Source organism: Pristiophorus japonicus, chromosome 13 (assembly GCF_044704955.1).
Source record: "Pristiophorus japonicus isolate sPriJap1 chromosome 13, sPriJap1.hap1, whole genome shotgun sequence".
NCBI classification, from domain to species: Eukaryota; Metazoa; Chordata; class Chondrichthyes; family Pristiophoridae; genus Pristiophorus; species Pristiophorus japonicus.
Window position 1 is genome coordinate 181,062,514 of NC_091989.1, and position 72,089 is coordinate 181,134,602.

Sequence of the window (72,089 nt, forward strand, 5' to 3'; positions counted from 1 at the left end):
AAAGCTGCGCGTCCAGTCGCTAAGCTTTAATGCACACGTTAACGCCCCCTCTGGGCACTAACTGAGGCGTTAGACATCCGAAAATCCTGCCCTCCATTTATACTGTTTAACTACTTTGGGCTGCACGTACTCAGAAGCTGTATTGTTCTTATTGTCCCACCAGGCTGACAATATGCAAACAACTCCTAATCTCCTCGACCTCCATCTCTGTCCTCTTATGGTTCTCTCCTCTTATTTGTAAGGGTCTGGTTAATCAGATGTCCTCAGAGTAACAGCTTACTCACGGCCTGCCATGGTGCCTTCAGATGCTACTCCTTCGAGGAGTTCCCCATGTTCGGTATGTGGGTCTCTTAGCAACTAGTCCCTTATCTAGGTGTGGAACCTCTCTTGACCTGGCTGTTTACCTTCATTCTGCAATTTCAGCATTCTCGGCCTTTGAGTTTCCAAGTTCTTTTTGCTCACACAGAGAGACAAAGCTCAATGCCTCTCCCTGCTCCTTTTCTCCAGATTCACTCTCCGGCTAAAATGCTGGAGCAAAGCACACTGGGATAACATTGACGATTTTCTTAGAATATTTTTACATTGGTTTAATCCTCGGGGTCTCCGTTGACCAGAAACTTAACTGAAACATAAATACTGTGGCAACAAGAGCAGGTCAGAGGCTGGGTATTCTGCGGCGAGTGTCTAACCTCCTGACTCCCCAAAGCCTTTCCCCCATCCACAAGGCACAAGTCAGGAGTGTGATGGAATACTCTCCGCTTGCCTGGGTGAGTGCAGCTCCAACAACACTCAAGAAGCTCGGCACCATCCAGGATAAAGCAGCCCACTTGATTGGCATCCCATCCAACACCTTCAACATTCACTCCCTCCACCACTGGCGCACCGTGGCTGCAGTGTGTCCCATCTACAAGATGCACTTGTAGAGGCTCGTGTGGAGCATAAACACCGGCATAGACCTGTTGGGCCGAATGGCGTGTTTCTGTGCTATAAAATCTTTATATCTATATCAATAAAATCAGATTCTATATAACTTTGTTGGAAACCCTGGAGAAATGAGGCAAATGGCCAGTACTTCCATCTCTCTGGGGTTTCTGCCGATCCTCTGCCAAGGTTTGGGAGAATCCCTGAGGAAATTATTTCCCCCCCAGCGAATATTTTTTTCCATCCACCACAGCAGGCCTGATTGTACTGAAGTCTACGTTTCACCAAGGGAACGTAACTCCCTTGGTGTGAACGTTATGCCCCTGAGGCTGTCCTATGGGAAATTATTAATGGATCCATCGCTGCCATTAAAGTGAATTCTCGTCAAGGGCCTTGTGTTGGTTTGGGCTCAGTGATGGCACTCTCCCTCCGAGTCAGGCTAGGTCATGGATTCTGAACCCCTCCAGCGGACTGCACACTGCATATAATCCAGGCTGACACTCCCAGTGAAGTCCTGAGGGAGTGCTGTGCTGCCGGAGGTGCCGTCTTTCGGAGGCTATGTTAAATCGAGGCCCCTGCTGCCTAAATCGGGTAGCCGTGAAAGATCCCACGGCACTCTTCGAAGAAGAGCAAGGGAGTGCTCCCAGGTGGACTGACCAACGTTGAACCCGATCTAACACTACCAAAACCGCTGATATGGTCATTTATCTCATTGCTGTTTGTGGGATCTTGCTGTGTGGAAATTGGCTGCCGTGTTTCCTACATAAGCAATAGGAGCAGGAGTAAGCCATATGGCCCCTCGAGCATGCTCCACCATTCAATACAATCATGGCTGATCTGACCTTAGCCTCAACTCCACTTCCCTTCCCACTCCCCATAATCCTTGACTCCCTTATCGCTCAAAGATCTGCCTATCTCCACCTTAAATATATTCAATGACCCAGCCTCCACAGCTCTCTGAGGTAGAGAATTCCAAAAAATCACCAACCTCTGAGAGAAGAAATCCCTCCTGATTTCTGCTTTAAATGGGCGACCCCTTATTCTGAAACGATGTCCCCCTAGTTCTAGATTCCCCCACGAGGGGAAACATCCTCTCTGCATGTTATGTATTAATGCTTGGGGGTCACCAAACACCAGAGGGCGCCGCGGTCGGAGATCATGTGGCAGGTGTGCTTGGTCACCTGTATATAAGCCGGGTGTCTTTGTCACGCTGGCACTCTTGGGCTGGAATAAAGATGGATCAGGTTGCACCTGAGTGAGTTTACAGTAACCAGACTCTTGAGTCATTACAATTGGTGACGAGATAATTTATGAATCTTTGCATGCACAATGGGCACTGTTGGAATCCTGGAGAGATTCGTGGAGGGCCGCCTGGATCAGAATTTTGTGGCCAATGGCATGGAGGCAGAGGCCTACACAGTTAAGCGCAGGGCAGTTCTCCTCATCGTTTGTGGTCCGAAAATTTACGGCCTCATGAAGAATCTTCTCTCGCCTGTACGTCCAGCGGAAAAAGGGTACAAGGAATTGTGTACGTTGGTGGGAACCATCTGAAGCCAAACGAGGAGATCATCATATCACGCTACCGTTTCTACACGCATGTTTGTGCTGAGGGCCAGGACGTGTCGGGATTTGTCACCGACCTGCGACGTCTGGCTGAGCCGTGTAAGTTTGGGAACATGCTGGAAGACATGCTGCATGATGTCTTCATGATAGGCATCAGCCATGATGCGATTCTCAGGAAGCTGTTGGCTGCAGAGACGCTGGATTTGAAAAAGGCCATCGTGACTGCTCAGGCATCCATGACGATTGATTGATGATAATTTGAGGCAGATATCATCGACGAGTCGGAGTTCCACGGCAAATACTGTAAACAAGATGGTGTTGTTTTCGGGCAGAGCTGCTTACGCGAAACCTACCGCTGCTCAGAGCCCGCCAACTGGTTCGATCCAGATTTTGCCATGTTGGCGTTGTGGAGGTAATCATCGGCCTCATCAGTGTTGGTTTAGACAATACTCATGCAATAGATGTTCGAAAGTGAGGCAACTTCACAGGATGTGTCCGCAATGGAGCAAGCGTGGTGCAGCTCACCATGTGGTTGATGAGGACCAGTTCAGCGATGGCCTGGATACGCAACCCGAAGAGGAAGTGAATGGACTGTATTTGTTCCTGAGCAAGAGCCAGCCGGTAGTCGTTAATGTGAAGCTGAATGTCATGCCTGTATCAATGGAGCTGGACACAGGTGCGAGCCAGTCGATAATGAGCCAAAGGATATTCAACAAGTTGTGGGACACTACTGTGAAACCGAAGTTGAGTCCAGTCAATGCCAGGTTACGCACTTACACTAAGGAACTCATACCGGTGCTCGGCAGTGCAGCAATCGAGGTGTCATATGACGGTGTGGTTCACGAGCTACCATTATGGACCATCCCAGGTAATGGTCCAACGCTGTTCGGCAGGAATTGGCTCGAGAAAATCAAGCTGAACTGGAATGATGTCAAGATGTTGTCCTCGGTGGATCATACTTGGTGTGCTCAAGTATTGAAAAAGTTTCCTTCTTTGTTTGACCCGGGTATTGGTAATTTTACGGGAGCCAAGGTACAGATTCACCTGGACTCCAATGCAAGGCCTGTCTATCACGAAGCTCATTCTGTTCCGTACATGATGAGGGATAATGTTGAAATTGAGCTTAACAGACCCCAGCGTGAAGGGATCATATCACCGGTCGAGTTTAACAAGTGGGCTAATCCCATTGTTCCTATGTTGAAGAGTGATGGCACTGTCAGGATTTGTGGAGACTAAAAGGTTACGAGTAACCGATTTTCGAAACAGGATCAGTATCCGTTACCGAGGGCTGATGACCTGTTCGCCATGCTAGGTGGTGGAAAGTCATTCACGAAACTAGATCTGACATCGGCCTATATGAACCAAGAGCTTGTCGACACTTCGAAGAAACTCACCTTCATCAACACCCATAAAGGACTGTTCATCTACAACAGGTGTCCTTTTGGGATTCATTCGACTGCAGCCATATTTCAGAGGAATATGAAAAGTTTACTGAAGTCCATTCCTAGAACTGTCGTGTTTCAAGATGACATTCTGGTCACAGGTCAGACACTGCTGAACATCTGAACAATCTTAAAGAAGTCTTACAGCGTCTGGACAAAGTGGGATTCAGGCTGAAACGCTCAAACTGTGTATTCATGGCACCTGAAATCGAATTCCTCGTGAAGAAGATTTCTGCTGATAGCATCAGATCCACTAATTTGAAAACTGATGCCATCAAAAATATACCCAGGCCTCAGAATGTGACAGAGCTGCATTCGTTCCTTGGGCTACTCAACTACCTTGGTAATTTCTTATCCAGATTGAGCACTTTACTAGAGCCACTGCATGTGTTACTAAGAAGAGGCGACAACTGGGTCTGGGGTGTGTCTCAAGACAGAGCCTTTGAGAAAGCCAAGAATCTTCTATGTTCAAACAAGTTGCTTGTTCATTATGATCCACGTAAGCGTCTTGTATTGGCCTGTGATGCTTCATCATATGGGCTTGGCTGCATACTGCAACAAGCAAATGAATCGGGAAAGCTTCAACCTGTTATGTATGCTTCTAGAAGTCTGTCTAAAGCGGAAAGAGCTTACAGTATGATAAAGAAGCTTTGTCCTGTGTGTATGGGGTAAAATAAAAATGCACCAGTACCCGTTTGTTTTTCGTTTTGAACTAGAAATGGATCACAAGCCACTCATTTCATTGTTTGCATTCAAATGTGGGCGCTGAAATTCCCTATTATTACGTCATCTGTCATAGACCTGGTGCTGAGAATTGTGCCGATGCACTGAATCATCTGCCTTCACCCACAACTGAGATGGAGATGCCTCAACCTGCAGATCTACTGTTAGTAATGGATGCTTTTGAGAGTGAAGGGACCCCTGTCACTGCTCAACAAGTTTGGATCTGGACCAGCCATGACCCTATTTTATCGGTTGTGAAACAGTGTGTACTCAATGGTGATTGGTCTGCCACACTTATGGAGATGCGTGAGGAGACCGTTGCAAGGATGAGCTGACCATTCAGTCAGACTGTTTACTGTGGGGCAATCGTGTAATCATGCCTAAGAAAGGTAGAAAAAAATGTATATGTGAACTGCATAGCACTCATCCTGGTATTGCCATGATGAAGTCCATTGCTAGGTCTCATGTATGGTGACCTGGAATTGACTCTGATCTGGAATCATGCGTGCATCAGTGCAATAATTGCATGCAGCTAAGTAAAGTACCAGCGGAATCTCTGCTGAGTCTTTGGTCGTGGCCATCCAAACCATGGTCAAGGATCCACATTGATTTTGGGGACCCGTTCCTAGGAAAGATGTTTTTTGTCGTAGTAGCTGCATATTCTAAGTAGATAGGGTGTGTTATTATATCATCCAGCACGTCTACAGCTACCATTAACAGCCTTCATATCATGTTTGCTACTCATGGTTTGCCTGACATTGTTGTGAGCAACAACGGATCTTGCTTCACAAGTCTTGAGTTCCAGGAGTTCATGAAATTCAATGGCATCAGACATGTAAGATCAGCTCCATTCAAGCCTGCTTCTAATGGTCAAGCAGAGTGTGCTGTTCAAACAATCAAGCCAAGTATGAAACGTGTAACTCAGGGCTCACTGCAGAGACAGTTGTCATATATATTGCTCAGTTATAGATCAAGACCTCATACGCTTACTCGGGTTTTTCCTGCTGAACTACTGATGAAGAGAAATCTCAAGAACAAGCTCTCTCTTGTTCATCCTGATTTGAATGATCATGTTGAAAACAGACGTCAAAGTCAGCAATGGTATCATGATCATGTTGCCGTGTCACGTGACATCTCGGTCAACGATCCGGTTTATGTACTGAACTATGGTCAAGGTCCAATGTGGATCGCCGGCACTGTTACAGCCAAGGAGGGTAACAGAGTGTTTATTGTTGTGCTCAAGAATGGGAAACATGCAGGGAACACCTTTGATCAGGTTAAACTGCGGCATACGGACGAACTGGAACCGAGTGAGGAAGATACAGTCAGTGACCAACCAACCATTGTTCACTCATCAGAGCACTCTGCTGACATTACTGACTCTGAACCTTCAGTCTCTGATGTGGTCATGACCACTCCCGTCAGATCGGTTACTCAGCCCTCAGTCTCAACGGACTCAGCACACTCTCCCAGAGCCACAGTTGAACTGAGACGATCAACTCGCGAGAGGAAAGCCCCAGACTATCTTAATTTGTAAAAAGACTATTGTTAAGATTTTAAAAAGGGGATGTTGTTATATGTTAATGCTTGGGGGGTCACCAGACACCAGAGGGTGCCGCGGTCGGGCTGTATGCATGTGGCAGGTGTGCTTGGTCACCTGTATATAAGCTGGGTGTCTTTGTCACGCTGGCACTCTTGGGCTGGAATAAAGATGGATCAGGTTGCAGCTGAGTGAGTTTACAGTAACCAGACTCTTGAGTCATTACACTGCATCGACCCTGTCAAGCCCCCTACATGACAGAAGTGACCACGCTTGCAAATTAATTCACCGACTGATGTCCCTGAAGATGTGAAAGATTCTATATGAATGCATGTTCTTTCTCCTCAATGCCTACTACACCAGCAACAGGAGCTGGTGGGGGAATAAAGAGAATGGCGGTCATAGGGCGCATGATTCAACTTGCCCTTTGATTTCCCTGTGCCCCCACAGTGAGAACAAATACCATGCGTTTGTCATTGTGAGGTGAGCCGGACTAACATGGACAGGTCGAACTGAAGCTTTCCGGCTACACTCCTCTGGGATTGACATCGACTGCAACACCTTAAATCTTTGTAACAAATGGCACCAGGAAGACACTGCATTATCAATAGATTTATCAAAATGTCCAATATGATTTGATTGCAACTCACAGGACAGCACCACGCCAGACATGTTGAATTGTACTTGCTTCCAAGGACAGCTGCTAAAAAATGAATAACGACTCTCTCGTGTTCCCTCTCTCTCTCTCTCTCTCTCTCTCGCTCCCTCTCTCTTTCGTGATCCCCTCTCTCTCTCCCTCTCTTTCTTGTTCCCCTCTCTTTCTCTCTCTCTCTCTCATGTTCCCTCTCTCGTGTTCCCCTTTCTCTCTCTCCCACTCTCTCTCGCTCCCGTTCTCTCTTGTTCCCTCTTGTGTTCCTTCTCTTTCATATTCCCTCACTCTCTCTCTTTCTATCATGTTCCCTCTCTCTCTGTCTCTCTCTGACTCTCTCTCTCATGTTCCCTCTCTCTCTGTTGTTCTCGTGTTCCCTCTCTCTCGTGTTCCCCCTCTCTCTCTCTCTCTCATGTTCCCTCTCTCTCTGTCGCTCTCGTGTTCCCCCTCTCTCTCTCTCTCTCATGTTCCCTCTCTCTCTGTCGCTCTCGTGTTCCCTCTCTCTCGTGTTCCCTCTCTCTCTCTCTCTCTCTCTCATGTTCCCTCTCTCTCTGTCTCTCTCTGTCTCTCTCTCTCTCTCATGTTTCCTCTCTCTCTGTCTCTCTCTCGCTCTCTCTCATGTTCCCTCCCTCTCTGTCTCTCTGTTTCTCTCTCTCTCGTATTCTTTCTCTCTTTCTCTCTGTCTCTCTCTCTCTTGTGTTCCCTCTCTCTCATGCTCTCTCTCTCTCTCTCTCTCTCTCTCATGTTCCCTCTCTCTCTGTTTCTCTCTGTTTCTCACTCTATTGTGTTCCCTCTCTCTCTGTTTCTCTCTCTCTCTCTCTCTCTCTCTCATGTTCCCTCTCTCTCTGTTTCTCTCTGTTTCTCACTCTCTTGTGTTCCCTCTCTCGTGTTCTCTCTCTCTCTCTCTTTCTCTCTCATGTTCCCTCTCTCTCTGTTTCTCTCTGTTTCTCACTCTCTTGTGTTCTCTCTCTCTCGTGTTCTCTCTCTCTCGCTCTGGTCCCTTGCTCTGTGTCTCTTTCGGTCTGTTTACACATCTGTCCTGGATTTGTTTTTTCTATGTTAAACGCACTATGTAAATCCAGCTTGTGATTGTTGAATAATCAATTAATCTTTGTTAAGTTTTAGTGATATTGGTTAAGGGAAAATGTTTGGACAGGGCTCTGTCCTCAGATTGAGCCACAAGATCTTTCCCGCACTTTAGGAAGGATGTGAAGGCCTTACAGAGGGTGCAGAAAAGATTTACAAGAATGGTTCCAGGGATGAGGGACTTCGGTTACGTGGATAGACTGGAGAAGCTGGCGTTATTTTCCTTAGACCAGAGAAGATTGAGAGGAGATTTGAGAGAGATGTTCAAAATCATGAGGGATCTAGACAGAGTAGATAGAGAGAAACTGTTCCCATTGCTGGAAGGGTGGAGAACCAGAGACCACAGATTTAAGGTGATTGGCAGAAGAACCAAAGGTGACATAAGGAAAAACATTTTTACGCAGCAATTGGTTAGGATCTGGAATGCACTGCTTGAGAGGGTGCTGGAGGCAGATTCAATCATGGCTTTCAAAAGGGTGTTGCATAAGCACCTGAAGGAAAAAAAAAATGCAGGGCTACAGGTGAGGGAGTGGGACTAGCTGAAGTGCTCTTGCAGAGAGCTGGCACGGACTTGATGAGCTGAATGGCCTCCTTCTGTGCTGTAACCATTCCATTCTATGATTCTATTATTCTACGAATAACGGAGGTAGCAGATGGGATCTCAGGTTTAGCATGTCATCGCTCAGTTTTTACAGTGAGATGTCACATTATGAGCTCAAACCCTGAAATAGGGCTCGAGCCCAGCATTTTCAGATCGCCAACTGAATCAAGCTAACACAAGCCTTTCGATTGGAAGCTTTGAGTAGCAGGTGTGCTGGGAGCTGAGACTGGTACATTAAGTGTGTTTGTAAAATAGTCTTGCCACATTTTCTGATTAATTTCTACCCCAAAAGAAAAGTAACATTTTAATGACCCCCCATTCCCCCACCACCACTCTCGACTACATGAAAAAATCCACTGGATTTCATACTGCAGGGAGGAGAAATTTGGGACTCTCTTCTCCCAAAAGGGTGTGGACGCTGGAATCATTGGAGCTTTCAAGACTGAGATCGACCAGATATTTGGTAGCTAAGGGATATGCAGCAAAGGGTGGAACGTGGAGGGCTGAATGGTCTACTCCTGCTCCTACCTTCCTAGACTGAGACTATAGGAAGATGAAGATTGGTTTGAAAGTAGACTGGAAGTGCTGACACCAGTGATAGGATGCAGATGCTTGCTGAAGTGATTCCTTCAGCTGGAGTCTGAGGAAGAAGCCAGCAACACTGCTCGGCCAACAAAGAGAGCAAAGAACGTTCTACGGCAGAGTTCTTTGTACGGGATTAATTTTGATTGACTGTTTAAAAAAAAAAGTAAAGACAATCGTGGTACATGTCAAGAAATGAGTACTCACTACTGACAACACATGACCCTAAATTAACCTCTTTTATAATTTGGACAGGGTATGGTAATGACATGATTGCTATACAATGCGTCCTCCATGTGTTGGCACAGTGAGACACAGTGGGAGGTGGAAGGTACATTCTGGAAGTTATAACTCAGTACATAAAATAGGAACATAAGAACAGGGAGGAGGCCATTCAGCCCCTCTAACCTGTTCCGCCATGTAATTAGATCACAGCTGATCTGTACCTCAATTCCATTTACCAGCCTTTGATCCAAATCACTGGATACCCTTGCCGAACAAAAATCTATCAATCACAGTCTGGAAAGTTTCAATTACATAGAAACATAGAAACATAGAAAATAGGTGCAGGAGTAGGCCATTCGGCCCTTCGAGCCTGCACTGCCATTCAATGAGTTCATGGCTGAAAATGCAACTTCAGTAACCCATTCCTGCTTTCTCGCCATACCCCTTGATCCTCCTAGTAGTAAGGACTACATCTAACTCCTTTTGGAATATATTTAGTGAATTGGCCTCAACAACTTTCTGTGGCAGAGAATTCCACAGGTTCACCACTCTCTGGGTGAAGAAGTTTCTCCTCATCTCAGTCCTAAATGGCTTACCCCTTATCCTTAGTCTGTGACCCCTGGTTCTGGACTTCCCCAACATTGGGAACATTCTTCCTGCATCTAACCTGTCTAAACCCGTCAGAATTTTAAACGTTTCTATGAGATCCCCTCTCATTCTTCTGAACTCCAGTGAATACAAGCCCAGTTGATCCAGTCTTTCTTGGTATGTCAGTCCCGCCATCCCGGGAATCAGTCTGGTGAACCTTCACTGCACTCCCTCAATAGCAAGAATGTCCTTCCTCAAATTAGGAGACCAAAACTGTACACAATACTCCAGGTGTGGCCTCACCAATGCCCTGTACAACTGTCGCAACACCTCCCTGCCCCTGTACTCAAATCCCCTCGCTATGAAGGCCAACATGCCATTTGCTTTCTTAACCGTCTGCTGTACCTGCTTGCCAACCTTCAATGACTGATGTACCATGACACCCAGGTCTCATTGCACCTCCCTTTTTCCTAATCTGTCACCATTCAGATAATAATCTGTCTCCCTGTTTTTACCACCAAAGTGGATAACCTCACATTTATCCACATTATACTTCATCTGCCATGCATTTGCCCACTCACCTAACCTATCCAAGTCACTCTGCAGCCTCATAACATCCTCCTCGCAGCTCACACTGCCAGCCAACTTAGTGTCATCCGCAAATTTGGAGATACTACATTTAATCCCCTCGTCTAAATCATTAATGTACAATGTAAACAGCTGGGGCCCCAGCACAGAACCTTATGGTACCCCACTAGTCACTGCCTGCCATTCTGAAAAGTCCCCATTTACTCCTACTCTTTGCTTCCTGTCTGACAACCAGTTCTCAATCCACGTCAGCACACTACCCCCAATCCCATGTGCTTTAACTTTGCACATTAATCTCTTGTGTGGGACCTTGTTGAAAGCCTTCTGAAAGTCCAAATATACCACATCAACTGGTTCTCCCTTGTCCACTCTACTGGAAACATCCTCAAAAAATTCCAGAAGATTTGTCAAGCATGATTTCCCTTTCACAAATCCATGCTGACTTGGACCTATCATGTCACCTCTTTCCAAATGCGCTGCTATGACATCCTTAATAATTGATTCCATCATTTTACCCACTACTGATGTCAGGCTGACCGGTCTATAATTCCCTGTTTTCTCTCTCCCTCCTTGATTAAAAAGTGGAGTTACATTGACCAACAACCACAGCCTATTGGGGGAGTGTGTTCCACATTTGCACCACCCTTTGGGTGAAGATGTGTTTCCTGATTTCACTTCAGAAGCAACAACAACTTGTATTTATATCGCGCCTTTGACATAGTAAAACCACCCAAGGCACTTCACAGGAGTGTTATGAAACAAAATCTGACACCTAGCCGCATAAGGAGATATTAGAAAAGCGAAATACTGCGGATGCTGGAATCTGAAATAAAAACAGAAAATGCTGTAAATCTCAGCGGGTCAGGCAGCATCTGTGGAGAGAAAAAAACAGCGATATCGTTTCAGGTCGATAAGGGTCATCGCCCTGAAACGTTAACTCTATTTTTCTCTCCACATAAGGAGATATTAGGACAGGCGACCAAAAGCTTGGTCAAAGAGGTAGGTTTCAAGGAGCGTCTTACAGGAAAAGAGAGACATGGAAAGGTTTATGTTATGTCTCAAATAAAGCAACGTGACTGAGTACTGTAGACTTGAGTAAGTGTGACCTTAGTCTCTTTATTCTGACTCCAGAGTGCTGGCACAGCATGGGTGGCCTCCTTATGTGCAGTGCTCCCAAGGGATGCTGGGATCCCTTGGGACTCCAACAGATGTGCCCTCTGGTGGCGGTAGAATGCTGGTTTCAAGGTGTTGCATACATAACAGTTTAGGGATGAAATTCCAGAGCCTAAGATTTGGGAGCTGAAGGCACTGCTGCTGCCAATGGTTGAGCGAATAAAATCGGGGATGCTCAAGAAGGCCGAATTAGAGGAGCACAGAGAACTTGGGAGGTTGTTGGGCTGGAGGAGGTTATAGAGATAGGGCGGAAATGACAGAATGATCAAAAAAAAGCTCCCCTGCTTCCGACGTCCTGGAAATGGAAAAGGCGGCTCTTTCTGGGTGGTGCTTGTTTTAAGCAGGCAAATGACCCACATGCAAAGTGAGTACCTCTGACAAGAGGTACTTGTACTTCTTGTAATTTAATATACTGTATTCGCTTCTCACGATACTGTGTTCTCTACACTGGGGAGACCAAACGCAGATTAGCTGACCACTTTGCGGAACACCTCCGTGCGACCTGGAGCTTCCGGTCGCCTGTCACTTTAATTCTCCGCTCCACTCCCACTCCGACCTCTCCGTCCTCGGCCTCCTACACTGTTCCAATGAAGCTCAACGCAAGCTCGAGGAACAGCACCTCATCTTTCGATTAGGCATTTCTCCCCTCCCTCTTTCAGTGCCCCTTGCACTTCTTTAATAATCTGTTAATTTCGAGCACTCGCCAGTTCTGATGAAGGGTCCTCGACCTGAAACGTTAACTCTGCTTCTCTCCACAGATGCTGCCTGACCCGCTGAGATTTCCAGCATTTTTTGTTTTGATTGCAGATTCCATCATCCGCAGTATTTTGCTTTTGTACCTCTGACGAGAAGTGATTTTCGATTGTTGAGAAGCCCCGGTGAAGTGCCAGGGCTCCGTGCAGGACATCACCCAGCCTAAAAAAGCAGAGATCAGGTAGATGGAGAACTAGTGGTTTGGTGACGTCAAATTTGTGTCTTAAATCCAAACAAATGAGGCCACAGAAGAGCCCCGAAGCTTGAAACAATGAGATTTGATTCATTCCCCCCACTCACGCAAACTTCAAAATGATGAAACTTCCCTCCCTCGTGACCTTTCACCCTCTCTGATAACAGCAGTCTGGATGGAAAGATGCCTCAAAAAAGGAGATCTATTTTGAGAAGCTTTGAAAGCTGTTTCACCACCACCTTTCAAAGTCCCATTCTTCCTTAATCTGAACAGGGCAAGTTTTATTCAAGTCCATCTCAGGGCTCCCTTCCGTTCTCACCCCGAGCTTCATTATCCCCGGCTCTATCAGTGCGGCATTTCCCATACTGTGTGTCCTTATGGCCTCTCCGAGAATGTGACGGCCAAAATACTGACCTGGGGACCGAAATTGCCCCGACCATGTTTGGGGCTATAACCTTCTGGGCCTGGGACTTTTACCGCCTGGCTGGATGTCCCGCCCCCGGCCTCAAATGCGACGAAGCGCTGTCTCGGGCACTCCGTCTCATTAGACGGTCGCTCCCGGGGCGTCAGCGTGGTGCTGAAGAGGTCAGCCCTACGCGGGAGCTCCTTCCATTAAATGGGAGGGCCTACTGCACACTCTGGGCCACCAGGGATTCATTCGACCAGCCCTGCGGCCCTGCACCCATAAGGGAGTGCCGTGCGGCATGATGGTGACCCAGTCGAGGCGAGGGCCGCCATTGTCGGGCCGACCGAAGAGTCGTCCGACAAAAGAAAATGGTGGCCCAGGGCGCGCACGGCCTCCCTTTTAAGGGCCGCCTCAGGTGGATGTCAGCGCCCTGCGAAGCTGGTGCCTCGCGGCTCGAGGGGCAATTGCCACCGTGGGCCGCAAAGGGTTTGGCGCACACAGTAATGACATAAAAGCCTGTTGCGCGCCGACCCGATGCACTAACTGCAGGGCGCGGCGCTACCAACAAATCACCCCCAAAATCTCAGGGGCAATTTCGCCCAAGGCGCTACCGCTGCCCATGCCCTGGGCGAAAAGGATATTATGCCCCATTAGCGGTAACGGGGGCGCAAGAAAGGGGGAATTTAACCCTCCTGGTGTGCTGCGTTCCTGGATCGCTTACCAACCTTGTGGAGATTGTCCACCGACTCTATCTCTCAAGACCTTAAGCTGTTTTACAAGAGAGGATGTACTCTCCTGTGATGAGAGATTGAGGAGACTCGACTTATACTCTGTCGAGTTTAGAAAAATGAGAGGTGATCTCATTGAAACATACAAAATTCTTACACGGTTTGACAGGGTAGATGCAGGGAGGATGTTTCCCCTGGCTGGGGAGACTAGAACCAGGTGCCATAGTCTCAGAATAAGGGGTTGGACATTTAAGACTGAGATGAGGAGAAACTTCTTCACTCAGAGGGTGGTGAATCTCTGAAATTCTCTACCCCAGAGGGCTGTGGAGGCTCAGTCGTTGAGTCTATTCAAGACTTTTTTATAGGTTTGTTCATTGTTCATAGGTTTATGTCTAACCTTCAGGGCTGCTGACCGAGGGCTGTGCGGCCCTTTGTCGACCGGCGCGGACACGATGGACCGAAATGGCCTCCTTCTGTGCTGTAAATTTCTATGTTTCTATGTTTCTGTAGGGTTCGATAGATTTTTAGATATTAAGGGAATCGAGGGATCTGGGGTTAGTGCAGGTAGGTGGAGTTGATGTAGAAGATCATCCATGATCTCAGTGAATGGCGGAGCAGGCTCGAGGGGCCGAATGGTCTACCCCTGCTCCTAATTGTTGCGTTCTTATGTTCTTATGTACATACCCATCTGCATCACTTGGATCTGTGCCAGTATCCTGTTGGTGAAAACGAGGTTTAATGGCCATGTCTTTGGACAAGGGTGGCTGCACAATTACGGTGACAACATAAACCAGCTTAACGTATTGGCATAAGGATTCAGATACATTCCAGGACTGTCACAGCTGTTGAAGCTTGCTGCAGTCTTTGCATTAACACTGCTTTCAGAGCATTTAAAAGCCTAATCTTCCCATAATGATGATGTGGCCCCAATGGGGTTTTTTTTCCATTTGTTTTCTGCAAGCGCAAATGCCCTGTGAGAACAATGGGACCTGTATCAATGTCAGGTGCTGGATTCTATTTATACTTGGGGTATTCGTGGAGCTTAGGATTGTTTCGAAACATTGCACACCGAATGATATTTCACTTGTGCGGGATATTGGATTTTTCTTGTTATTATATCGCATTGTTGAAGCGAGATGACTGCCTCCGGAGAGTCGAACACTCAAATGGCTGAAACCCAGTCACAAAAGAAATGTTTTTTTGCATTACTGTGCCAGAGTTTCAAGTTTGGAATCAAACTCTTTTGTTGCATCGTTGCTGCTGTTCCTTGAAGCACGCGATGCCCAACGGCTAAATCCTGCAGACAGGTCTTGTTCTCATTCAACAACTTTATTTCTCCATGATGTTCCTTGATATGGCAGAGGCACCAGGTGCTACAAATTTAGCTTCAATGTGCTTCTTTGATTATCGTATATAGCGAGTCCTTGACAGCAACACAAGGTGAGTTATTGGCACTTCTACAAGTCAACAACTAGCGTGATAGCTTTCTGAGTAGGTGCGCAACATTTGACCCCCATGGAATTGATTCCTTCACCGTACAGAATGCGTTGAAATCTCTCACTTCTTAAAGGAACAGGGAAAGAAAGGTTGAAAGAAAGAGAAATTGCAATTATATGGCACCTTTTATGGCCTCCAGACATCCCCAAGTGCTTTTTGAAGTGTAGTCACTGTTGTAATGCAGGAAACGGGGCAGCCAATTTGTGCTCAACAAGTTCCCATAAACAGCGATGTGGTAATGACAAGATAATCTGTTTTAGTGGCATTGGATTGAATTTCAAATTCAGTTGGAGGGTGAGAAAGTTGGTTCTCAAACCAAGTGTCCTAAGCTTAAATAAAGGAGACTACAAAGGTATGGGGACAGAGTTGGTTAAAGTGGACTGGGAAAATAGATTAAAGTATGGGACGGTTGATGAGCAGTGGCAGACATTTACAGAGATATTTCATAACTCGCAACAAAAACATATCCCAATGAGAAGGAAAGACTGTAAGAGAAGGGATAACCATCCGTGGCTAACTAAGGTAATAAGGGATGGTTTCAAAATAAAAACAAGGGCATACAATGTGGCCAAGATTAGTGGGAGGCCAGAGGATTGGGAAACTTTTAAAAGCCAGCAAAGAACGACTAAAAAAATGATAAAGAGAGGGAAGATAGATTATGAAAGTAAATTAGTACGAAATACAAAAACAGATAGTACAAGTTTCTACAGGTACATAAAAAGGAAAAGAGTGGCTAAAGTAAATGTTGATCCCCTAAAGGATGAGACTGGAGAATTAATAATGAACAGGGAAATGGCAGAGACGTTGAACAAATATTTTGTATTGGTCTTCACGGTAGAAGACACTAAAAACATCCCAATAGTGGAAAATCAAGGGGCTATAGGGAGGGAGGAACTTAATACAATCACTGTCACTAATGAAGTAGTACTCGGTAAAATAATGGAACTAAAGGCAGACAAGTTCCCTGGACCTGATGGCTTACATCCTAGGGTCTTAAAAGAAGTGGCTGCAGAGATATTGGATGGATTGGTTGTAATCTACCAAAATTCCCTGGATTCTTGGGCGGTCCCAGCGGATTGGAAAACCGCAAATGTAACGTCCCTATTTTTAAAAAGTAGGCATACAAAAAGCAGGAAACTATAGACCAGTTAGCCTAACATCTATCATTGGGAAAATGCTGGAGTCAATTATTAAGGAAATAGTAGCGGGACATTTGGAAAAGCATAATTCAATCAAGCAGTGTCAGCATGGTTTTATGAAAGGGAAATCATGTTTGACAAATTTGCTGGAGTTCTTTGAGGCTGTAACGAGCAGTGTGGATAAGGGGAAACCAGTGGATGTGGTGTATTTGGATTTCCAGAAGGTATTCGAAAAGGTGCCACATAAAAGGTTACTGCACAAGATAAAATTTCACGGGGTTGGGGGTAATGTATTAGCATGGATAGAGGATTGCCCAACAGCAAGTAATCAGAAAAGCAAATGGAATGTTGGCCTTTATTGCAAGGGGGATAGAGTATAAAAGCAGAGAAGTCCTGCCACAACTATACAGTGTATTGGTGAGGCCACACCTAGAGTACTGTGTGCAGTTTTGTTCTCCGTATTTAAGGAAGGATATACTTGCATTGGAGTCTGTTCAGAGAAGGTTCACTAGGTTGATTCCGGAGATGAGGGGATTGACTTATGAAGACAAGTTGAGTAGGTTGGGTCTATACACATTGGAGCTCAGAAGAATGAGAGGTGATCTTATCAAAACATATAAGATAATGAGGGGGCTCGACAAGGTAAATGCAGAGAGGATAATCCACTCATTGGGGAAACTAAAATTAGGGGACATCGTTTCAGAATAAGGGGCCGCCCATTTAGAACTGAAATGAGGTGGAATTTCTTATCTCAGAGGATTGTAAATCTATGGAATGCTCTGTCCCAGAGAGCTGTGGAGGCTGGGTCACTGAATATATTTAAGGCGGAGATAGACAGATTTTTGGGCGATAAGGGAATTAAGAGTTATGGGGAGCGGGCAGGGAAGTGGAGCTGAGTCCATGATCAGATCAGCCATGATCTTATTACATGGCGGAACAGGCTCAAGTGGGCCAAATGGACTACTTCTGCTCCTATTTCTTATGTTGTTATGTTCTTATGGTGGAGGGATACATATTGGCCAGGACACCGGGAGAACTCCCTTGGCTCTTCGAATAGTATCGTGGGATTGTTTACATCTGCCTGCGAGAGCAGATGGGGGCTCGGTACGAAAGACAATGCAGACTCGCATTGCATAGAAACATAGAAATTTACCACACAGAAGGAGGCCGTTTCAGTGCATTGTGTCCGCGCCGGCCGACAAAGAGCCGCACGGCCCTCGGTCAGCAGCCCTGAAGGTTACATATAAACCTATGAACAATGAACAATGGCGGAAAGGTAAAGAGCATCTGGCCCAACCAGTCCACCCCACACAACTGCTATACCCCATGTATCGCAACATTTTACATTCCACCCCTCCTGGAGCTGTGCGATCACCTGGGAGAGGCAAAAAAAACAGATAAAAACCCAGGCCAATTTGGGACAAAAGTATGGGAAAATTCCTCTCCGACCCATCCACGCAATCGAAACTAGTCCAGGAGATCACTCTGGCCGTATTTGATTCCTTGAAGTGCTTACCATTATATCTGCGCCAGCCAATAAGACGTTATCCAGTCTAATCCCACTTACCAGCTCTAGATCCGTAATCCTGCAGGTTACGGCACTTCAAGTGCCCATCCAAGCACCTTATAAATGTGGTGAGGGTTTCTGCCTCTACCACCCTTCCAGGCAGTGAGTTCCAGACCCCTCACAACCCTCTGCGTGAAGAAGCTTCACCTCAAATCCCCTCTAAACCTTCCACTAACCCCCTTAAACCTATGCGCACTCATAATTGACCCCTCCACCAAGGGAGTGTTTGCTAGTGCTGTTGGGGAGGAGTTAAACTAATATGGCAGGGGGATGGGAACCAATGCAGGGAGACAGAGGGAAACAAAAAGGAGGCAAAAGCAAAAGACAGAAAGGAGATGAGGAAAAGTGGAGGGCAGAGAAACCCAAGGCAAAGAACAAAATGGGCCACTGTACAGCAAAATTCTAAAAGGACAAAGGGTGTTAAAAAAACAAGCCTGAAGGCTTTGTGTCTTAATGCAAGGAGTATCTGCAATAAGGTGGATGAATTAACTGTGCAAATAGATGTTAACAAATATGATGTGATTGGGATTACGGAGACGTGGCTCCAGGATGATCAGGGCTGGGAACTCAACATCCAGGGGTATTCAACATTCAGGAAGGATAGAATAAAAGGAAAAGGAGGTGGGGTAGCATTGCTGGTTAAAGAGGAGATTAATGCAATAGTTAGGAAGGACATTAGCTTGGATGATGTGGAATCTACATGGGTAGAGCTGCAGAACAAAGGGCAAAAAACGTTAGTGGGAGTTGTGTACAGACCTCCAAACAGTAGTAGTGATGTTGGGGAGGGCATCAAACAGAAAATTAGGGGTGCATGCAATAAAGGTGCAGCAGTTATAATGGGTGACTTTAATATGCACATAGATTGGGCTAGCCAAACTGGAAGCAATACAGTGGAGGAGGATTTCCTGGAGTGCATAAGGGATGGATTTCTAGACCAATATGTCGAGGAACCAACTAGGGGGGAGGCCATCTTAGACTGGGTGTTGTGGAATGAGAGAGGATTAATTAGCAATCTCATTGTGCGAGGCCCCTTGGGGAAGAGTGACCATAATATGGTGGAATTCTGCATTAAGATGGAGAATGAAACAGTTAATTCAGAGACCATGCTCCAGAACTTAAAGAAGGGTAAATTTGAAGGTATGAGGGGTGAATTGGCGAGGATAGATTGACGAATGATACTTAAGGGGTTGAATGTGGATGGGCAATGGCAGACATTTAGAGACCGCATAGATGAACTACAACAATTGTACATTCCTGTCTGGTGTAAAAATAAAAAAGGGAAGGTGGCTCAACCGTGGCTATCAAGGGAAATCAGGGATAGTATTAAAGCCAAGGAAGTGGCATACAAATTGGCCAGAAATAGCAGTGAACCTGGGGACTGGGAGAAATTTAGAACTCAGCAGAGGAGGACAAAGGGTTTGATTAGGGCAGGGAAAATGGAGTACGAGAAGAAGCTCGCAGGGAACATTAAGGCGGATTGCAAAAGTTTCTATAGATATGTAAAGAGAAAAAGGTTAGTAAAGACAAACGTAGGTCCCCTGCAGTCAGAATCAGGGGAAGTCATAACGGGAAACAAAGAAATGGCAGACCAATTGAACAAGTACTTTGGTTCGGTATTCACTAAGGAGGACACAAACAACCTTCCGGATATAAAAGGGGTCAGAGGGTCTAGTAAGGAGGAGGAACTGAGGGAAATCTTTATTAGTCGGGAAATTGTGTTGGGGAAATTGATGGGATTAAAGGCCGATAAATCCCCAGGGCCTGATGGACTGCATCCCAGAGTAATTAAGGAGGTGGCCTTGGAAATAGCGAATGCATTGACAGTCATTTTCCAACATTCCATTGACTCTGGATCAGTTCCTATGGAGTGGAGGGTAGCCAATGTAACCCCACTTTTTAAAAAATGAGGGAGAGAGAAAACAGGGAATTATAGACCGGTCAGCCTGACATCAGTAGTGGGTAAAATGATGGAATCAATTATTAAGGATGTCATAGCAGCGCATTTGGAAAGAGGTGACATGATAGGTCCAAGTCAGCATGGATTTGTGAAAGGGAAATCATGCTTGACAAATCTTCTAGAATTTTTTGAGGATGTTTCCAGTAAAGTGGACAAGGGACAACCAGTTGATGTGGTACATTTGGAATTTCAGAAGGCTTTCGACAAGGTCCCACACAAGAGATTAATGTGCAAAGTTAAATACATGGGATTGGGGGTAGTGTGCTGACGTGGATTGAGAACTGGTTGGCAGACAGGAAGCAAAGAGTAGGAGTAAATGGGTACTTTTCAGAATGGCAGGCAGTGACTAGTGGGGTACCGCATGGTTCTGTGCTGGGGCCCCAGCTGTTTACATTGTACATTAATGATTTCGACGAGGGGATTAAATGTAGTATCTCCAAATTTGCGGATGACACTAAGTTGGGTGGCAGTATGAGCTGCGAGGAGGATGCTATGAGGCTGCAGAGTGACTTGGATAGGTTAGGTGAGTGGGCAAATGCATGGCAGATGAAGTATAATGTGGATAAATGTGAGGTTATCCACTTTGGTGGTAAAAACAGAGAGACAGACTATTATCTGAATGGTGACAGATTAGGAAAAGAGGAGGTGCAACGAGACCTGGGTGTCATGGTACATCAGTCATTGAAGGTTGGCATGCAGGTACAGCAGGCGGTTAAGAAAGCAAATGGCATGTTGGCCTTCATAGCGAGGGGATTTGAGTACAGGGGCACGGAGGTGTTGCTACAGTTGTACAGGGCCTTGGTGAGGCCACACCTGGAGCATTGTGTACAGTTTTGGTCTCCTAACTTGAGGAAGGACATTCTTGCTATTGAGGGAGTGCAGCGAAGATTCACCAGACTGATTCCCGGGATGGTGTGACTGACCTATCAAGAAAGATTCGATCAACTGGGCTTGTATTCACTGGAGTTCAGAAGAATGAGAGGGGACCTCATAGAAACGTTTAAAATCCTGACGGGTTTAGACAGGTTAGATGCAGGAAGAATGTTCCTAATGTTGGGGAAGTCCAGAACCAGGGGTCACAGTCTAAGGATAAGGGGTAAGCCATTTAGGACCGAGATGAGGAGAAACTTCTTCACCCAGAGAGTGGTGAACCTGTGGAATTCTCTACCACAGAAAGTAGTTGTGGCCAATTCACTAAATATATTCAAAAGGGAGTTCGATGAAATCCTTACTACTAGGGTGATCAAGGGGTATGGCGAGAAAACAGGAAGGGGGTACTGAAGTTGCATGTTCAGCCATGAACTCATTGAATGGCGGTGCAGGCTAGAAGGGCTGAATGGCCTACTCCTGCACCTATTTTCTATGTTTCTATGTTTCTATGAAATAGGCCCTTGCTATCCATTATATCCAGGCCCCTCAAAATTTGATACACCTCTATGAGGTCTCCCCTCAGCCTCCTCTGTTCCAAGGAGAACAAACTCAGCCTATCTAATCTGTCCTCATAGCTAAGATTCTCCATTGCAGGCAGCAGTCTCGTAAATCTCCTCTGCACCCTCTCCAGTGCAGTCATGTCCTTCCTATAATACGGCAATCAGAACTGCATGCAGTACTCCAGCTGAAAGTATTATACAATTTAAGCATAACCTCACTGCTCCTGTATTCTATACCTCAGCCAATAAACGCAAGCATTACGTATGCCTTCTTAACCACCTTATCCACCTGGCCTACTACTTTCAGGGATCTGTGGACAAGCAAGATCCCTTTGTTCATCTACACTTCTAAGTAGCGTACCATTGAATGTGTATACCCTTTCCTTATTAGCCCTCCCCAAGTGCATTACCCCACACTGCTCCGAATTAAATTACATTTGCCACTAATCTGTCCACCTGATCAGAAGATTGATATCCTCCTGCAGTCCATGACTTTCCTCTTCATTATCAACCACACAGCCAATTTTAGTGCCATCTGAAAACTTCTTAATCATACTCCCTATCTTCAAATCTAGATCATTGATGTATACCACAAAAAGCAAGGGACCTTGTACTGAGCCCTGCCGTCCACCTTTCCCTCCCTCCCACCCAATCTCACTGCTGGGCGACTGCCATCCAGGTCAGACCTGCTTTTCCAGAGCGGTCCTTCTGGCGGGTGGCAGGTCGACCAGAGGCCAGCATCGCTGATGAAAATGGCACTTTTCCAACATCTGGCATGGGGGGGGCGGCACGATCTGACGTCGGCGGAACCCTTCCTCGATGGTCGATGGGCGGTTCGGGAGGAATCGCCCTGAAAACCAACATTTGCAGCGGGACCTCGACGGAGGTGGGTGGAATATCGACCAATTTCAGCCCCCTTGAATCTGACTGAATTATGGTCACTGGCACCCAAGTGCCCTCCCGCTGATACCCCTTCCACCTGCCCAGCTTCATTCCCCAAAACTAAATCCAGAACTGCTCCCTCCCGTGTTGGGCTTGTTACATACTTACTAAAAAGGTTCTCTTGAATGCATTTTAGGAATTCTGCACCCTCTATACCCTTCACACTATGGTCCCGAAATTTCTCGGCGATCCCCGGGTGGCACCTACCTTTTTGGCACCTGCTGCCCATCAGCAGCCATTTTCGGCGAGGTTGTGTGGAAGGCAACGTCAGCAGCAGGCAGTGGGCATCAGCGGCAGGCAGTGGGCGTCAGCGGCAGGCAGTGGGCGTCAGCGGCAGGCAGTGGGAGTCAGCGGCAGACAGTGGGCGTCAGCGGGCGGCTGCATCAGTGGGCGGTAGGTGCAGACCTCAGGAATCGGAGAACTTCGGAGGCCCTGCAACGCGCATGAGCAAGATTTGGGTTCTGTTTTTGTAGTCTTTTCACCCACCTGACGTCATTTCAGCCGCGTTTGAGGCTGATGGAACACCTGCGTATGCGCTTAAAGGCACACCACTCTCTTGCAGCTATGAGTGGGAGAATTGGAGATTGGAGAGGGAAGAATCTGAGTTGGAGAGGGGACAGTGTTGTAAATTGAGACCCACAAAGTTTTGAGCAGCCATTCCATTAATCATTGAGCATGAGTGGGCAAAAATCAGCAATGAAGACTATCAAAACCAGGTCCAGAGCTCCCCTGGTTCAATGAAGAGGAATTGGAGGAGCTAGTAATGGAGGTGGAGCGCAGGTATAAAGACCTCACCCGGGATGGTCATGGCAAGCCTCCACCACCCCAATACCGATGCATTTGGAGGGAGATCGCTGAGATCGTGTCCGCAATGGGCAACGTTGAGCGAGATGGGGACCAATGCAGGAAATGTTGGAAATATTTGATGTCGGCAGCAAGAGTGAGTAAAGATTTATTGCCCCCCCACTCCTGTCCAACGCCAAAAAGGTTGTGCACCAGATGTGTGTGTGTGTGGGGGAGTGTGTGGGGGGGTATCAGCAAAGGGGCTAAAGGCTGCAACGTTTCTTTGTGCAGAAGAAAAACGCATCCAAGGCAGCAAGCCTGCGTGGGACGGGAGGAGGACCATCAGAGGTGGTCGGATTGAGCATGCTGGAGGAGCGTGCGTTGGCATTGGTGTGTGACTGCCGCCGTGCAACCACAATGGTTGATGCAGATCCGGTGCTACAGCATGGTAAGGTTATACTAATCTGCGGTCTGAGCCACGCTCATGGCATGAAAGGTCATGCAATGATAAGGCACTCGTGGTTTACCGCACACTTTGTTGCCCAGTATTGGTGCCTATGTCGAGATGGAACTCCTTGCTGGCATAATGCGAGATGGCACAGCTCACATCTCAGCTTGACCACCACTGTACCCCCCTCCCCCCGCCCATCCTACAGACGGAAATATTGTCCTCTACTTGCAGCTGATGACTCAGACAGCACGGCTCAAGGCACACCATCGACCTCTGGCCTTCAGAGAAGCCGTCAAACCCCAACGTTTCTCATCTTGACGTTGTCCCCAGCCCAAGACAGCGGATCCTTCCTCCACCTTCCCCCCCCCTCCCCAGATCACCATTTCCACACCTCCCACCTCCGCCACCCAGAGTCACAAAGAGGAGAGAGAGAGGGAGAAGGGCCTGACTTTGAGCCCCTTGAGCTCAAGGAACAGGAATAGGATGACAGCAGCCTCCTGCCATCTGAGCCATCTGCCTGCAGAACCTCGGCGTCGGGCTCCGAGTTCCTGGGGTTAGGAACGGACTCCACACTGGGAAGCTCTACCAAGCGCAGAGGCCGTGGCACGAAGGCAAGCAAGACGTCAGAACCCACCAGGAGTGAGCAACCAGCTGAGAATGCAGGGCGGCTCTCTGCAATTCAGGAGATGGTCCAGCTATCACGGATGAGCTGCAGATAGGTCGCGATATGCTCCAGACCATGACTGGGATCGCTGGCAGCATCACCATCTTCACCCAGCAGCATGATGACAGGATGGACCGGCTCATTACTGTGTTGGAGCCCATGAGCAAGACCGCTGAGGTGATGAGGCAAGAGATGGCTTCTGGCCGCGTAGTACAAGCCCCCGAGCCCACACCCTCAAGGCAGACCGATACGGAGGAGCAGGAGATCCCGGCGCCTTCGGTCACGCCCCCTGCCTTCTCGCCAAGACGCACACATCTGCAGACATCCCGCTGCCCCCCTGCACAACCTCGTCAACCAGAGGTAGTGAGGGGCAGGGGAGCGGGAGGCCATGGTGTAGGCGGGGCGAGGAAGAGGAGCTTGTGCATCACTTCAAGGGAGGGAGGAGAGGTGGAGGTGCCGGGTAGAGGGGTGGGTGTTGGTGATGTAAATGTTTGTAAATGTTATAATGTTATGTAACCTTTGTCATTGTGCACTTGTAAATACACTCACATTGTTGACCCTCTCTTGGTGAGTGTCTGATTTTAACGTCATGTGTGGTGCCTTGTTAGAAACACACATCTGTCCCTCAGGTCATCTGCTTTATCAGGAACATCTTCCCATCCACATCTGGCTGCATTGCATAATGGGCACAGTCATCAGGCCATCGCAACACGACAAGGAAGGGTCACCAGTGCAGGAAGGCTGCCATTCAATGACTCTCACTTTACCCACTTGCAGGGCAGACCTTAAGGCTTGCACTTCAACCCTCTTTTCCGAGGCCAAACATGGCGGAGTGCCACCCCTGAGATGTCACGGTCATCAGTTACATTGCAGTACATTAAATGTATTTTCCCGTGTTCCATACCTCATGTAATGCTCTTCTGACTATCAGTTGCAGCGATGCGCCATTTCTTTACATCTTCTAACTCTCGCTTATTCAGCCTGACATAATCCCATACCCTCTGCGCAGTCACAATATGCACCTAAATATCTTCCGCGTTAAATGCTCTCGTAACTCTTGGAGGGCATCTCCACTGAGCCTTTACTATCTTTCACTACTCATTGCCGCTTCCTCTACCACACCTTCCCTTCAACAGAGTCATATGGAGAAATAGATCTGAACTCTTTCTGTGCGGGTTAAGGGCCATCACATTACTCTTTATTTGCTGTGACGGTTATTAGATCTGTTGAGATTTATTACATCTCTCAGAATAGAGTTATGTCCGTGACCACAACTAAGCACACTGGGTACAGGTATTTTGTGAATAAGCAGAACAGATTTCATTTAGTTTCCTTGCAGTACAAAGAAATAAAACTTAACAAGGTGATAGTGACAGTCTCGACATTGAAACCTCAATGGAAGACCACTGAGTCACAATGGTGCTTGTCTCTTGCTGTGTTCCATTGACCGGAGTCCTTCCTCAGTTTCCTCTGTAATAGCGCTGCCTCTAAATCGAATAGCTATAACTTTAAACACTTTTCCGCCCATACAAATGTTGTGAGAGTCTGCAGCTGTCTCAGGCTTACAATAGATCATTCTAAGACTGTGTCTCTGACCTTTTATGTTATATCTTGTGCTTCCCTGAGAACTTTTAGAAGGATTGTGTTGTAGAATTAATTCATGAGCTTGGCTGTACAAAATGTGACATACTCCATACTTTTGAATTGTTGATAATTATTTGACCTTGGCCATTGTGGTTCGAAATGAAGGTTTTTCAGCAAGATAAATTCAAAAATTCTATCAGCTTAGACACATTTTAGTCATATTTATCACCTACCAATTAAACATGAACATGATCAATAAACTAAAGCAACATCCACCTAACTTTTTTCCAGCAGTCCCACTCAGAGGGCCCAAGTTTCGGGCCGTGCCTAAAACAGCACAGCCCAGACCTGGACGCCCGTTTTTCGCGCCACAAAGTGCGCCAAAAAAAAACCTCAATTATTCTCCGGCTCCTTGCAGCCCTTTGGAGCTGGGCACAGCGCAGCATGAGCTGTGGGGGGTAGAGCCAGGTCCCTGCGGTGAAAACAGTGCCGGGACCTTTTACACATGCGCGCTACAGTGGTCGCGCATGTGCAGTAGCTCCTGCCGCCAAAAACTGTGGGAGGGGCCCGAAGCACGCAGCCCCTAGCCATGGCCGAATGGCCTCACTGGGGCTGCGTGGATAAGGCTGCACCTTCCACCCGACCGGACCCGACCCGACTTGACTCCCACTCCCCAGACCCGACCCGACCCGAACCCCGCTCTCCCCACCCCGCCCCGGCGACCCAACCTCCGCTCCCCCAACTCTGCACCCGCCCCCCCGCCGGCGACCCGACTTCCGCTCCCCCAACTCTGCCCACCCCCGGCGACCCGACCTCCGCTTCCCCTCCCCCGCCCGGCAACCCGACCTCCGCTCCCCCAACTTCCCCCCCGGCGACCCGACCTCCGCTTCCCCCCCACGACCCAACCCAACCTCCGCGCTCCCCCCGCGCCTCCGACCTCTGCTCTCCCCCCCCCCCGGCGACCCGACCTCCGCTCCCCCTGCCCCCCACCCGGCGAGCCGACCTCCGTGACTCTCCCCCCCCCGACCTCTGCGACTCTCTCCCCCCCCGATCTCCGCGACTTTCTCCCCCGCCCTGACCTCCGCGACTTTCTCCCCCGCCCTGACCTCCGCGACTCTCCCCCTCCACCGACCTCCGCGACTCTCCCCCTGATCTTCGCGACCCCCACCCCCGATCTCTGCGACTCTCTCCCCCCCAACCTCCGCGACTCTCCCCCCCCCACCGACCTCCGCGATTCTCTCCCCCCCGATCTCCGCGACTTTCTCCCCCCCCCCGACCTCCGCGATTCTCCCCCCCTGATCTCCGCGACCCCCACCCCCGATCTCTGCGACTCTCTCCCCCCCAACCTCCGCGACTCTCTCCCCCAACCTCCGCGACTCTCTCCCCCCCCCACCGACCTCCGCGATTCTCTCCCCCTGATCTTCGCGACCCCCACCCCCGATCTCTGCGACTCTCTCCCCCCCCGACCTCCGCGACTCTCTCCCCCCGACCTCTGCGACTCTCCCCCCGCCCTGACCTCCGCGACTCTCCCCCCACACCGACCTCCGCGACTCTCCCCCGCTGATCTCCGCGACCCCCACCCCCGATCTCTGCGACTCTCTCCCCCCCCGATCTCCGCGACCCCCACCCCCGATCTCTGCGACTCTCTCCCCCCCCGACCTCCGCGACTTTCTCCCCCCGCCCTGACCTCCGCGATTCTCCCCCGCTGATCTCCGCGACCCCCACCCCCGATCTCTGCGACTCTCTCCCCCCCCGACCTCCGCGACTCTCTCCCCCCGACCTCTGCGACTCTCCCCCCGCCCTGACCTCCGCGACTCTCCCCCCACACCGACCTCCGCGACTCTCCCCCCTTGATCTCCGCGACCCCGACCACCGATCTCTGCGACCCCCCCACCCCGATCTCCGTGACCCCACCCACACCCCGATCTCTGCGATGCCTCCCCCCACCCCCCGGACCCGGGACCCAAGACCCGACGCCACCTACCTGTAAATCCAGCCCGAAGTCTTGGGCCCGGCCGTTCAGCCTCCTTCTCTCCCTCCCTCCGCTCTCCTCTCCTTCCCTCCCTCCCCTCTCCTCTCCTTCCCTCCCTCCCCTCTTCTTCCCTCCCTCCCCGCTCCTTCCCTCCCTCCCCTCTCCTTCCCTCCCTCCCTCCCTCCTCCCCCCATTCCTCTCCCCCCTTCTCTTCCCACTCCTCTCCCCCCTTCTCTTCCCCCTCTCTCACCCCTCCCCTCTCCCCCTCCTCCCACCACCCCTCCTCTCCCCAGCCCACTCTACCTCCCTCCTCCTTCCTTCCCCTCTCCCCCCCACCCCCCTTCTCCCCCTCCCCCTTCCCCCCCTCTCTCCCTCTACCCCCCTCCTCCCCCTCCCCTCGCTGTCAGAAACACAGACACTGACAGACAGAGAGTGAGAGACACACAGACAGACAGACAGAGAGATAGAGACACTGACAGAGACACAGTGGGGGGGCCGCCCATTCCAGCACGCTGTTGGAGGACTCCCGGTGCTGCAGTCAGTAAGTAGAAAATGTTTTATTTATTGATTTTTTAATTTTTTTTATTTTTTTATTAATTTTTTTTGATTGATTTATTGTTTGATTTATTGATGTATTTATCACTTATTATTGATGATGGCTCTTTATTTGTAAAACTGAAGTGTTTAATGTTTTTAAACTTCCCTTTAAACCCCGCCCAATTCCCTACGCTTAATTTGTAACCTACGCCTGATTTTCTAAGTGTAGGCAAGGTTTTTCTGAGCGTACAAAAATCGACACTTACTCCATTCTAAGTTAGTTTGGAGTATGTTTTCACTGCCTAAACTTTCAAAATGGGAGTAAGTGGCCGGGCACGCCCCCTTTTGAAAAGAAAAATCTGTTCCAAACTGAAACTGTTCTAACTGACTAGAACTGGAGCAAGCTAAATGCCGAGAATTGTAATTTCTAAGATACTCCATTCTAAACCAGTTGCTCCGAAAAAACAGGAGCAACTCAGGCCGAAACTTGGCCCCATAATGCTGCAGCATCTGCACCATAGCCGCGATGTGCAGCGCTGCAGCACTCGGAGCCCCTCTCCCTGCCGCCCGACTCACAGCCAGCTCAGGCCGGCTTTTTTCCGGCGGTCCTTCTGGCAGGTGGCAGGTCGATCGGAGGTCAGCATCCCTCACCAAAATGGCCGATTTCCAGCATCTGGCATGAGCAGGCAGCACGACATCACACCGGCGGAACTCTCCGCGATCAATCTCCCGCCGGGCGAATCATGGATGGCAGATGGGCGGTTCCGGATGAATCGCCCCAAAAAACTACATTTCCCGTGGTACCTCGATGGCTGCAGGCGCGACTTCCAACAATTTCAGCCCCTATATTTGTCCCAATCAATATTAGGATAGTTGAAATCTCTACTATTACTGCCCTGTTGCTTTTGGACTTCACAGAATTTGCTCTTCTATCTCCCTCCCACTGTTTGGGGGTCTATAATACACGCCCAGCAGTGTGATCACCCCTTTTTTATTTTTCAATTCGACCCATATGGCCTCATTTGATGATCCTTCTAACATATCATCCCTCCTCACAGCTGTAATAGTTTCTTTAATCACCCTCCCCGCACCTTTTTACCCCCCTCTTTGTCCTGTCTAAAAAACCTGTAACCAGGAATATTGAGCTGCAAAACCTGCCCCTCTTTCAGCCATGGCTCTGTAATGGCTATAATGCCATACTCCCAAGTGCTCTCAGCTCATCTGCCTTGTTTGCTACACTCCTTGCATTGAAGTATATACCATTTAGTACAGGAAGACCTCTTTGATTACTATTTACTAACCCTTACTTCCTCTGTTTTACAGATTCACTTTCGACATTCTTGCTTTCCCATTTCAGCTTTACTTCCTTCCCTATTGAATTTGTTCTCAGGTTCCCAAACCCCTGCCAAGCTAGTTTATACTCTCCCCAACAGCACTAGCAAAGCTCCCCATGAGGATATTAGTCCCGGCGCTGTTGAGGTCCCGGCTTCTGCACTAGGTCCTGTCCTGTGTTGTCAGTGGCTAATTCCAAAGGAAGCAAAACGCAGAAAAAAACAAGGCGATAGTGTCAGAGCAGTGCTGTGATAGGTTCAGAGAAGGGAGAACATTGAATTCCCACAGCAGACTAAATGAAAGTTGTGGGAGCCACATGGCCTCGGGGAAGGTATGCAAAAGCACATAGCAGACTCATCTTCAGTGCAATAAGCAATATGGTGAGGTGAGGCTAAGTGAGAGAAGTCACATAGTAGACTGGGGAAAGCAAGGGGAGTCTAGCAGCTAACTTGAGGAATGAGAGCACGGACTCAGCAGGAGCAAGGGAAGTTGCTACTCACTAAATTAGATTGAGCTGCTGACAAATTGCAGCAGGCTCTGAAACATTGTAAAAAACAACCCTGCAAGAAATACCCTGCTTCGACTGAAATTACAGGATCAGAATAAGATACAGCAAGAAAGCTTTCATCACAAGTTTCCCCGTGCTGTGTAATGGCTTTCACTTTGGGCCTTCCAGTGAAAACAACAATCGAGAGCTTTAAGGAGGCCTATAATTTATTGTCAAGCTCGACTACCTTCCAGAAGAGGCACTGCACGCTCCACGTGAACCAACGCCAATGCACACAAGCAGGGTTATCTTTAATAAAGGATGGGCAGTATTGATTAGAAATGTCGGACCTCAGAATTCATACTGTTAATATTTGCAAAGCAGAGAGAAGTCATTGATGAATCACTGGGTTTATTGATGCTTGTATTAGATGAGTTTCCTCCTGCAGTTGTTAATGAAATCTTGAGTTTAAACTGACAGAATGTATGATGTACAAGCGTTGGTCAATGAAATCCTCAAACACTTCAGGGCAATCAATTTATCAACATTTGAAAAATCCTTAAGAAGCACTGGGTTGGTTTGGTGCAGTATGTATGTGTGGTAAACCTATCAAAGGAGCATAATCACATGGTGAGACAAATGGTGCCACTGTGACAACCAATGGTCCCAGCTAGTGCCAGTGTTAAATCTCAACAACAGCTTCCATTTACACCACCTTTCACTGTGAAGAAAATGGAGACAGAAGTTGTTATGTCTGTAATGCACTTATGAATGACTCCACGAGGCAATGTGTTGTACTCAAACTGCAGTGACCTTGGTCCTTTATTCGTAACTCCAGAGTGAGGCACGAGCATGGTGGGCAGCCTTTTATACTGGGCCCTGCACACCTATGCAGGTGACCCTCAGGTCTCCCACCACAGTGCCCTCTGGTGGACAACCTCTGCCACAGGGGCAGGACACCCCAGTCTCCTCCAGTTATACCCTCCAGTAGTGCCAGTATAATATATACACAGTGTAAACCTTATTAGTATATCAGGTAACAAGTCTCCATCTTATGCAAGGATGAGAGGGGTCTCATAGAAACATATAAGATTCTGACGGGACTGGACAGGTTAGATGTAGGAAGAATGTTCCTGATGTTGAGGAAGTCCAGAACCAGGGGACACAGTCTTCGGATAAGGGGTAGGCCATTTAGGACTGAGATGAGGAGAAACTTCTTCACTCAGAGAGTTGTTAACCTGTGGAATTCCCTACCGCAGAGAGTTGTTGATGCCAATTCATTGGATATATTCAAGAGGGAGTTAGATATGGCCCTTACGGCTAAAGGGATCAAGGGGTATGGAGAGAAAGCAGGAAAGGGGTACTGAGGGAATGATCAGCCATGATCTTATTGAATGGTGGTGCAGGCTCGAAGGGCCGAATAGCCTACTCCTGCAACTATATTCTATGTTTCTATGTTTCTAACTATACAGTGACTACACAGACAGTATATCTATAGTCTGCCTATATAACAGCACTCTCTCCCAAGACCTTTGTGCCAATTACCTTTGCACTATTTGCACTGGCTTAGCTCTTCCCAGACTTAAGTGCCAATGGCCCTTGCACCTTGGCTGTGCTTTGGCTTGGCTCTCTCCCTGTTAACCCCCAAGTACTTTTGCCACAATGTTGAGTAGCGGTTACCAGTTTGGATGGTTCAATGATGCAGTGGAGGTTCCAGTGGGTTCTGGGTGTGATCCATGTGTGTGTCCATGGCTACATACATCCATTTCCACCCCCCCACCCCCACCCCCAACAGCAAGATCGTGCAACAGGCCCGTTACATTAACATACAGGATCAGACACAGTGCAAGTACAAAGAAAGGAAGTTACAGTTTGTAGCATAACACCGTGGTTCAGTGACTTCATTCGTTACGTTTTGCGGCCATGCGCCAGGATTGGGTAGCTTGCATTCATGGTTCAGTTAGTGAGGTAGCAGTACAGATATGTGAGGACGCAGGTTCCAGAGGAACCGGACAGGGTCCGAGTCATCTGATAGCGGCACTGCACCCCCTGCTAGCGGGGTGGGCTTGGTTTGCTCACCTAGCCAGGACTCACGGCCTTTGCCGTTACCTAGAGGTGGGCAGAGCCACAGATGAGTGTGGCCTCCCGGTCCTCCTTTGAGGGCTGCAGAATCTTCTGCCTGCTCTCTAACGGTGTTGGGAACCTGGCTGTTCCAGGTCCCGTTTGGGGAACTCGTTGGTTCTGACCTTTCGCTCCCGGACATGGCTGAGGTAGCGACTGGGTCTGGGGGCTGCGTCATCTCCACCCGGGGGGTGGGCAACAGCGGCCGACTGCGCGTATTGGCACCGTTTTCGTTTCCAGGTCCGTGGCGAATAGTGCCATGTGCAGCGTGGAATAGTCCTGGGGTAGGGTATCAGAATCAGTACCTTCACCCTCCTGAGGTCGCTGGCCTATAACTTGTGGGGACACCTGGGGCAGCGCATCAGGATCAGTGCCTTTACCCTCCCGAATTTGCTTGTTTGCTACTTTTGGGGACACTCTATTCCCGACATCTCGCAACAACATTTTGTTCTTTACATTTGGAATAGTACCACATCTCGCAACAACATTTTGTTCACAATCTTAATTGGTCCGTTGCATTGATTGCCGTGCATACAATATCTCTAAGTTCAGTTGGTTGCAGGTCTCCTTTAAGAGAACCCTGCTGGCTTTACCCCAATCAAATCCTTTGTTAGACACCACGTGTTGGTCCCTCAGCGTTGCACCTCGTGATATGGCAGCGACCTTCTTTTTCTTCAGCCACGGTGCATCTTGCTGCAGCAGGGATGCCATCTTGCCCTCTGTCCTCCAGTTCACGGAGAGAGGATTGGCTAACTAACAGAGAACAGAAAGTCGGGATAAACGGTTCATCCTCTGGTTGGCAACCAGTAACCAGTGGGGTGCCACAGGGATCAGTGCTGGGACCCCAACTATTTACAATCTATATTAGTGACTTGGAAGAAGGGACTGAGTGTAACGTAGCCAAGTTTGCTGATGATACAGAGATGGGAGGAAAAGCAATGTGTGAGGAGGACACAAAAAATCTGCAAAAGGACAGAGACAGGCTAAGTGAGTGGGCAAAAATTTGTCAGATGGAGTATAATGTTGGAAAGTGTGAGGTCATGTACTTTGGCAGAAAAAATCAAAGAGAAAGTTATTCATCATCATAGGCAGTCCCTCGGAATCGAGGAGGACTTGCTTCCACTCCGAAAATGAGTTCTTTGATGGCTGAACAGTCCGATACGAGAGCCACAGACCCTGTTACAGGTGGGACAGACATTCGTCGGGGGAGAGGGTCGGTGGGGCTGGTTTGCCGCGTGCTCCTTCCACTGCCTGCGCTTGGCGTCTTCACGCTCTTTGCGTTGAGACTCGAAGAGCTCAACGCCCTCCCGGATGGACTTTCTCCACCTCGGGCGGTCTGCGGCCAGGGTCTCCCAGGTGTCAGTGGTGATGTCACACTTTACCAGGGAGGCTTTGAGGGTGTCCTTATAACGTTTCCAATGTCCTCCTTTGGCTCGTTTACCATGAAGGAGCTCCGCATAAAGCATTTGCTTAGGGAGTCTCGTATCTGGCATGCGTACTATGTGGCCTGCCCAGCAAAGCTGATCAAGTGTGGTCAGTGCTTCAATACTGGGGATGTTGGACACTGATGTGTCAAAGGGCCAAAGGGACTCTGCACCAGATTTGGGGTATGTCCAACCGGCCGAGGGTACTCCGGGACGACCTGCCAAGGGGACTCGAGGACGTGGAACCGGCTGAAGGGACTCCAGAGGCCAGTGTTCAATCCGCCGAAGGGACTCCGAGGCCAGCGCTGAACCGGCTGAAGGAACTGAGGCGTGGCGTCGTCTTATACTCCCAACCAACTTTTAACTCATTCTTAAACTTTTAACCAACTTTTAAACTTATTAAACAATTTGGGAGAACTTTTAAAACTTACATTTTAGACTCTCAATCAAAATACTTTTAAATATCTATTATTAATCTACATCTTGTCTTTTAACAACTCTTAGAAACTTTTTAAAACTTCTTAACGTCTCTTAGAAACTTATGAAATAAATTGAGGAAGTTATTATTTAAATGGAGAAAATTGCAAAGGATCTGGGGGTACTTGTGCATGAAACACAAAAGGATAGTATGCAGGTAAAGCAGGTGACCAGGAAGGCCGATGGTATCTTGGCCTTTATTGCAAAGGGGATGGAATACAAAAGCAAGGAAGGCTTGCTACAGCTATATAAGGTATTGGTGAGGCCACACCTGGAATACTGCGTACAGTTTTGGTTTCCATATTTAAGAAAGGATATACTTGCTTTGAAGGCAGTTCAGAGAAGTTTCACTAGGTTGATTCCGGGGATGAGGGGGTTGATTTATGAGGAAAGTTTGAGTAGGTTGGGCCTGTACTTATTGGAATTCGGAAGAACGAGAGGTGATCTTATCAAATAAGATGATGAGGGGGCTTGACAAGGTGGATGCAGAGAGGATGTTTCCACTGATGGGGGAGACTAGAACTAGAGGGCATGATCTGAGAATAAGGGACCGCCCATTTAAAACTGAGATGAGGAGAAATTTCTTCTCTCAGAGGGTTGTAAATCTGTGGAATTCGCTGCCTCAGGGAGCTGTGGAAGCTGGGAAATTGAATAAATTTAAGACAGAAATAGACAGTTTCTTAAACGATAAGGGGTTACGGGGAACGGGCGGGGAAGTGGACAGTCCATGATCAGATCAGCCATGATCTTATTGAATGGCGGAGCAGGCTCGAGGGGCAGTATGGCCTACTCCTGTTCCTATTTCTTATGTTCCTATGTTCTTATAAGGACACCTTCAAAGCCTCCCTGACAAAGTGCGACATTCCCACTGACGCCTGGGAGTCCCTGGCCCAATACCACCCTAAGTGGAGGAAGTGCATCCAAGAGGGTGTGAGCACCTCGAGTCTCAATGGCAAGAGCATGCAGAAATCAAGCGCAGGCTGCAGAAAGAGCGTGCGGCAAACTAGTCCCAACCACCCCTTCCTTCAACGACTATCTTTCCCAACTGTGACAGGGACTGTGGTTCCTGTATTGGACTGTTCAGCCACCTAAGGACTCACTTCAGTCTGAGGGACTGCCTATGATGATGATAGGGGGAAGTAGGTGGGAGATCTTTCTGAGGGAAAAGATCTCAGCTATGAAGTCATCATCATCGAACGAGGATGACTTGCTTCCACATGAGTTCACAGATGTTTCAATGAAGGACCCGATGTTGCAGTCCTGAAATGCATTTGAAGGGATGGAAGATGCCTGTGTGAATTTTTTTAACATGTGGTGACCGTTGCACACAAGTGACCAGACGGGCTTGACAGAGCTAGGCCTTTATCCAGTGGCATGGGTTAAACAGGACGACCGGAGACCTAGTGCGCACACATACCGCAGTGTGGGCTGGCCTGTGCTACCCCTGGGCCCTGGGCTTTTCTGGGCCCCGTACCTTCATTCACCACACTTCCGCCGCGATCTCTCGCCACTCCTCTGCCACAAACATTCGCTGCACCTCCGCTACGATCGCTCACCGCTGATCGTGACGGAGGTTCGGCGAATGTTTGGTGCGGGGGTGAGGCGGGAGATCGCGGCGGAGGTGCGGCGAGCTATGAAGTGGAATCTTGCCAGGCTCTGTTTCAAGAACAGTCACAAGATCTGCTGGGTCATATAGGATCATCATTGCGAGTGAAGGTAGTCACTGATGCGACTTCATAATGTCAAAGTATTTAGCAGCAAAGACTGAACATTTGGAAATGTAATAGTCCAAAAAATCTATGCTCCAATCAATGGTTGGCAATATTATATAACAAGGTTCTAGAATACTGTCATTTAAATAACCCCAGTGGGATCCAATATTTCTACGATACACACAGTACTGTTACTCCTGTGCACTATTATTTACTTGTAATTTACTGCAGATTAAATTCTGCTAATCTAGCAATGATTAAATTGCACACACACTCCTTCAGTGAGGTTGATATCATTGGCCACAAGCAATGTTCCCCCTCATTTCTTTTGGTGGGTGCATGGTCCCTTTAAGGGGCTCCGCGGCCCATTCACAGTCTCGCGTGCAAAACTTAACATTGAAAAAGCTAGTCCCGGGCTGTGCGGCACCGTGTGAGAGCTGTGCGGATGCACAGCTCAGAGGGAACATTGGCCCCAAGGTAGATACAGATGAGGAAGGCCATTCAGCCCATCATAGCTCATCCATCCTGAGAAACCTACAGTCCTCTGTAAAATCTCAAATGATTCCAGCGTTGTTTTGCCTCCACTACGCTATCCAATGATCCATTTCAAGCAGACTTTGCCGAAAGTAGATTTCTTGACATTAGTCCTAAAATTGCCCATTTTATACCAGACTGGTTAGACTATTCGAGAGACAGGCTGCATCTACCTATCAATATTCTCCATCGCCAAGTGGAGAGAAAAAAACTCAGTCTGGACTTGATTTGGATCAAAAGGTGAAAGGTCAGTGTGCTGGCTGACTGCATACACCATCTTGCCTCAGTATTTTGTTTAGATAGTGAACTGAGGTACAGAACATTCCACCCTTCTGAATAAAGTGAATGTCGGTATTAAATAAACCTGCCAGATTTAAAAAAAAAATTTGTTCATGGGTTGTTGTCATCGCTGGCAAGGCCATCATTTATTACCCCTCCCTTATTTTCCTCGAGAAGGTAGGGGTCGTAATGTATTTGCTTCATGGGTTCTTTGCTGAAGAATTCATAGCAACACATTGCTATTAGCAGCTAGCTGGATTATTAGCAAAAGGTTTAACTATCAAACTGAACTCTGCCAGTTCATCCACCAGGTTCACAACTGCCTACATCGTGGAGAACCTGAATTCAATTAGCTGGGGTTTTATTGAGTCTTGTGAACACCACGTGACGGGGTGAGCCACTCACAGTGCAACAGCTCCACAGGCCTGTGAGCATGATCACATGTTACAGTGGTGAGCCGCCTTCTTGAACTGCTGCAGTCCATGTGCCCTCTTTGTCTGTTACTGTCCGTGCAAGCCATTTGGGACCCCGGCCATAGTTTAGCACAAACACTTTGTCCCCTATCTCATTCCACCTCCCCGTCGAATTTCGATCATGGTACTTGTTAGCTTTTGACGCTTAGCCTCAACAATTTCATGCATGTCTGGGAGGATTAACGAGAGCCTGGTCTTTAAGGTTCGTTTCATCAATAGTTGCGTGGGGGGAACCCCAGTCAACGAATGCGGACGAGATCTGTATGCCAGTAGCAGTCGCGACAGGCGGCTCGACAGCGTGGGACCTTGGATTCTGAGCATCCTTGTTTAATGATCTGCACTGCTTGCTCCGCCTGGCCATTGGAGGCCGGCTTGAAAGGTGCCGTCTTAAAAGGTGCCGTCTTAACGTGATTTATACGGTGGTCAACTATAAAATTGTGAAATTCTGCGCTGGTGAAGCACGGACCATTATCACTGACCAATATGTCAGGAATGCCGTGCATTGCAAACATGTTCTAAGGCTCTGCACAGTGGTGGAGGTGGTGCTCGAGTTTAAAATGGTGCACTCGATCCATTTTGAAAATGCATCAATGACTATGAGGAACATTTTGCCCATGAATGGGCCCGCATAGTCTACATGCATCCGCAACCACGGTTTGGTGGGCCAGGGCCAGGGGCTTAGGGGGGCCTCCCTGGGGGCATTACTGAGTTGGGCACAAATGGTGCACCGACGGACGCAGAGCTCCAAGTCCGCGTCAATGCCAGGCCACCAGACATGAGATCTGGCTATGGCCTTCATAAGGACGATCCCCGGGTGCTGGCGATGGAGCTCCGGGACAAATGCCTCCCTGCCTCGTAAGGGCATAACTACTCGGCTGCCCCACATCAGGCAGTCTGCCTGTAGTGAGAGTTCATGGATGCACCTATGGAAGGGTTTGACCTCCTCGGGGCAGGCATCGCGAGCCTCTGCCCAGTCACCGCTTAAAACGCATCTTTTAACTTGAGATAACGTGGGGTCGCTGGTCGTCCAGGCTCTGATTTGGCGAGCCGTCATGGGCGAACCTCTGGATTCAAAGGCATTGATTGCCATGACCATCTCACAGTCCTGTTCGTCGGACCCTTCTGTGGTTGCCAGGGGTAGCCTGCTAAGCGCATCTGTGCCTGGTCTGTGCCTTATCGTGTAGTCGTAAGCCGCCAGCATGAGTGCCCACTGCTGAATGCGCGCCGAGGCGTTGGTGTTGATTGCCTTGCACTCGGATAGTAGGGATGTGAGGGGTTTGTGGTTGGTTGCTAACGCAAACTTGGCCCCGAAAGGTTATTGGTGCATCTTTTTGACTCCGTACACGCACGCGAGCGCCTCCTTCTCAACCATACCGTACCCGCGCTCCGCCCGCGAAAGTGACCTGGAGGCATAAGCAACGGGCTGAAATTTACCCGCATAATTGACGTGCTGTAAAACGCACCCAACCCCGTACGCTGACGTATCACACGTAAGGACAAACTTTTTACCTGGGGCAAAAAAGGCTAAAACACTCTTGGAACATAGAAGGTTGCGTGCCTTATTGAAGGCATGTTCTTGGGTGTCCCCCCAAAACCAATCACACCCATTTCTGAGTAGCACGTGGAGAGGCTCCAGCAGCGTGCTCAAGTTCTGCATAAAGTTCCCAAAGTACTTGAGCAGCCTGAGAAAGACGCGCAGCTCCGAGACATTCCGGGGCCTGGGTGCCAGGCGAATCGCTTCGGTTTTGGATTCGTTTGGGCGGATTCCATCAGCGGCAATCCTTCTGCTCAAAAATTCAACCTCAGGCACGAGAAACAGACACTTGGATTTTTAACTCTTAGGCCTACCCGATCCAATCGACTTAGTACTTCCTCAAGATTGCGGAGATGAGAGTCGGTGTACCTGCCCGTGATGAGTATGTCATCTTGAAACACAACCGTCCCCGGGATGGACTTGAGCAGACTTTCCATGTTGCGCTGGAATATAGCAGCTGCTGACCTGATGCCAAATGGGCATCGATTGTACACAAAAAGGCCTCGATGTGTGTTGATGGTGGTGAGTAGCTGAGACTCTTCGGTCAGTTCTTGCGTCATATACGCAGATGTGAGGTCAAGTTTCGAGAAAAGTTTTCCTCCAGCCAATGTGGCAAATAGGTCCTCCGCTCTGGGCAGCGGGTATTGGTCCTGTAGGGAGACTCTGTTTATGGTAGACTTGTAATCCCCACAGATTCGCACGGATCCATCAGGCTTCATGACTGGGGCTTGCCCAGTCGCTGAATTCCACGGGAGAAATTATGCCTTCCCGCCGGTCCAGTTCGTTTTCAATCTTTTCCCTCATCACATAAGGCACAGCTCTAGTCTTGTGATGGACCGGTCTGGCATTCTGTGTGATGTAGATTCTAACTTTAGCCCCTTTGAAGGTGCCCACACCTGGCTGAAAGAGATGTTCAAAATGGTTTAGAACTGTTGAGCAGGAGGTCTGTTCCATTGATGACATGGCGTGAACATCATCCCATTTCCAATTAAGTTCTGCTAGCCAGCTTCTCCCCAACAGGGCTGGGAGATCCCTGGGGACAATCCACAGGGGAAGTCGGTTCACCGTCCCTTTGTGTGTGACTGAGAGCATGGCGCTGCCAAGGACTGGGACGATTTCTTTAGTATAGGTCCTTAGTTTGGTGTCGATCTTTGTGAGTTTTGGTCTGTTGCTTTTGTGCGGCCACAGCTGTTCAAATTGTTGAACGCTCGTGAGGGATTGACTGGCCCCCGTGTCCAGTTTCATGTTGACGGGTATCCCGTTGAGTAGAACCCTCATCATAATTGGAGGTGTCTTGGTATAAGAACAGTGGACATTGATCGTGTTAATCCGCTGTACCTCGGCGTCCCGTGCACTGTTCCAACTGTCTTCTGGTCCGCTTTCCGACCCTTCCGATTCGTATACCAGCCGAGCTGCTGTTTTTCTTCACATGCGAGCCAGATGCCCTGTGTAGTTGCAGTTTCTGCAAACGGCATGCTGAAATCGACACACCCTGGTTGAGTGCCTTCCCCCACATCTCCAGCTCAGACTGCTTCCATTTTTTCCGAAGGATGAGCTGTGTCTGGCTGATCTCCCTTGAGCTTCTCTCAATCTGTTGTTGATTGCTCGCATTGTGGGTTGATGAGGTGTGAGCGGCTGTTCATTTGGCCCTTGATTTTGATGGCTTCTGGCGCCACTGTCTGCTGTTGAAGGCCTGCTCTCCTGCCTTTGTCTGTGTTTGGGGGTAGCAGTTTGTTTCACAATGTGAACCCCTTGTTCCGATGCCTCGTTGGTTGTCGTACCCGAAGTACAGATCAGCCTCGTTTCCTCTTCGTCTGCCAAGAACGTCTGTGCGACCAGTGCTGCTACCTCTAGAGTCAAGTTCTTAGTCTCTATAAGCTTTCGGAATATGCCTGCGTGGCCTATTTCTTCAATAAAAAAGTCTCTCAGTACTTCTCTCCTCAGTTCATCGGGGAACTCACATAAACTAGCCAGCCTTCGAAGTTCCGCCACGAAGTCGGGTATGCTTTGGCCCACACAGCGTCTGTAGTTGTAGAACCTGTGTCTGGCCATGTACAGGCTGCTCGCTGGCTTCAGGTGGTCTCTCACCAGTGTGCTCAACTCCTCAAACGACTTTCTTGCTGGTTTCTCGGGTGCCAGCAGGTCTTTCATTAAAGCGTATGTTTTCGAGCCACTGCTGGTCAAGAGATGGGCTCTTCTCTTGTCTGTCTTATCGTCACCCAGCCAGTCTTTGGTCACAAAGCTTTGCTGGAGCCTTTCTATAAAGTCATCCCAATTGTCTCCAGCATTGTATTTCTCATCTGAGCTGTTGGTAGACATTCTGTGGATTCTGTAATCCCGTAACCTGTCGCCACTGTTAACATAAGAACATAAGAATTAGGAACAGGAGTAGGCCATCTAGCCCCTCTAGCCTGCTCCACCATTCAACAAGATCATGGCTGATCTGGCCGTGGACTCAGCTCCACTTACCCACCCGCTCCCCGTAACCCTTAATTCCCTTATTGGTTAAAAATCTATCTATCTGTGATTTGAATACATTCAATGAGCTAGCCTCAACTGCTTCCTTGGGCAGAGAATGCCACAGATTCACAACCCTGTGGGAGAAGAAATTCCTTCTCAACTCAGTTTTAAGTTGGCTCCCCCGTATTTTGAGGCTGTGCCCCCTAGTTCTAGTCTCCCCGACCAGTGGAAACAACCTCTCTGCCTCGATCTTGTCTATCCCTTTCATTATTTTAAATGTTTCTATAAGATTACCCCTCATCCTTCTGAACTCCGAGTAAAGACCCAGTCTACTCAATCTATCATCATAAGGTAACCCCCTCATCTCCGGAATCAGCCTCGTGAATCGTCTCTGTACCCCCTCCAAAGCTAGTATATCCTTCCTTAAGTAAGGTGACCAAAACTGCACGCAATACTCCAGGTGCGGCCTCACCAATACCCTATACAGATGCAGAAGGACCTCCCTGCTTTTGTACTCCATCCCTCTCGCAATGAAGGCCAACATTCCATTCGCCTTCCTGATTACCTGCTGCACCTGCAAACTAACTTTTTGAGATTCATGCACAAGGAGGCGTGGAGGTCGTCCTCTCGGCTTACGCCGATGACGTGCTCCTCGTGATAGAGGATCCCGCTGACCTGCGGAGGATGCGTGAGTGCCAGGAGATTTACTCGGCCGCATCCTCCGCCAGAATCAACTGGGAGAAATGTTCCGGACTCCTGGTGGGTCAGTGGCGGGTGGACTCCCTGCCGGAGGAGCTCAGGCCTTTTGCCTGGAGCACGACCCATCTCCTCTATCTGGGAGTCTACCTTAGCCCAGACGAGGGAGCCTGGCCGGCGAACTGGCAGGAGCTGGAGGCCAAGGTCGCCGCTCGCCTATGGCGCTGGACAGGACTGCTCCGAGTGCTGTCCTACAGGGGTCGAGCGCTAGTCATAAACCAGCTGGTGGCCGCAATGTTGTGGTACCGGCTGGTCACTTTGTCCCCTCCCTCTGCGTTTGTCGCCAAAATACAGAAGAAGCTGGTGGACTTCTTCTGGAACAACAGGAAGCACTGAGTCTCTGCCGCGGTCTTGAGTGTCCCGCTTGAGGAGGGCGGTCAGTCGTTGGTGTGCGTCAGCGCCCAACTCGCGACTTTCCGTCTTCAGACCCTGCAGAGATACCTTTACGTCGAGCCCCCTCCTAGGTGGTGCGCTCTGGCGACGTATTTCTTCCGCCAGCAGCGCGACCTCAACTACGACACGCAGCTCCTGTTTGTGAACTTGGGGGGTGCCAGGACCGCCCTCCGGGAGCTGCCTGTCTTTTACAGGGACCTCATCAGGGTCTGGAACAAAGTCTCCACCAAGCGCAGCTCTCTGCCGGCTGGAATGGCGGCCGTCCTGCAGGAGCCGCTGCTCGGGAATCCGTACCTCCACGACCGAGGTTTTATGTGGCGGTCGGAAGAGAGGGCTGTGGCTGGTGAGGTGACCAGGGTCAGGAACCTGCTCGATGGCGGAGGAGTGGGCTGGATGGCGCCAGGCACGCTGGCGCGGCGCCTAAATTCAGCCGACGTCCGCCGCGCGGCCGAAGCCATCGAGTCGCTAAAAACAGCTTTGGGCCCTGACTCCGTTAGGTGCATCGAGGAGGCTCAAGCACGTGGGGAGATCCCGTCCAAACTGACCCCCGTCCGGACGGAATTCCTCATCGGCGCCAAACCCCGGAACCTCCCTCGGGGGCCGATGCCTCACAACTTGAGCCGCCTCGGGGAAATCCCCTCCATGCCTTTCAGTTCCGCGCGGAGGGGTTTCCTGTACGGGCTGCTCTTGCACACTCTCAATTTTGCCATCCTCGCCGGCCGTCCGGACACGCCATGGCGTACCATCTTGCCGTCCGGAGGAAGCGGGGGTCCCCGATGGAGGGCACTCTACGCAGGGGTCCTCCCACTATTCATCGGGGACTTGGCCTGGAGGGTGGTGCACGGAGCAGTGCCGTGCAACAAATTTTTAAGCCGGTTCACGGACTCCCAGGCCGCCTGCAATTTCTGTGGTTTGGAAGAGTCCGTGTTCCATGTTTTTATGGAATGCACGAGGTTGCAGCCCCTGTTTTATTATTTGAAGGGGCTGCTCCTGAAATTCTGGCTGCACTTCAGTCCCACTCTCCTGATCTTTGGGCACCCTGTGCGGAGGGGAGCGGGTAGGTCCGAAGGCCTCCTCGTAGGACTGCTCCTGGGCACGGCCAAGGGTGCCATCAGCCGGTCCAGGCAGCGGGCAGTCGAGGGGGTCGTTCAACCTGACTGCCTGCCTCTCTTCCGCTCTTACATCTGGTCCAGGGTGTCCTTGGAGATGGAGCACGCGGTGTCCACCGGTACGCTCGCGGCCTTCCGCGAGAGGTGGGCACCGGAGGGACTGGAGTACATCATCACGCCCGGCAACCAAATTTTAATTTGATTTTACGTTTTAAAGTTTAATTTGTTTTAATTGCCGGTGCTTTTAGTGTCCCCCTCCCCTTTTATAGGGGGCACTGGAAAAAGGAAAATTTGATTTTAGTGCCCCAAAAAAAAAACAAAAAAAGGAAAAAAAAAAAGAGGGCCTTGTAAATGTCTGGTGTGTCATCCAGGGCGGGTGGCTCGATTAATGTTTTTGTTTTACAGGTAAACTCCAAAAAGAGTTTCATGCACAAGGACCCCCAGGTCCCTCTGCACTACAGCATGTTGTAATTTCTCCCCATTCAAATAATATTCTCTTTTACTGCTTTTTTTTCCCAAGGTGGATAACCTCACACTTTCCGACATTGTATTCCATCTGCCAAACCTTAGTCCATTCGCTTAACCTATCTAAATCTCTTTGCAGTCTCTCTGTGTCCTCCACACAACCCGCTTTCCCACTAATCTTTGTGTCATCTGCAAATTTTGTTACACTACACTCTGTCCCCTCTTCCAGGTCATCTATATATATTGTAAACAGTTGTGGTCCCAGCACCGATCCCTGTGGCACACCACTAACCACCGATTTCCAACCCAAAAAGGACCCATTTATCCCGACTCTCTGCTTTCTGTTCGCCAGCCAATTCTCTATCCATTCTAATACATTTCCTCTGACTCCGATTACCTTTACCTTCTGCAGTAACCTTTTGTATGGCACCTTATCGAATACCTTTTGAAAATCTAAATACACCACATCCATCGGTACACCTCTATCCACCATGCTCGTTATATCCTCAAAGAATTCCAGTAAATTAGTTAAACATGATTACCCCTTCATGAATCCATGCTGCGTCTGCTTGATTGCACTCTACCTATCTCGATGTCCCGCTATTTCTTCCTTCATGATAGTTTCAAGCATTTTCCCCACTACAGATGTTAAACGAACCGGCCTATCGTTACCTGCCTTTTCTCTGCCCCCTTTTTTAAACAGAGGCGTTACATTAGCTGCTTTCCAATCCGCAGGTACCTCCCCAGAGTCCAGAAAATGTTGGTAGATTATAACGAATGCATCTGCTATAACTTCCGCCATCTCTTTTAATACCCTGGGATGCATTTCATCAGGACCAGGGGACTTGTCTACCTTGAGTCCAATTAGCCTGTCCAGCACTACCCCCCTAGTGATAGTGATTGTCTCAAGGTCCTCCCTTCCCACATTCCTGTGACCAGCAATTTCTGGCATGGTTTCTGTGTCTTCCACTGTGAAGACCGAAGCAAAATAATTGTTTAAGCTCTCAGCCATTTCCACATTTCCCATTATTAAATCCCCCTTCTCATCTTCTAAGGGACCAACATTTACTTTAGTCACTATTTTCCGTTTTATATATCAGTAAAAGCTTTTACTATCCGTTTTTATGTTTTGCGCAAGTTTACCTTCGTAATCTATCTTTCCTTTCTTTATTGCTTTCTTAGTCATTCTTTGCTGTCGTTTAAAATGTTCCCAATCTTCTATTTTCCCACTAACCTTGGCCACCTTATACGCATTGGTTTTTAATTTGATAATCTCCTTTATTTCCTTGGTTATCCACGGCTGGTTATCCCTTCTCTTACCGCCCTTCTTTTTCACTGGAATATATTTTTGTTGAGCACTATGAAAGAGCTCCTTAAAAGTCCTCAACTGTTCCTCAATTGTGCCACCATTTAGTCTGTGTTTCCATTCTACTTTAGCCAACTCTGCCCTCATCCCACTGTCGTCTCCTTTGTTTAAGCATAGTATGCTTGTTTGAGACACTACTTCCTCACCCTCAATCTGTATTACAAATTCAACCATACTGTGATCACTCATTCCGAGAGGATCTTTTACTCGGAGATCGTTTATTATTCCTGTCTCATTGCACAGGACCAGATCTAAGATAGCTTGCTCCCTTGTAGATTCTGTAACATACTGTTCTAAGAAACAATCCCGTATGCATTCTATGAATTCCTCCTCCAGGCTACCCATGCGATTTGATTTGACCAATCGATATGTAGATTAAAATCCCCCATGATTACTGCCGTTCCTTTTTCACATGCCTCCATTATTCCCTTGATTATTGCCCATCCCACCGTGAAGTTATTATTTGGGGGCCTATAAACTATACACACCAGTGACTTTTTCCCCTTACTATCTTAATCTCCATTCACAATGATTCAACATTTTGTTCATTTGAACCAATATCGTCTCTCACAACTGCTCTGATATCATCCTTTATTAACAGAGCTACCCCACCTCCTTTCCCTTCTTGTCTATCTTGCCAAATTGTCAGATACCCCTGTATGTTTAATTCCCAGTCTTGGCCCCCCTGCAACCACGTTTCTGTAATGGCCACCAAATCATACCCATTTGTAATGATTTGTGCTGTCAACTCATTTACTTTATTTGGAATGCTGCATGCGTTTAGGTAGAGTGTTTTAATACTAGGTTTTAAACCATGATTTTTAGTTTTGACCCCTCCTGCAGCCCCTTTACATTCAGGGGCCCTTTTTGTTTTTTGCCTTGGGTTTCTCTGCCCTCCACTTTTACTCATCTCCTTTCTGTCTTTTGCTTTTGTCTCCTTTTTGTTTCCCTCTGTCTCCCTGCATTGGTTCCCATCCCCCTGCTATATTAGTTTAACTCCTCCCCAACAGCACCAGCAAACACTCCCCCTAGGACATTGGTTCTGGTCCTGCCTAGGTGGGACCAGTCCGGTTTGTACTGGTCCCACCTCCCCCAGAACCGGTTCCAATGCCCCAGGAATTTGAATCCCTCCCTGCTGCACCACTGCTCAAGCCACATATTCAACTGAGCTATCCTACGATTCCTACTCTGACTAGCACGTGGCACTGGTAGCAATCCTGATATGACTACTTTTGAGGTCCTACGTTATAATTTATCTCCTAGCTCCTTAAATTCGTCTCGTAGGACCTCATCCCTTTTTTTACCTATATCGTTGGTACCAATGTGCACCACGACAACTGGCTGTTCTCCCTCCCTTTTCAGAATGTCCTGCACCCACTCCAAGACATCCTTGACCCTTGCACCAGGGAGGCAACATACCATCCTGGAGTCTCGGTTGCGGCCGCAGAAACGCCTATCTATTCCCCTTACAATCGAATCCCCTATCACTATCGCTCTCCCACTCTTTTTCCTGCCCTCCTGTGCAGCAGAGCCAGCCACGGTGCCATGAACTTGGCTGCTGCTGCCCTCCCCTGAGGAGTCATCCCCCTCAACAGTACTCAAAGCGGTGTATATGTTTTGCAGATTAAGTCCTGACTATAATGTACAGACTTACACGAGACACGTGCTGAAGTCAAGGTCACTCAGGACCTGCACCTTTAATTCCAGCTCTCCAATGCTGCACTTGCCTGAGACCTCCCTTTATATACCACAGTGGGACAGGTAGTGAGTGTCTCCTGCAAGTGCATCCCTGGTGGTAAGGTATGCTTATTGGTCCAGGTTATATCCAGTTACATTCATGTATAGCATGGTAATATACAGTTATATACAGTAATGTGAGATACATGAAAATGCAGGTTACAAAGAGTTAAATTCATAACAGTTAGGATCTGGAATGCGTTGCCTGAGAGGGTGGTGGAGGCAGATTCAATCATGGCTTTCAAAAGGGAGTTGGATTAGTACCTCAAAGAAAAAAAAAATGCAAGGTCACGGGGAAAGGAGTGGGACTAGCTGAAGTGCACTTGCAGAGAGCCGAATAGCCTCCTTCCATGCTGTAACCATTCTAGGATTCCAGGACTACAAATCCAAGAGTGGAGAGGGGAAATTTATTTTAAAGCGGACTGCTGATCAATGTGGTTTGAATCAAGCAGTCGCTGCTCATCAGATGTGATTCAATTCCTTACATCTAGTGGTTTGCAGATCGAACATGTTAAGATCCTTGTTCACAGCACATTATTCTTCCAGGTGACTACCTTTATCTGCTGTAGTTATCTCCTGTTCCATAAATGGAAAATAGCAGAACCAATATCCGTGGCATCACAAGTGATTTGAGAGCTTCATCTCCATCTGTATTCCAGGGGTAAATAGAACAGGTACGGCAATTGCGGGAATTGCTGCACTCGGAAAGAGATGTCATTGATTTGATGGACCAAGGTGATAGTTTATTTTTCAACGCCGTTTTGAGAAGCAGTGTTGAAGACTAATATAAAAGTGGCATTTTTACAGATTGACAGCCAAAGCCAATTTGCCTAGAGTGAACTTGGCTTCGCAGAAACAGTGTTTGAAATAGAGAAAAAATTCCAATGTCACACTTCACTTATCATGTAACTGAATGGAGTAAAAAGCCTGACGTAATGAAGTTACTGTCCATTCAGCATGAAAATTTGAATGGTATTTTCCATTGTTTAGCTCCCAGGACCTATGCAGCATGCTTCACTGATCAATGGGTACAGTGCCTCCGAGCACAAAGCGTTCAATGCAAGATCACATCTCTCTTCCCTTGTTAAACGGCTCAAGCTTCGGAAGAGTCTGTTTATGTATCCAGCTCTACCTCACTATCTCTCTGGTCAAAAACAACAACTTGTATTTATTTAGCGCCTTTAATGTAGTGAAACATCCCAAAGCACTTCTCAGGAGTATTATGAGAATAAAATAATTAACACTGAGCGACATATGGAGAAATTACGGCAGATGACCAAAAGCTTGGTCAAAGAGGTAGGTATTGAGGAGCGTGTTGAAGGAGGAAAGAGAGGTAGCGAGGCGGAGAGGTTTAGGCAGGGAGTTCCAGAGCTTGGGGCCCAGGCAGCTGAAGGCACGGCCACCGATGGTTGAGCGATTATAATCAGGGATGCTCAAGAGGGCAGAGTTAGAGGAGCGCAGACATCTCAGGGGGTTGTGCGGCTGGAGGAGATTACAGAGATAGGGAGGGGCGAGGCCATGGAGGGATTTGAAAATAAGGATGAGAATATTGAAATCCATAGATCTTCATTCCTTCTCGCCTGTTGCATTTCTTTAATTTTTCCTGTAGCCTTCTATTATCCTTCCGTCATCACTTGAGGCAACACATTAATTTGAATCTCTGTAACTCATCAATTCTTCAGCTGTCTTAAGATATAGGTCACCTTTACTCTGTCGATGTTGACGATGCTCTACCTTCCCCTGTCAACCACTAATTCAATATCCATCTTGTTCCTGATTTACAACGCAATCAGCCTCCTTCTCGGTGCAACTAAACTGCTGATCTTATGATACCTGGTTGCGGCAAACTAGGTTTCATTTTAAATGATAATAAATAAAAAGAGTGAGGTGCTGAACTGTTGCCTCAAAACCATGAGGGTGATAGTGACAGAGGTTGTGAATTCAGAACACAGAAGAAGAAAGTAAAGAAAGAAAAGAAAGGAAAGAAAAGAAAGGAAAGAAAAGCAAAGTAACAACAAGAGAAAGAAGGATAGAAAGGAAGGAGAGAAAGGAAGGGGAGAAAGGAAGGAGAGAAAGGAGAGAAAGGAGAGAAAGGAAAGAAAGGAAAGAAAGGAAGGAAGGAAGGAAGGAAAGAAATACTTAGATTTATGCAGTGCATTTCATGACCACCAGACATCTCAAAGCGCTTCACAGCCAATGAAGTACTTTTGAAGTGTAGTCACTGTTGTAATGTAGGAAATGCGGGAGCCAATTTGCGCACAGCAAGCTCCCACATTGTGATAATGACCAAATAATCTGTTTATTTTTTATTTGTGCTTTGTTTTGATTTGTGAAAAGTGAAAGATCTTAATTGTGCAGCTAAGGAAAGAAAGCAACTGTACTCACCATTTTCAATCCTCACCCACAACATAAAATCTGAGTGATTTACATTTCCTGTTATTTATTTCTCTCGTGCTGTTCTCTGGACAATTTAAAAAAGAATGTGTCTTCGGGATGATAGCAATACTGCAAGGATCCATTTATTATCTGTTGTTTATGGTCTGACACCTGGATGGCTTGCCAGTCCATTTCAGATGCTACTAAAAGTCACCAACATAGTGTGAGACTGGAGTCACACAGGGCCACATTGAGCAGGGGAGTAAATTCCCCAGAAGGACATTCGTGAACCAGTTGGGTGTTTACAATAAATTGCCCTTCGCTGGAAACAGGGTGCACCTACCAGTTTTGTTATGTTCTGGCCACCGCAATGGATGCAGCGGCCTATCCGGCGAAATTCAGCTCTTCGCATTTTTTTTCGAGCGGGCTGGAAGTCGATCACAAATGGGGGACAGAAGTGGGGTCGGGACGGAGTGACCGTCACCAGTGGAGCAAAAGTCGGGGTGGGACAGAGTCTCTGCCGCAGTCAGTCATTAGCGCCGAGCTGGTGACATCATCACATTGGCGCATCAGCACGTCTCTCCCCTTCAGTTACAGGAGAGGGCCGGTGCGAATTCTGCGTTTATTTTAGTTAGGTCCACTGGGCCACTAGGGAGGGTTTTGGCCAGGCCAGCGGCCTGGCATCCAAAACGGGGTGCCAGGCTGCCTGCTGGCGGCCTGGCCGAACCCGGGGGCATAATTGTCGAGCCGACATGGCAGTCGGCCGACAATAAAAAATTTAATACCTCCCCTTTAAGGACGGCCGCACTGCCGGCCAACAAGGAGCGCACCGACACAAAAAGCTGTCGGGGGCACCGGCCAGCGGCCGGAAGACTTTCTCCATGGAATTTCACTTCCAGGGCGGGACATCGGCGGTGCGCTTCCTGATGATGCAAGTAGGAGGCTTTGGCAGCAGCGAGGCAGAGACGGGAGGAGCGAGGCGGATATGGTCACCGCCGGTAAAATGCTTGAGGGCAATTGCATGAACAACGGACATTCCATGAAAAATCAGCGGCCATTCCGCCATGATCCTTGGCCGCTGCTTTGCCAGAGGCCTTAACAAAATGGGGAGTTTCGGCCCCCAGATGTCATGGTCATTTTATTTTCCAACTTGCCATGTTGGGATTATTTTAGAAATTAGGGATACACACAAATGTAAGTGGTTACACTAATTAAATTGTGACGTGAATAATACTGTGTGTAGATGATTGTATTAGAACTCGAGACAAGTAAGGGGTTAATGTATAAGTTATGTTTTATTGGAACTGCTTAAGTTTTGTTTTCCTGGAAAATGAGTATGAGATAAAAGACTCGAGTGTTGGGAGGACAGGGCCGGATGTTTTAAGGGGAAGACAGTCCCTCAAAACCATGATTGGTCAAGTACAGAACACTTGTGTAATGGTTGTAAGGATCCCTGATAGGTGAGAGACAACATGAGGGTTGGCCTTTTTCCATGAGTTAAACAAAGAACTCGACATGCCATTGGGGACCTTGTATTAAGGGGAATCTCTATAGGTTAAATAGTCCTGTCCATACTATACCCCAGATCCACCCCGAAAAAGAAAACAAAAGCAAAACCCGAAAAGTCCCTGGCGCAGATGGTGGAGTGAAGAGCTCCCGAGGGTCCATGCGGACTCTGGTCTAATACTCTTGGGTAGTTCAGGAAGAGAGAAGAAGAAGAAGAGATGTTCGCCCACGCCAGCCGTCTGTCCAATCAGGGCCGATACTTGCTACTTGTCATGGTCGTATGTTTTTGGTGTATAACTAATGTGTTATGTTCCGTCCTAAACTCAGATTGAACACAATATACTCACCTTATAGTGCTCGATCCTGATTATTTGCAAGACCAGAAATAAGTTAATCTTAGTAATTATGAACTCTCACAATCTCTGGGTTGCTAGTCCAGTACCATAACCACAAGGCTATTGTAACCACACTTGTCATCTCTCAATACGTTTAGCTTTATGGTGGTTTGTTAGCATAGTTTATCAGGGTATCATCTCAAGAATATAGAATTTTGCACAAGGTGACTTCCCAATCACAGCTAAAACTTTCAAGGGCATCTTATAATTTGTAATAAGTTGGATGAATTAACTGCGCAGAGAGCTGTTAACGGATATCATGTAATTGGGATTACGGAGACATGGCTCCAGGGTGACCAAGGCTGGGAACACAACATCCAGGTGTATTCAATATTCAGGAAGGATAGATAGAAATGAAAAGGAGGTGGGGTAGCGTTGCTGGTTAAAGAGGAGATTAACACAATATTAAGGAAGGACATTAGCTTGGATGATGTGGAATCTGTATGGGTAAAGCTGCAGAACACCAAAGGGCAGAAAACTCTAATGGGAGTTGTGTACAGACCACCAAACAGTAGTAGTGAGGTTGGGGATGACATCAAACAGGAAATTAAGGATGCATGCAATAAAGGTACAGCAGTAATCATGGGTGACTTTAATTTACATATAGATTGGGCTAACCAAACTGGTAGCAATACAATAGAGGAGGATTTCCTGGAGTGTATAAGGAATTGTTTACTAGACCAATATGTTGAGGAACCAACTGGAGAACTGGCCATCCTAGACTGGATGTTGTGTAATGAGAGAGGATTAATTAGCAAACTTGTTGTGCGAGGACCCTTGGGGAAGAGTGACCATAAAATGGATGAATACTTCATTAAGATGGAGAGTGATACAGTTAATTCAGAGACTAGGGTCCTGAACTTAAAGAAAGGTAACTTTTATGGTATGAGATGTGAATTGACTAGGATAGACTGGCGAATTATACTGACGGTGGATATGCAATGGCAGACATTTAAAGATCACATGGATGAACTTCAACAATTGTACATCCCTAGCTGGCGTAAAAATAAATTGGGGACGGTGGCTCAACTGTGGCTAACAAGGGAAATTAGGGATAGTGTTAAATTCAAGGAAGAGGCACATAAATTAGCCAGAAAAACAGCAAACCTGAGGATTGGGAGGAATTTAGAATTTAGTAGAAGAGGACAATGGGTTTAATTAGGAGGGAGAAAATAGAGTATGAGAGCAAAACCTGACTGCAAAAGCTTCTATAGATAGAAACATAGAAACTTAGCAAATAGGTGCAGGAGTAGGCCATTCGGCCCTTCGAGCATGCACTGCCATTCAATAAGATCATGGTTGATTATCTTTCAGTACCCCTTTCCTGCTTTCTCTCCATACCCCTTGATCCCCTTAACCGTAAGAGCCGTATATAACTCCCTCTTGAATATATAAGAACATAAGAATTAGGAACAGGAGTAGGCCATCTAGCCCCTCGAGCCTGCTCCGCCATTCAACAAGATCATGGATAATCTGGCCGTGGACTCAGCTCCACTTACCCGCCCGCTCCCCGTAGCCCTTAATTCCCTTATTGGTTAAAAATCTATCTATGAAGAGATATGTGAAGAGAAAAAGATTAGTGAAGACAAATGTAGTCCTTTGCAGTCAGAATCAGGTGAATTTATAATGGGGAACAAAGAAATAGCAGACCAATTGAACAAATACTTTGGTTCTGTCTTCACTAAGGAAGACACAAATAATATTTTGGAAATACTAGGGGACCGTGGGTCTAGCAAGAAGGAAGAACTGAAGGAAATCCTTATTAGTCAGGAAATTGTGTTCGGGAAATTGATGGGATTAAAGGCCAATAAATCCCTAGGGCCTGATAGTCTGCATCCCAGAGTACTTAAGGAAGTGGCCCTAGAAATAGTGGACATATTTGGTGGCCATTTTCCAACAGTCTATAGACTCTGGATCAGTTCCTATGGATTGGAGGGTAGCTAATGTAACACCACTTTTTAAAAAAGGAGGGAGAGAGAAAACAGGGAATTATAGACCGGTTAGCCTAACATCGGTTGTGGAGAAAATGTTATTAAAGATGTAATAGCAGCGCATTTTAAGCAGTGACAGGATCGGTCCAAGTCAGCATGGTTTTATGAAAGGGAAATCATGCTTGACAAATCTTCTAGAATTTTTTGAGGATGTAACTAGTAGAGTGGACAAGGGAGAACCAGTGGATATGGTGTATTTGGACTTTCAACAGGCTTTTGACAAGGTCAACCACAAAAGATTAGTGTACAAAATTAAAGCACATAGTATTGGGGGTAATGTATTGACTTGGATAGAAAACTGGTTGGCAGACAGGAAGCAAAGAGTAGGAATAAATGGGACCTTTTCAGAATAGCAGGCAGTGACTTGTGGGGTACCGCAAGGTTCAGTGCTGGGAACCCAGCTATTTACATTAATGATTTAGATGAAGGAATTGAATGTAATATGTCCAAGTTTGAGAAGAACTATGAATAGGATGCTAAGAGGCTGCAGGGTGACTTGGACAGGTTAGGTGAGTCGGCAAATGCATGGCAGATGCAGTATAATGTGGATAAATGTGAGGTTATCCACTTTGGTGACAAAAACAGGAAGACAGAATATTATCTGAATGGTGACAGATTAGGAAAAGGGGAGGTGCAACGAGACCTGGGTGTCATGGTACATCAGTCATTGAAAGTTGCATGCAGGTACAGCAGGCGGTGAAGAAGGCAAATGGCATGTTGGCCTTGATAGCGAGAGGATTTGAGTATAGGAGCAGGGAGGTCTTACTGCAGGTGTAGAGGGTCTTGGTGAAGCAACACCTTGAATATTGTGTACAGTTTTGGTCTCCTAATCTGAGGAAGGACATGCTTGCTATTGAAGGAGTGCAGCGAAGGTTCACCAGACTGATTCCCAGGATGGCAGGACTGATTTATGAAGAAAGACTGGATCCACTAGGTTTATATTCACTGGAATTTAGACGAATGTGAGGGGATCTCATAGAAACATTTAAAATTCTGACGGGATTGGACAGGTTAGATGCAGGAAGAATGTTCCCGATGGGAAGTCCAGGACCAGGGGTCACAGTCTGAGGATAAGGGGTAACCCATTTAGGATTGAGATGAGGAGAAACTTCTTCACTCAGAGAATTGTGAACCTGTGGAATTCTCTACCATAGAAAGTTGTTGAGGCCAGTTCATTAGATATATTCAAAAGGGAGTTAGATGTAGCCCTTACGGCTAAATGGATCAAGGGGTATGGAGAGAAAGCAGGAATGGGGTACTGAAGTTGCATGATCAGCCATGATCATATTGAATGGTGGTGCAGGCTCGAAGGGCCGAATGGCCTACTCCTGCACCTCTTTTCTAAGTTTCTATGTAAAAGTAAAAATTGAAGTGCAAATTAATCTGCTCTGCTGCCATGCAACTCATAATGACTGACTCAAGGGCAACATACACAGAGACCTTATGACAGGGTACCTTCTTGGGCAGGCAATCAGGGAATTGTGCGTGGCAGTGTAAACAACTTATATGCTTTCCTTTTGGAGGGCGAGAGGAAAAGGACCAACGTGGAACCAAGTAAAATGGTTTCCTTCCTTCCCTGTAAAATTGTCTGAAAATAAGATCACTAACTCTGAAATATATGGTGTTTGGTTCTTCCATTTTGATTTGCCATGTTGCTGCAGCAAATTGGAATGAGGAAAGGCCATTTGGCCCATTCCCTTGACATACAATATTCCCCATCATGAGATCTATCCAAACCACTCAATGTGCTAAGGGAGGCGACTATCCAGCCAACCATAACTAATCATTCAAGATGATGAAACTATAAATTTTCTCTCTGACCCCCAGATTAATCAAGGGACACTCCAGAGCAGTAATCCAGCTCAATGCTCAGTGGGTAGCACTCTCACCGCTTGGTCAGAAGGTCGTGGGTTCAAGTTCCACTCCAGGGACTTGAGCACAACAATCTAGGCTGACATTCCAATGCAGTACTGAGGAAGCGCTGCATTGTCAGAGGTGCCATCTTTTGGATGAGTTGTTAAGCTGAAGCCCTGTCTGCCCTCTCAGGTGGACATAAAAGATTTCATGGCACTATTTTGAAGAAGAGCAGGGCAGTTATCCCAGGTGTCCTGGCTAATATTTATCCCTCAATCTACATCACTAAAAACAGATTATCTGACCATTTACATTGCTGTTTGTGGGAACTTGCTGTGTGTACATTGGCTGCCGCATTTCCTACAGTACAACAGTGACTACACTCCAAAAGTACTTCATTGGTTGGAAAGCGATTTGGGATGTCTGGTGGTCGTGAAAGGCACAATGTATATACATACACACACACACACACACACACGTCTTTCTTTTTCAACTTTACACTTAAAGTTTTGATCAGTTGCATTCCACAGATGATCCATCCACGGTTGTAGCAGAAGGTGATTTATAAGGATGGATATAGAGGATGAGATACTCTGTATAACATTCCCTTTGGGATTTTCAAATAGGATAGGCAGCTCTGTTGATTTAGAGGTAAATTACTATCTCAGACCTAAATTTGTTCTGGGTCTGTCTCAATTTAGCATCTGATCTGGGACAGTGGTAGAGTTGCTACAATTTATAGAACTATAGAATGGTACAGCACAGAGGAGGCCATTCAGCCCATCAAGTCTTTGGGTTTTTCAAAAAGCAATTCCACTCCCCCTCTCTTTTCACATATCCCTTTTTTTCTTCTTCAAGTATTTATCCCATTCCCTTTTAAAGGCTACTATTGAATCTGTATCCACCACGCTATCAGGCAGTGCATTCCAAATCCTAACCACTCGTTGCGTAAAAATGTTTCTCCTCATGTCACCTTTTGCCAATCACCTTAAATCTCTGCCCGCTCCTTATCGACACTTCAGATACTGGAAAGAGTTTTTCTTTATTTACTTGATCTAAATCCTTCATGGTTTTAAACACCTCTATCAAGTCACCTTTTAGTCTTCTCTGTCCAAGGATAACAACCTCAGCTTCTCTAGTCTATCTATATAATGGTAATCCATCATCCCTGGAACCCTTCTAGTAAATATCTTTCTGTACCCTCACCAAAGCCTCTAATCCTTCCTAAAGTGTGGTGCCCAGAATTGGACACAATAGGTTTAGCGTGATAGTTGGCAGAAGTTCCCTGGAATAGAGAAGGTAAAATCTGCCAGGGTTTCTCACTTCTGACTCCTATCCAATGACCCCTGGAAGTGTCTATTTGTGGACAAAATGCAACAACAGGATTGGGCTTGGCAGTGATGCCCTAGACGATCAGATAGCCAGCTGGCATTGACTATCAAGGTTCACTTTTGGGTGAAGTACTGGAATTGTATCCCAACAATGTAATCAATGCCGACAGAAGAAGGGGAAAGATTTTGAAAAAAAATAGTCGAGTTGAGAAAAACTGGCTGTTGGGTCAATGGGCCGAATTACTTTTTGTCTTCCCATTTCTTAAAGTTTGAAGAAAAGAAACACGAGGAGTTTAATAATTTATTAAAGTCATTAGTGTGAGTTTATCAAACAGTACCGGGCTGTGCTGCATCCAATAACTCACACGCAGTTAATCTCGAGCTCAAGCATTCAATTATTGATATGCCTTGTTCTCAGAGCTTGTTTTATCGGATCTGAATTACTTTTAATTCAAATCAATGACGACCTTTTTGCACGGACGTGATAGGTCACTCACACTCATGATGAGCTGAAGGATCTCCTTCTGTGCTGTTTCAGCGATTTTCTATAGGGCGACAAGCACAAAAAGGGGTGTTGCCATTGATTCTACCTCCTCTCCCACAGAAGCAACAACCCACACTTAATGTAATTTTTATATCATAGAATCTTAGAAATTTACAACACGGAAGGAGGTCATTTCGGCCCATTGTGTCCGCGCCGGCCGACAAAGAGCTATCCAGCCTAATCCCACTTTCCAGCTCTCGGTCCACAGCCTGCAAGTTACGACACTTCAAGTGTACATCCAAGTACTTTTAAATGTGGTGAGGGTTTCTGCCTCTACCATCCTTTCAGGCAGTGAGTTCCAGACCCCCATGAAGAAATTTCCTCTCAAATCCCCTCTAAACCTCCTACCAATTACTTTAAATCAATGCTCCCTGGTTGTTGATCCCTCTGCTAAAGGAAATAGGACCTTCCTATCCACTCTATCTAGGCCCCTCATAATTTTATACACCTCAATAAGGTCTCTCCTCAGCCTCCTCTGTTCCAAAGTAAACAACCCCAGCCTATCCAACCTTTCCTCGTTGCTAAAATTCTTCAGTCCGGGAAACATCCTCATAAATCTCCTTTGTACCCACTCTAGTGCAATCACATCTTTCCTGTAATGTGGTGACCAGAACTGAATGCAGTACTCTAGCTGTGGCCTAACTCGTCTTTTATACAGTTCAAGCATAAAGGGGTAAGCCATTTAGGACCGAGATGAGGAGAAACTTCTTCACCCAGAGAGTGGTGAACCTGTGGAATTCTCTACCACAGAAACTAGTTGAGGCCAATTCACTAAATATATTCAAAAGGGAGTTAGATGAAGTCCTTACTACTCGGGGGATCAAGGGTTATGGCGAGAAAGCAGGAAGGGGGTACTGAAGTTTCATGTTCAGCCATGAACTCATTGAATGGCGGTGCAGGCTAGAAGGGCTGAATGGCCTGCTCCTGCACCTATTTTCTATGTCTATGTTTCCTGCTCTTATATTCTATGCCTTGGCTAATAAAGGCAAGTATTCCATATGCCTTCTTAACAACCTTATATATAACCACCTTATATATTCCAAAAACAAAACTTGTAATCCCTCCCTGCATTACTGAGGTTTCTCTGTCCACTGTTTCTGCAAAAGGACTTTGCACATGACAAACAAAATAAATTCAATGGGCCAAAATGGAGAAAGGAGGAATTTAATTCATTGCTAGTATCACACAGTGAGATTTCAACCCATTCATGCGATAAGATTCAGTCAACTGAAAATTAATATTTTGGATGTTAGGGATTATATATTATTCTGTTGGATAGTTTAACTGATAAAAGGGGTTAATCCACTGGTAAAATAGTAGATGAAGGAATGCTTTGCATGTATTGGACATTCGACCACCAATGGTCATTTCTAGGTTCATATATATTTTTAAAATTCGTTCATGGAATGTGGGTATCGCTGGCAAGGCCAGCATTTATTGCTCATCCTTAATTGCCCTTGAGAAGATGGTAGTGAGCCGCCTTCTTGAACCGCTGCAGTCCATGTGGTGAAGGTATTCCCACAGTGCTGTTAGGGAGGGACTTCCTGGATTTTGACCCAGCGACGACGAAGGAATGACGATATATTTCCAAGTCGGGACGGTGTGTGACCATGAGGGGAACTTGCAGGTGATGGTGTTACCATGCGCCTGCTGCCCTTGTCCTTCTAGGTGGTAGAGGTCGCAGGTTTGGGAGTGCCACCATCTTGTAAATGGTACACACTGCAGCCACAGTGAGCCAATGGTGGTGGGAGTGAATGTTTAAGGCGGTGGATGGGGTGCCAATCAAGCATTTTGTAGTACAGGTTGAACCTCTCTTATCTTGGACTCCGTTATCAGGCACCACCCCTCGTCCGGGGCCATTTCCGGCCGCCGGGTGGAACATGCACAGAACGCGACCGTCAAAATCTTACTCACCAATATAATCTTTCTCCTCAATCAGCCGCTTCATCCTCGTCGCCCTGCTGGAACTATTGTAACCACACTCCTCGAGCCTGCCACTCCTCCATACAGCGCTCCCTCGGGGGAGTCGGGCCGACTGTTCTGAAGCCCGCCAGCTCTTCGATGCCCGCCGACTGCTCCGCGGCCTGCCGACTCTTCAGGGTCTGCCGGGGCCCACCGAATTTCCAGGGCCCGCCGGCTTGCCGGGGCCCACCGACTGATCCGAAATCCCTCCGGTTCTTCTGGGTCTGCCGGCTCTTCGGGGCCCACCGACCTGCCGACTCTTCAGGGCCCCCTGCACACTGATTGGCTGACTGACTAACTGACAGTCAGTCCAACCAATCGGCACACACACATACTTACCCCAACAACAGCACTTAAAGGCGTTGTCCACCTAAACACGTGACCTCCCTTCATCCGGCAAAATCCCTTGTTCAGGACAGGTCAGGTCCCGAGGGTGCCAGATAAGGGGGGTTTAAACTGTATCTCAATGATGTGGGACAGAACTTTCAACTTTAGCAGAGTCACAAAAGGGCCATCCCTCCATCCCGCAACCCACCACAGTTTTATGTTCCATTGACTTCAACGGAAGTTGCAAATTGGAATCATAGAATCATACAGCACATAATGAGGCCATCCAGCCCATTGTGCCTATGCCAGAGCTATCCAAATAGTTCCACTCCCCTGCTCTTTCCCCGTAGACCTGCAATTTTTTCCTGTTCAAGTATTCATGCAGTTCCCTTTTGAAAGTTACTATTGATACTGTTTCCAAACCCGTTTCAGGCAGTGCATTCCAAATCCTAACTCGCTGGTTAACCCAAATTCTCCTCTTCTCCCTTCTGGTTCTTTTGCTAATTATCGTAAACCTGTGTCCGCTGGTTACCGAACCTCCTGCCAGTGAAAACAGATTCTCCCTATTTACCCACACAAAACCCTTCATAATTGTAATCATCATCATCATAGGCAGTCCCTCGAAACGAGGATGACTTGATTCCACGCCAAAAAAAAAAGGATGAGTTCACAGGTGTTTCGAATGAAGAACCCAAACTACATCCTGAAAGGTGGAAGATGTCTGTGCGTGGATTTTTTTAACGTGTGGTGGCCGTTGCACACCAGCCACCACACGGGCTTGACAGAGCTAGGCCTTGATCCAGTGGCACGGGTTAACCAGGGCGACTGGAGACCTGCTCTGCCGCACGGACCTAGAGCGCACACATATATCGCAGTGTGGGCTGGCCCGTGCTGCCCCTGGGTCCCTGGCCCTGAACTCACGCTTCCCCTGACCCCCGATCACATCCCTCCACAGTCTCTTGCTGCTCCTGCTGCATCTGCCCACGCTCCAATCACCGACTTGGACCTTGCTGACGTCACTCTTCGCTGTTGTCGCCCTCCTGCACCAGCTCGCTCTGCACCTTGCAGTTGCATGCCTCTAATTGTAAACACCTCTATTAAATCTCCCCTTAACCTTCCCTGCTTTAAGGATAAACAGTCCCAGCTTCTATCGTCTCCCCTAATAATTGAAGTTCTGTCCAGAGTCTTATCCCTGTTAATTGCATGACTCTCTTTGAAGGGCCAATGATGTGCTCCAGCTCTCTCATTATATAACATTCTTCCTACATTACAACAGTGACTACACTTTAAAAGTATTTTGTTGGCTGTAAAGCGCACTGAGACATCCTGAGGTCATGAAAGGCGCCACATACATGCAAGTTATTTCTTTACTGGGGAAAAATAAATAAATTATTGTATTTCTATCGCGCCTTTCACAATCACCAGATGTCCCAAAGTGCTTTACAGCCAATTAAGTACTTTATTGAAGTGTAGTCACTGTTGTAATGTAGGAAATGTGGCAGCCAATTTGCACACAGCAATATCTTACAAACAGCAATGTGATAATGAACAAATAATCTGTTTTAGTAATGTTGATTGAGGGATAAATATTAGGCAATAAACTAGAGATAATTCCCCTGCTCTTCTTCAAAATAATGCCATGGGATCTTTTATAACCACTTGAGAGAGCAGACAGGACTTCAGTTGACATCTCATCTGAAAGACAGCATGTCTGACAGTGCATTGGAGTGTCAACCTCGATTTCTATGTTCAAGTCTCTGGAGTGAGACTTGAATCCATGATCTTCTGGCCCCAAGGTGAGTTTGCTACCCACTGAGCCATGGTTGGCATACAGGGAGTAAGAATCCCAGGGAACACAAGGTGGGAAATTACAGCTTGTGATTTCTCTTAGAATCATAGAAGGTTACAGCACAGAAGGAGGCCATTCGACTTTGAAAAAGCAGTTGTGCTGAGTTCCACCTCCATTTTGCAATGTTTGATTTTAATGAATGGAAGTGCCTGCAATTTCCGACCATGTTCGCTGGAACCTCAGCCTTGCTTCCTGTGGACATGTTTGAATCAGAATTACAGCGAGATCACCAATTGTGTAAACTGTTCACTTAGAATTAAAAAGTCAAACTCGTGTCTCGCAGCCAATTTATTCAGCAACCTAAACTAAATAGAAAAAGGCCATGAACAATTCTTTATTTAGATTTAATGTAGAAATGGTTATAAGAATATATAAAGTTTAATAATGGGCCGAAAATTGCAGCCTCTCCAGGTGCATGCGATACGCATGTGCCAAGAACGGGCTTTTCCGATCTGTCAAAATGTCTTTTGCCAGATCACATGCATCCTCGGGAGAAGGACATCGGCGGGGCAGAGAGTGTGCTATTTGCCCAACTCTTGCACAACGAATGTCCTTCAAACTCTTACGCCTGGTAAAAGCAAGCGTATAACGTACTTTTACCCGCATAAGAGTTTTAAAATATAGACAAATTAAATTTAATCATTCATTTTTATGTTAAAGACCCTGCCCATTAAGGTAAGTTTATTTCAACTCTATTAAAACACTTAAAAAAAAAATTCAAAACAAGAATATTTTTTCTAAAACATTTAATTACATTCAATTTCAATTAATTTTAAATACGTGAGTTTTTAAAAAATGTATTGTGTTGTGGGAGCCTGTACAAACGGAGTTCCCATTATTCAAATGAGAATGCTAGATGTTCATCGATGGTCCAGGCCCACGTGATCCCAGCATACTAACCTGGAGGACATGTTCCCGTGCGCTGGACTGTGAATGGAGGCCTCCGACCACAATCCCACGTTCTTCCGGGACCACTATGTATTTTCGTTAAAAAATCTCGGATCGGAGGCGTTCGTCCGAAAGAAGCTTCTGACTACAATTTTACCCCCAATGGGCCTAAATTTGGCCCACCCTTTTTTTTGGCGTACTCACCAGAGATGCACCGACTTTGTATGCTGAAAACGGTGTTAAAAAATCTCCCCGGATTCTGGCCTCTCTGTTGATCCTCCTGGGGCTTGGCACAGCATGGCCCGTGGATTGGGGGGGTGGAGCTAGGGCCCTGCGCATGAAAGAGTGCAGGCAGCGCTGCGCATGTGCATTGGAGCGTTCGCGCATTCGCATTGGCGCATTCGCGCATGCGCAGTAGTGAATACCATTGCTAATCAGTTAGTTCCCTGTACTCTTCCCCCATGGTCGTCCCTCCCGCACCTATCCCTGGACGAGTGACCTCTTGTACCGGCTGGCCCGCTGACTTCCCGGGCCGAGTTAGGAAGGTAGGACTTAAGTTTTATTTTTTATTTCTTCTTGATGGTTTTTATGCTTCTTGAATGTTGTTGTGCTTTGTTTAGTGCTTTGCAAGGTCCTCTCCGCTTTCCTTCCTGCCCCGATCTCTGGCTACCTGCACTGATTTCTTAACTCTCCGCAAGGGTTTTCTGTGCGGCCACAAGTGGCCACATACGCTGTCCTAAGTTAGTTTGGAGCAACTATTAGCTGTCCAAAGTGGCTTAAATGGCCAAAATGAGTGTAGGTGGCTGGTAACGCCTCCTTTTGAAAAAAACTAAACTAAATTTTAAAAATCCTAACTAACTCACTTACACTGGCGCAAATTGAATGTGCAAAATGGTGATTTTTAAGATACTCCAGAAAAATCAAGTTGCTCCAAAAAAATAAAGCAACGCCTGGGCAATTTTGGGCCCAATGTCTCCCGGACATAGTTGGCTGCAGCGTATTCCACAATTGGATAGCTCGGGATGCAAAGTCTGGATTTTACTCCAAGTATAATTTCTGAATATATCAGCAATTCATTTCTGACGTTTGGTATAAAGGTTTTTTTTTAAAAGGTACCTCCTTGCCTCTCCTGAAATTCTATTTTATGATTAGTAGGGTGAGGAAGGAATGGGATTAAAAAGTAAGAGATGCTTCACAATCAAACCTGACTGAGCTGTTAAAACCCTTTTTAGAATCCTACCATGACCCTTGGTTACACTGGGAAGTATTGGGAACAGCTCTGGTCTCCAGATTATTAAAAAAAAGAGAGAGAGGAAATGGAGAAGGTGCAAATTCTTTTTACTGGAATGATACCAGAACTGAGAAGTTGTACCTATCGGGAAATATTAAACAGGCTAGGGCTCTTTTCTGTAGAAAGGAGAAGGCTGAGGGGTGACCGGATAGAAATTTTTAAGATTGTAACGGGGTTTGATAGGATAGATGTGGAGAGGATGTTTCCACTTGCGGGAGAGTCCAAAACTCGAGGTCATAAATATAAGATAGTCACTAATAAATCCAATAAGGAATTCAGGAGAAACTTCTTCACCCAGAGAGTGGTAAGAACGTGGAACTCGCTGCTACAGGGGCTTGTTGAGGGGAATAGTATTGATACAGTCAAGGGGAAGCTGGATAAGCACATGAGGGAGAAAGGAATAGAAGGATATGTTGATGGGGTGAGATGAAGGTGGGAGGAGGTCCCTATGGAGCAGAAACATTGGGATGGACCTGTTGGGCTGAATGGCCGGTGTCTGTGCTGAAAATACTTGGTAATATGCGGCTCTTTTGAGTAATCTCCTTTTTTCATGCTTCATGCTTCAAGCCATTTAATAGTATTAAAGATGCAGGTCTGGCCAATGCAATGCAATCAGATCAGGGGAGTGTACTTGCAAAGCACAATGCTACGAGTGCCTCAGCAATGAAAAAGTCTAGAAGACGAGAGTTCATGAACCAAAAGGACATTATTACAGGAGGGCGCACTAAATCAGGTTCTTATTTTAGGCTTCTTTGTAATCAAGTTCAAATGAAAAGGATTAAGTCTATTGATGTTTTGATGCAACATTATCAGATTGCATAGGATTACATAGGATACACAGCAACAGAAACAAGCCATTTGGCCCAACCAGTCCATGCCAGCATTTATGCTCCACATGAGCCTTCTCCCTTCTTTCCTCATCTAAGTTTGTCAGTATAACCCTCTATTCCCTTCTCCCTCATATGCCTGTCTAGCCTCCCCTTAAATGCATCTATACTATTCACTTAAACAACTCCTGTGGTAGCGAGTTCCACATTCTCACCACTCTCTGGGTAAAGAAATTTCTTCTGAATTCCCCATTGGATTTCTTGGTGACTATCTTATATTGATGGCCTCTAGTTATGTTTTTCCCCACAAGTGGAAACATTCTCTCTATATCCACTTTCATAATTTTAAATATCGCTATTAGGTCACCCCTCAGCCTTCTTTTTTCAAGAAAAAGGAGACCCAGCCTGTTCATCCTTTCCTGAGATGAATACCCTCACATTTCTGGTGTCATCCTTGTAAATCTTCTCTGCATCCTCCCCACTGCCTCTATATCCTTTTTATAATATGGTGACCAGAACTGTACGCAGTACTCTAAGTATGGTCTAACCAAGGTTCAACATAGGTTTAGCATAACTTCCCTGCTTTTCAATTATTGAAATAAACACTAGTGCTTGTTTATTTTTATTACTTGCTAACCTGTGCCGCAACTTTTCGTGATTGGTGTATTTGTACTCCGAGATCCCTTTGTTCCTCTATCCCACCTAGACTCGCATCCTCCACATAATAAGTGACCTCCCTATTCTTCCTACCAAAATGTAGTACCTCACATTTATCTGCACTGAACTTAATTTGCCAATTATATGCCCATTCTGCAAGTTTATTTATATCGTCCTGTAATTTGTTGTGGCCCTTCTCAGCACAGTCTATACACAGCAGCAAATCACTTGCTGTTTACAAAACTCCATCTTCAGTGTTTCTGAGTGCAGCTGTCTAATTGAAACATTGTCAGATACAGACGGCCACAGAGGGAGTGCAATGAAGGTTCACCAGATTGATTCCTGGGATGGGGGAATTGTCCTATGAGGAGAGATTGAGTAGACTAGGCCTATATTCGCTCGAGAGTTTAGAAGAATGAGAGGTGATCTCATTGAAACATGCAAAATTCTTACAGAGCTTGACAGGGTCGATGCAGGGAGGATGTTTCCTCTGACTGGGGAGTCTAGAAAACGGGGTCACAGTCTCAGAATGAGGGGTTGGCCATTTAGGACTGAAGTGAGGAGAAATTTCTTCACTCAGAGGGTGGTGAATCTTTGGAATTCTCTACCCCAGAGGGCTGTGGAGGCTCAGTCGTTGAGTATATTCAAGACAGAAATGGATAGATTTTTGGATATTAAGGGAATCAAGGGATATGGGGATAGTGCAGGAAAGTAGAGTTGAAGTCATGATCTCATTGAATGGCAGAGCAGTCTTGAAGGACCGAATGGCCTACTCCTGCTCCTATTTCTTATGTTCTTATGTTGCAGACAATAGCAGATTGTCTGATAGTCATTATTTTGGCACTAGTGGTTCCTCATTTATTTATACTTAGATGAGTGCTGTGTATTGCACTGTGAACCCATAGCCATTGCAGTGAGGCTCTCTGACTTAATCATTCCACTGATTAATGGGGATGTCTTTAGAGATTAGTAAGAAGAAACTCCAGAATGATCAGGAACTGACCATGCATCTTGTATCTTCTTGCATAACAATCATTGCTAAAAAGGTTACTTCATCTGTACTTCTTAGTTTTGAACTATTTCTGTGCAGTGTGTGCTGCAGAACTGCAGTATTACCAATCATATCAGCAGGGCAATTCTCTCAGTTTATACCGTAACATCTCAGTTAGCAATGGTTTGGTCTTTGACAAGGAGCAAACTATTACTGTCTGTCTCCATTTCACAATAGGATAACGGAACCGAGAAGGATTTGGTATCATGGTATGTAAAGTGCGATCTGGCCACACCAAAAAGAGGTTGGAATCCAAGTCAGTATTAAATGCTACGTAGGATTTCAACATTTAATAAAAGAGACCTTTCAATTGGTTTACCAAAGAGTTCAAAATGTACGTAGGATTTTGAGGCTATTTCAAGAACCTCTTTCTTTCTTGCAGTTTTATACTGTTGCTTAAGTAATAAATGGTTCACATTTAAGGGAAGTTTAGGCCAAGGTTACATGATAGTAGTTGTTCAATGCAAAAGAGCTGAGCATTTTCTCAGCCGAAGTAGCATTAGGGATGCTGAAAAAAAAACAGCACCCTGGGTATGGGAGGGGAAAATCAGTGCGAGTTCTCATTCTTAGTCAGCATCAATTCAAGACAAGTGCAAACATGTGGATGTCACGAGGACAGGACTGAGCTCAGCTCTGATGCCCTGCTTCCCATCCTGGCGTAGAATAATCTGATGAGTGTCACTTCAACTTTTAAAAGATGAATAAAGTTGACTTGGGCAAGCCATGGAGAGTGACTGGTTCACACATAACCACACCCTCACTGCTCTCCTCAAATCCTGCCCTCTTCAGCATCCCTGATTATAACTGTTCAACCATCGGTGGCCGTGCCTTCAGCTGCCTGGGCCCCAACCTCTGGAACTCCCTCCCTGAACCTCTCCATCTCTCTTACCTCCTTTAAGACGTTCCTTAAAACCTACCTCTCTGACCAAGCTTTTGGTCACCTGCCGTAACTTCTTTTTACGTGGCACGGTGTTAAATTTATTTGTTTTTTTCTTATCATCGCCATCATAGGCAGTCCCTCGGAATCGAGGAAGACTTGCTTCCACTCTAAAAATGAGTTCTTAGGTGACTGAACAGTCCAATATGAGAACCACAGTCCCTGTCACAGGTGGGACAGACAGTCGTTGAGGGAAAGGGTGGGTGGGACTGGTTTACTTCCGCTGTCTGCGTTTGATTTCTGCATGCTCTCGGCGATGAGACTCGAGGTGCTCAGCGCCCTCCCGGATGCACTTCCTCCACTTAGGGCGGTTTCTTATAACACTACTGTGAAGCGTCTACATTACAGGCACTATATAAACAAAAGTTGTTGTTGTTGCAGGGTCTGGGATTGTTTGGAACTTAAAAAAATTGGTGAGTGAAGAAGATGCATTGTCCAGGCCATTCAGAGATTAAACAAAAAGTCAGCATTTTAATATTGAATAGATGAACAGAATTACTTTCATTATTGAGATGTCCACTGCGTCTGGTAATGAACCAGACAGCCTCGTTTAGGGCTGTTCAATTATTTCTGACTTGCTAACTGAATAGCAAAAGTGCGATTTTAAAAATTAAAGTCCACTTGATTCAGCGACTCATAACAGTTAGTTAGTTTGCAATGAATTTATCACCAAAGCGAAGCTCAGAATTCAGTCCATGATCCCTCCCCTGGGCCTTGCCCTGTCCTGCTCTGTGTTCATTTTTAGACCTTGCAAAAGGTGTCAAAGCTCATTGATACAGTTTTACAGAAAGACTTTGCTTGCTCTTTGCCAAAGGCTGAATGACATATCGTGAGATTGGAAGCATTCCTTCACTGTTAGGTTAGTCACGACTGGGTCAGGGGACACAGTGGATTAGTTCCGGCTATCATCAATGTGAGATTAATTGGAAAGAAAATACATTTCTATATATAGCGCCTTTTACGGCCAGCGGACGTCCCAACGCGCTTTACAGCCAGTGAAGTAGTTCTGAAATGTAGTCGCTGTTGTAATGTAGGAAACACAGTGGCTGATTTGCACACAGCAAGATCCCACAAACAGCAATGTGACAATGACCAGATAATCCGTCTTTTGAGAGCTAGATATTGGCTGGGAGATCAGGGAGAAATCCCCTGCTCTCCTTCGATATAAAGCCATGGGATTTTTTATGTCGATCTGAGAAGGTAGACGGTGTATTGGCTTAACGTCTCATCCAAAAGATGGCACCTCAGCACTGCACTGGAATGACAGCCTAAATTTATGTGCTCAATTCCCTGGAGTAGGAATTGAACCCACCAACTTCTGACTCAGAGGCGAGAGTGCTGTCCACTGAGCCACAGCTGGCACATTTGGTCGCATGTATGAGTAGACGTGAGCAATTATCATTCGGAAGCCTTTTTTTTAATCACTCACTGTCACCGTTTTACTCAGGGAGCCCTCAATTATTTACCTGGGCGCTCAGAGCAGTGACTAATTGGAACATTTGTTACTGGAACAGGCAATCGATCTTTATCTTTGGCATTCATGAGGGTGATGAGGGAAAGGAACCAGAGGGGAGATGAGGAGAACTTTTTGAATGATCTGGAACATGCTGTCCAAAACGGTGGAGGAAGTAGATTCAACAGCAACTTTCAAAAGGGAATTAGATAAATATTTGCAAAGGAAAAATAATTGCAGGGCTATGGGGCAAGGGCAGGGGGAGTGGGACGAATTGGATCGCTCTTTGAAAGAGCCGACACAAGCACCATGGGTCAAAAGGCCTCCTCCTTCGCTGTAGGATTCGATGTCTCCAGTGCGCCAGTACAGCCTTCGGCCGCCTGAGGAAAAGAGTGTTTGAAGACCAAGCCTTCAAAACTGCCACCAAGCTCATGGTCTAGAGGGTTGTAATAATACCTGCCCTCCTGTATGGCTCAGAGACATGGACCATGTACAGTAAACACCTCAAGTTGCTGGAGCAATATCACCAACGATGTCTCCGCAAGATCCTACAAATCCTCTGGGTGGACAGACGCACCAACATCAGCGTCCTCGACCAGGCCAACATCCCCAGCATTGAAGCACTGACCACACTCAGTCAGTTCCGCTGGGCAGGCCACATAGTCCGCATGCCAGACACGAGACTCCCAAAGCTAGTGCTTTACTCGGAGCTCCTTCACGGCAAAAGAGCCAAAGGTGGGCAGAGGAAACGCTTCAAGGACACCCTCAAAGCTTCCCTGATAAAGTGCAACATCCCCACCGACACCTGGGAGTCCCTGGCCCAAGACTGCCCTAAGTGGAGGAAGTGCATCCGGGAGGGCGCTGAGCACCTCGAATCTCAACGCCGAGAGCATACAGAAATCAAGCGCAGACAGCAGAAAAACCAGTCCCACCCACCTCTTCCCTCAATGACTATCTGTCCCACCTGTGACAGAGTCTGTGGCTTTCGTATTGGATTGTTCAGCCACCAAAGAGCTCACTTCAGGAGTGGAAGCAAGTCTTCCTCGATTCCGAGGGACTGCTTATGATGATGATGATGAGGATTCTATGTGTAGGTTCATGCTGGTACTACTTCGCTATTATTTTATTTATTCATTCACGGGATGTGGACATCACTGGCAAGACCAGCATTTATTGTTCATCCCTAGAGAAGGTGATGGTGAGCCGCCTTCTTGAACTGCTGCAGTCCATGTGATGAAGGTGCTCCAACAGTGCTGAATTGGTTGCAGCGGTTTGGTACAACTGAATGCCTTGCTGGGCCATTTCAGAGAGCAGTAGAGAGTCAACCACATTGCTGTGAGTCTGGAGTCACATCTCGGCCAGATCAGGTAAGGACAGCAAATTTCCTCCCCGAAGGACATTAGTGAACCAGATGGGTTTTTCCGATAATCTGGTAGTTTCATGGTCACCATTACTGATACTAGCTTTTTATTCCAGATTTATTAAATTAACTGAATTTAAATTCCCCAGCTTCACTGTGGAATTTGAACGGACATCTACAGATAATTAGTCCAGGCCTCTGGATTACAAGGCCAGTAACATAACTTCATCATCATAAGCAGTCACTCGGAATCGAGGAAGACTTGCTTCCACTCTTAGCATTAGTTCTTAGGTGGTTGTACAGTCCAATACAAGAACCACAGTCCCTGTCACAGGTGGGACAGACAGTGGTTGAAGGAAAGGGTGGGTGGGGAGTCTGCTTAGCCGCACGCTCCTTCCGCTGCCTGCATTTCATTTCTGCATGCTCTCGGCGATGAGACTCGAGGAGCTCAGCGCCCTCCCGGATGTACTTCCTCCACTTAGGGCAGTCTTTGGCCAGGTGTCAGTGGGGATGTTGCACTTTATCAGGGAGGCTTTGAGTGTGTCCTTGTAACGTTTCCACAGCCCACTTTTGGCTCGTTTGCCGTGGACGAGTTCCGAGTGGAGCGCTTGCTTTGGGAGCCTCGTGTCTGGCATGCGAACTATGTGGCCTGCCCATCGGAGCTGATCAAGTGTGGTCAGTGCTTCAATGCTGGGGATGTTGGCCTGGAAGAGGACGCGAACGTTGGTGCGTCTGTCCTCCCAGGGGATTTGTAGGATCTTACAGAGACATCGTTGGTGGTATTTCTCCAGCGACTTGAGGTATCTACTGTACTTGGTCCATGTCTCTGAGCCCTACAGAAGGCCGGTATTACCACGGCCCTGTAGACCATGAGCTTGGTGACAGTTTTGAGGGCCTGGTCTTCAAACACTCTTTTCCTCAAGTGACCAAAGGCTGCATTGGCACACTGGAGGCGGCGTTGGATCTTGTATTCAATGCTCACTCTTGTTGATAGGAGATAAGGGACGTGGTCCACAATTTCCAGGGCCGCGCCGTGGATTTTGATGACTGGGGGGCAGTGTGGTGCGGCGAGGACAGGCTGGTGGATGACCTTTGTCTTTTGGATGTTTAGAGTAAGGCCCATACTTTCGTATACCTCAGTAAATACGTCGACTATGTCCTGGAGTTCAGCCTCTGTATGTGCGCAGACGCAGGCGTCGTCCGCGTACTGTAGCTCGACGACAGAGGTTGGGGTGGTCTTGAACCACTATAACCACTATGCTACCATAGCCAGTTCAGAGACCCATTGTCAGCATCAACCATTCCGGGTCAAATACAGAAAGGTTTAGACCCAGAATGAAGTTCTCTCTACTCTATCCTGGTAATAATATGCCTTTGCTTCAAAATGTTTACAGCCTGGTTACAGCACCGTTCTTCTTAGGCAGTCCCCCTCAGTTGCTTCCACATTAAAATGAGTTCCAAGGTGACTGTTGAGACCAATGCAGGATGGGGTTGTCCATAAGGGTCCTGGTGTTCCATGTCCCGAACTTCATTTTAAAGGGTGGAAGATGCCTCTGCGTGAATTCTGTTAATGTGGGGTGGCCATTGCACACCAGTTACCACACAAACTTGACAGAGCTTGTTCTTAGTCCAATAGTAAGGGAGTCCAAGACAATTGGAGACCAGGCTCTGCTGGTCCATTATCATGATTTCAAAGCCTTCCCCAGCCACCATTGTGCTGCAGTTAAGTGCCTTTGTCCCTTCAGTGCCAAATTAGGGAATGTTTCCACTGTGGGCCAATGCTCGCATGGAGCTGGATTAAACCCTCCCAAGGTCACGGAGGACCCAGGCGGATCAGCAGAGAGAAGAGAAATTCATTGCCATCAATCTACTTGCAACGAAATCCAGATCTCAAGAGTTGAACAAGCAGCAAGTTAATCTATCGCAAAATTAAATTGTTTTTCTCATTAGCTTCTCCCCCCAATTCCAGTACAATTGATGCCGAGCATATCGTTTGTTACATATTCAGTGCCCCCTTGTGTCAGGGTGGACAGCTCTTGTATCACACCTGAATGGCAGATTGTGCTCTTCATCACTCATTCTGTCTACCCTGCTGCCAGGTACTGACTGAGCCTTTACTAAAAATTATTGTGTTCCTAACACAGATGAAACTGCACACAGGGAGGTTAAAGTAACAGTGACCTCAGTCTTTAATAAGACACTCCAGAGTGAGGAACAGGCCTTAGGGGTCAGCTTATATGCAGTGCTCCCAAGGGATGCTGGGATCCCTTGGGACTTCAGGGGATGAGCTCCCTGGTGGCGGAACATGGGAGTGCATGCTTTACAGATACACAACATCACTCCTCCCCCCCGCCGCCAAAGTCAAAGGGAAAACTATTTACAAGGTGAGGCGGTCGTGAGCCTTTTTCTTTCCCTGGTGGACCGCCTCGGTAAAAATGTCTGTTCTGGTGTGTTGGCTGTGCCCTCGCTTGGCTGGCGTGTTGTTGACCCTGCAGAGCTGCTGGGTGAGCCTGGCCTTGCTGGGCTGTTGGGCATGATGGGTTCGAT